Below are 72,089 nucleotides of genomic sequence, written 5' to 3' on the forward strand. Positions count from 1 at the left end.
CGTGGGAGGAAAGGGTCGCTGTGTGCATGACACACCAATAAAATTATTAAGGGAATAAAAGAAGTCTAGTATCAAGGCTGAACCATCAGTTCACAAGCAGTCTCAGGTCAGAAAGTCTACCGCATTCTATCCCCAGAGACAAGGGTGCGATTGTATGACACATACTTTCACACGGTAAATATTCCGCCACTATTAAAATAATTCCTTAATTATTCACCAACACTTCTTCCTTATTGACATCTTTATATTTTGAAACTGATTTAGTTTCATTTAGCAATTTACTGTCATTTTTAATACATTAAAAAACTCTTTGTAGGCAATATCAAAATTTATAACAATTTAAAGCTCTGAATTTATCAGTTCTGGTGAGCATATGTTCCTCACATCGGTTCATTTTTTCTTCGTTATTGCAAACACTTGTTCCACGAACGCATTCGATCCAGGTATGCTCTGTATGAAACATATGAATCGAAACTATTTGGCACTTTCTGCTGAGACCCCAATGTGAAGAATTTGATCCACTTAGACACAACACATGTCATCTTTAGCTCAAGAACGGAACGGATATAAGTTTAAATTTCGACGGAAGTGAACATCAACTATCGGTAGTCTACTACATCCATCGATAGCAGTATCGAGTGTAGCAATAAGTGATCTATGCGACTATCGATTGTAAGCCATGGAGTGATCTCTGAAACACTACCAACGTGAAAATATATTCAAAATCTAAATCACAGCGGTAAAATATAAAAAAATAATATAAACTATTTATTTCTTTATTTATTTTGTTATTCATTTATTTATTTACTTATTTATTTACTTATTTCTTTATTTACTAACTTATTTATTTATTTATTTATTTATTTATTTATATATTTATTTATTTACTTATTTATATATTTATTTATTTACTTATTTATATATTTATTTACTTATTTATTTATTTACTTATTTATTTATTTATTTATTTACTTATTTACTTATTTATTTACTTACTTACTTACTTATGTATGTATTTATTTACTTATTTATTTATTTATTTATCTGGTGAATACAAATTAAAATTATAAAACAAAAATATTTCTAGTCACTACCGTAAGAGCCAGGCTCGTGTACGGTGTGGTCTTAGCCAATAATATAACATAACATTTACAAAGACAGTTTACTAAATACAGTAAGTAACTTAATGCAAACCGATAAATAACACACAAGAGCAAAAAAAAAAAAAAAAAAAAAGAAAGAAAGAGAAAAAACACATATTTAATATAAATTGACAATCAGACAGAAGCCAGTGATATTTAATAAAAACATGAATATAATCGACAGAAGTAAAACGGTAAAAAATACATACATTTGTTAATATTATATATCATGAATAATTTTATATATTTTTAAAAGGTTCAATTTTAAAATATTTAAAATTTGAAAAATGTTTTGTAATTTTATTATAAAATCTTGGGCCGAAACTAGCACCATGGTTAGAGCTGCACTTGTGTGACATTTAGGCTCAATTAATGGGAAAGTAGACTTTTGTCTTCGAGTATGATATTCATGTCGATTAGATTTATGTTTTATTTGATTTCTGCGGTAGTAAGTTAATAAACTAAATTTATAAATTTCTTCAATAGTTAATACTTTAAAATCTGTATAAATTAAATTGTTGGGTAATCCATATTTTTGGTCAGACAAATTTTTATTAATCTTCTGTGTAATAAAATGAATGGATTAAGTACAGATGATGCTACTCTACCCCAATTTATTATACCATACTGTATTAATGATTGTACTAAAGCTAAAAATATTATTCTCAATGTCTCATTAATGATAAAATTTCGAAGTATTATGAATTTATATATTGTCTTTCTTATACTTGTACACATAAAATCAATTTGTTTATCCCAACGTAAATGCTGATCTATAACAATTCCTAAATATTTGACTTGTGTGAAAGGTGTTAGATGTGGGCAATTACAATAATTATTTGTTAATTCATTACATGAAATATTATGTATTACTAAGTGATAATTATTCATAGGTGTTAAAGAAAATGGAATATAGGTAGTTTTATTAGTATTTATTTTTTTTTATTTTACGACGCTGTATCAACATCTAGGTTATTTAGCGTCTGAATGATATGCCGGTGAAATGAGTCCGGGGTCCAGCACCGAAAGTTATCCAGCATTTGCTTGTATTGGGCTGAGGGAAAACCCCGGAAAAAACCTCAACCAGATAACTTGCCCCGACCGGGATTCGAACCCGGGCCACCTGGTTTCGCGGCCAGACGCGCTGACCGTTACTCCACAGGTGTGGACTATTAGTATTTAAGGACAGGAGATTAGAGTCAAGCCAATTTTTCACTATATTAATTCCATTGCTAGCATTTAAATAAGTGTTATCCCAATTTTTCCCATTAAATATTAGTACAGTATCATCTGCAAAAGAAAATATATTACTACCATATTTCTTTAGATCAATTTTTCAACAAATTATTAATGTATATTATAAATAAGATTGGTCCTAATACTGTACCTTGTGGAATTCCAATATCGATCAATTTATAATTATATAGCCTATACCGTATTTTGCTATTACTCAGCGCCAAATCCTAAATCAAGGAAGAAAGTGTGCACGGGGGAATAAAAAACTTAAGGTCAGATTAACATCCAGAAAACGTAAGAATACGGGCAACCCTGCAGGACTCTAGTCATTACTGATTTTAAAATGAGAAGTCCCGGGAGTCTAACCCCGGAACGTAGACGTGCACATATAGGGTAAGGTTGCCTATATCGCACCACTTTAGCATTTATAATTTTTATTGAACAATACAGTTTTTATTTTCTCCATTCCTTTACAGAGATACATTCCCAGAACATTTACCTTTCATGTAAAAAAGAATCCTTGAATTTGATTTAATATTTTTTAATTAAAATGTCATTTTCGAAACACATGTCAGTAGTGCCATTCAGGCAACTAGTTTCCTAAATAGCACCTGCGGTTTCTTAAATCGCACCTCTTTATCTGCAGGGAACAGGATGAAGGAAAGCTTTTAATATTGAACATATTGAAAAGTATTTGAATGAATAATGTAATAAATGCAAATGACAAGTTTATTGAAATTAATGAAAGAGAGTAACGCATCTTCAAATGAAATTGAAAAAATAGAGCGTAAATTACGTAACATTTAAACTTTCTGAATGCGTTTTTTATTGTTACACATTTGCCATGTGTTTCACCAGGCAGTTCAGACTGTAAACTGCGTCACCTTTTCTCCACGATTATCTCGAAGCCACCTAAGAACTGCTTCATGATATAGCTGTCTGAAATGATTTGAAGATAGAAACATCTAAAGGCTGGGACTATGAGTATTATGACGAGGAAGCTGAAACAGGAGCACACCATTTTGACTATAATTATGTGTGTGTGTTCCGGCTTTGCTTATCATACAATTAAAATGGTGAAACTAATAAATCATATTTTCATTAACGTTTTCGGTACCTATGTACCATCTTCAGATGTATATATATATATATATATATATATAATGCTAATTGATAACCAAGCCTCTAGGTGCATGTATCGTAAACTGTGCGTACTGTGTTACATCGATGAAGTGTTGCCATGATTGAATAAATAATATTTGTTGGTGCAACATACTATCAGAATTAAAATTAAAATTAATGTTTCAGTCAATATTTAAAACACTATTTAAAACTGTTTAAAAACACATGGTTTGTGCATCACTTTAAATATATGCAGTTGGAGATCACTTGTTGTGCGGTGTTTGCCGATGTGAAGTTGAATGCGGCAGTTGTGGTGGTCTTGTTTATTGGCGCTGAGCTATACGTGGTATCGTTGACATGGCTATGTTGAAAGTGATGTTGTGGCACTTCTATGATAGTTAATGGTATTGCTGTAATTTGTACCCATAGATGTATTGTTAGAACAAATTGAAGGTTGTCAAGTCCATGGATTTAGTATCGCCTGGCGTGTCTGTAAACAATGATTAAATATTAATTTATGAATTTGAAATTGAGAATATTTGAAATTGTTAATTTTGGAAATTCCTTTAACTGATGTTGGTTTTGGTTAACTGCTAGGGGTGATGCCTGTTATGTAAGAAAAGTAACTTACAGTTTTGCCGCGTGATGGTCTGCTCGTGCTTAATGCTAGGCTGATACTAACACTTCATAGATATAACACAGTACACATGCACCTAGAGGCTTGGTTATCAATTAGCATTATATATATACATCTGAAGATGGTACATAGGTACCGAAAACGTTAATGAAAATATGATTTATTAGTTTCACCATTTTATTTGTATGATAAGCAAAGGCGGAACACACACAGATAATTATAGTCAAATTGTGATAGCTTATCGGTATACCTTCAATATGAAATTCAGGAGCATACCATTTTCCCGAGATAATCTAGCTTCTAAATTTTTGGAATGGGTCGTATAGGTGGACATACAGAAGCAGCACTTTTTCCTATGGCAGGTTTGAGTGGCAAATAGAATGTTTGAGCTATTCGACAAATAGTTCACTGTTGATATAACCTAACTCAGAGCAAACAATTAACGATCCTGGAGGAGCACCAGCTGATAATGAAGGATGCACTGTTTGACGTTTAAAAATTATCACACGTGGCACAAAATACTTGGTGCGCTTGTACAACACACACTTGTTGTATTAACGCCCTTTTCACCACTTGATATTGCACCCACCTGATGCATTTCTAGTTCAGTTAAAATTTTTTGGGACTTCTTTTGTACGGTTAGAATTGCTACAGTTGTTCATATCGCACCAGTGCGAATTAGGCACCTACAAAGTGGTGCGAATTGAGAAACTACGGCATAAGTCATTATTTCCTTCATTCCAGCCTATAATCACCACATGTTCGAAAATCCTACTAAGTTAAATGTTCTTTAATACCTCTTTAAACGAATAACATCTTAAGATTATGGATTCCTTTGCATACAAATCCGTTATGTAGTTACAAAATATTAGGCCTAGCTAAATATACAGAGACATCATTTTATTTTTACTAACATTTTTAATATTAACCTGGTTATACCTTTGGATCAAGATTGAGAACCGCAAATACTGTTTGCCTACCCACTTCCACAACTAGAGATCGATGATACTGGCGTAAAATACAAACATATCACTTTACTAGGTATAAGAGAGAAGAAAAGTAGTTCATCCATTTACGTAAACTAGGAAATATCACGCTTTTGACTTTGATAATTTTCATTAGGTTTTTGTTTAATCAAAATACAGTACAGTATTAACAATGAGTGTTTTTACTCACGAACTGAGCTATCCATGTGGACGTATTCATTGTGCAGTGTATATTATACTGTCTAGAGCACATTAGTGTACACTATAGAGAATGAAGTTAAATTGAAAAATAATCATAATATGGATATTTAAGCACATTTTTGAAATTGGTGGCCGTTCATTTCGATACAGGCTTCAGTTCTAATGTGCATATTATCGCACTATAGACTATTGTACGTAATTCCAATTACCGCTTTCGTCCTTCGTACTAGTAACTCATGTTGAAATAATTCTGTACCTACTCTATAAAAGAGTACCTTACGTACTGTAAATTCAATCTTCATTTCTGGCCGATCCGAAAAGATAAAATTACCCAGACATGCTATCTACTGTCCGTCCAAGTGGTTGTATCGCAGGGTCGGAGAAAAGGAGGAAATCACGTGACATTTAATTACTTAACGAGGCTCTTTTATTTAAGTCATTTTAAACAATTGTATGGGTATAATATTACGTAGACGTCCAATTCCTAACAGAAATTAATGTTCTCAGAAAAGAGCTAAGATAGCCCAGCCACTAGCCTTTACAGAGAGGCGAATAGAAGCAGGTGGGGGAAACCGGGATGCGACGTAGGAAAATGGACGACAGTACCTGTGCGAAAATGATTCAATATTGAAAGCTCTTTCGTCACTGGAAAACGCGAACATATTTTTGGAACGTACTGTTTACTCTGAACGAAAAGCTACTATGAGTGTATATGCGGTCTTGGATCTGTGTGGAGGGTGGTTGAACTTGATTAGTAGAAGGGGTGGGAGTGAAGTACATTCAATAACACAGGTACAATAAAAATTGAAGTAAAAATAAAATGATGTCCCTGTACATCCACCTGAGCGATTATATTAGATACACTATCACCACGCTGCTGACACAAAGAAGTGGCAGAAATCAAGTGACATGGTGGAAGTTCATATGGTAGATTGTAACAATACCACTAGATGCCACACTACTACAGTAACTTGTTTTAAACTAGCAGTGGTGCCATTTAGGAAGCGGTGCGATTTATGCTACTCTACACTACAATCTCTGCTTATTGTAACTAGCACACTAGAACGACATCAAAACTTCAATACACGAAAAAAATAAGGAAATGGAAGTGCTGTAAGAAAGGAGTCGAACACGCGAACAAGTGTTTCATATACCTCGAAGCCACATTATCTACAGTTTCTGTAACATTGCCCGTAAATTATTCTCAAGAGGTCAAAGGACTTCATTGTAACTGGGACATAATATGTTGAGTCATGTGGAACAAAGGTACAAAGGCTAAAATTAATCATAGGGGCTATTTGCGTCAGTTTTCAAACAGCTGAGAGTAGGTTTCCTTGATTGCGTGTGGACAATGTATGCGCGTTCACATCGTGTTCTCTGACATCATAGTCAAGGAGCGGGCCTAAGAGCTCAAATCACGACAAGGAGAATACATGTTTATTCGCTTTTGTTGGCTGACAGATATACACTCTCTCCATTTGTTACATAAATAAATCTATTCAGAAACTCATGTAAGCAACTGTGGTTTGGAACAGCTTTAAAAAATGTAGCACATCACTTAGAATCATTCCACTAAAGTCATTAGGCTTGTATGCAGATTATAAGGCGTGTAAAGGATTTCCTCTTGTCCTTTCACTTGTATTATTCAAATCCTGATATTAACTTTTGATGTATATTTGTATGTATTTTATTTTTTATTTTAGTAGGTTATTTTACGACGCTTTATCAACATCTAAGGTCATTTAGCGTTTGAATGAGATGCAGGTGATAATGCCGGTGAAATGAGTCCGGGGTCCAACACCGAAAGTTACCCAGCATTGGCTCATATTGGGTTGAGGGAAAACCACGGAAAAAACCTCAACCACGTAACTTTTCCCGATCGGGAATCCAACCCGGGCCACCTGGCTTCGTGGCTAGACGCGCTAACCGTTACTCCACAGGTGTGGACTTTTGTATGTATGTATGTATGTATGTATGTATGTATGTATGTATATATGTATGTATGTATGAATTTTAATGAATTATTTTGTATTACAATCTTTGTATCATTTCTGTCACGATTATTCTATTATTATTATTATTATTATTATTATTATTATTATTATTATTATTATTATTATTATTATTATTATTATTATTATTATCATTATTATTATTATTATTATTATTATTATTATTATTATTATTATTATTTATATCATCAGCATTATTATTTGAACCCTGTAAAATTTATGTAGACTACTGGACTGCACCCGAGCACGAGCATATGCTCATTTCGGGTATCTATTCATATGTATTCAATTCAAATGTAAATTGTAAATAAATTTGAAATTTGAAATTTGAAAAATTTATGTATGTATGTATGTATTAACACTACAATTGGGTACACCCGATGGCAGTGATATATAACATACAATAATACCATTATAATTATACAATAAAAGAAAAATAAAACAAAATAAGATAAACCTAAATTTATTTCTAACTATAAATAAATAGATGCAATAAACCTAGGACTATAAATAAAAACTATTCTATAATAACGCCTACGATAAGCAAAAGTGAACCTAACTTATAAGTACTTCTATTTCACCCAACTATTACCAGTTTAAGTAATTACATATCACCTTAATTAATTACAAATCAACTTAATTAAATATCATCTTAATTAATTACATATCACCTTAATTTATTTACATATCAACTAGATTACATATCATCTTAATTAATTACATATCAACTTAATTAATTACATATCAACTTAATTAATTACATGACAACTTAGATAATTACACTGCACCTCCAATTACATTTTCAGTCTAATCTTCTCAGCCTTTCCTTAAATGTATTGATTTTGAGAGGACCACCCTGAAAGTTGCCGCAGGTAAGCTGTTCCAGTCTACTGTTGTGCGGTTAACAAAGGAAAATTTTGCCACGTCCGTGGAGATTTAATTTAGGTCAGTCACTAAAAGTGAAAGGACTACATTGCTCTGGCCACCAACGACGGAGAAAACAAACGTAAGTTCAAGAACATTAGTTCACACGTCCGTTTTCATTAACGTTTTACTTCTTCCCTCCCATAAATGTCACTTGTCCTTCAAATATTATTCATGAATATTTGAAAGGTCATTCTTTCATCCCTTCGAAGAAAAATAAATACGATCACGTGTTTATAATAGTAATGACTGTTATGATGATGATGATGATGATGACCAGAGACCGGAACTTTGGCAGAATGTATTTTTAAATGTCCATGTTGACAGGCAGATCATTCCAAACTCGATACAAAGAACACATTAAAGTAATAACCAGAGGACACAATACATCTACATATTCCGAACACATAACTAATGCTAACCATACATAGGGTAACTTAGTCGGAATCGGGTCAGTGGTTGAATCGGGTCAGTTTCAGATATTTCTTTCCCACGGCAAGCATAAATATTTTCTATCATGTGGTGCCATCTATTGTCAATCAGTAGAATGTCTTCTATGTGTTTGGCGCCAAAGCTTGTGGTTAATGTTTGTGTTAAAGCTGTGAATAATGGAGGAAAGAAGACTTGTAAAACGTAAGAGCTATTTGTAGTCTATACTTTAATTTATCGTTTTTAAGGTTTCCGTTATTGTGCAATGAATGTAGTTCAGAATTTCCCCGAATTGTTCATAGAATCAAGTGCATTTCTTATAGCATAGGTTATGGCATTGAGGATGCTGTAAAGGTTACGGCAGTAGTACCAACCTATGGTTTCTAATGCCACTACATTTCGGGTGAATAGGGTCACACAATTACAGGTAAATGGGGTCAATGTCTGTACATGGATTTTAAGTCCATTTATTCATATATTTGTCTCAGACGCCTAGTAATATAAACAATACGTCTCGTGCATGGACTGAAGACCAAATGCAGAAAGCCATTAAGGTAGGGTAGGGTAGGGTAGGAGTCAACGCCATGCAGCCGATCTGTATGGAGTTCCGCATTTATGCCTACAGCGCCGTCTGCAAAGCGGTGAAGATAGGCCGTTAAAAAATAAAGGTGGTCAAACAACGTTCAATCAGGAACAAGAAAAGGACCTGTAGATCCTGTTCCGTGAAATATAGTGATCCTCGCTCAGAGAAACTTGGAGACATGGGAGGCAGAAAATAATGGTACCACGAACATTGTGTTGGGGCCAAGAGAAAGAAGTTCATTTATGGCAAATGCAGTTTAAATTATTAAAATTTGGAACTTATTTCTTATTTTTGGTGATCCAAAAGAGCATTGTAAGAATGACCCCATTCGCCCTAATGGTTGACCCGATTTAGCCTAACTTGGTAGGGTGAATAGGGTCGTGCAGTAGAATGAAATTAACATATATCGTTCATAGGTTTTTGTTATTATTGAATTTAACACTAATGTGATTTGTTGCTTAAAGACTAATCTAAAATTTGGTATATTTTATGTTTAATAAATACTAAGTTGTTAAGCGTCATCTCGATTTTTGTAATTTTTGACCCTATTCCGACTAAGTTACCCTACAATAACATAAATACAGACATAGAAATCCTACACATACAACCCAAAAACCAAAAACTCAACACACTAGAACAATATGAAATATACAGACACACAAAAACACACCCTAATCAAATTCTCAGCACACAGATCAATTTCAGAACACACACACACTATTTGACACAACTCTTCAGCACACGAACGCACCCACACAACAGGCAGCGAAGTTGAGATAGCGCCGAGATCTAGTAGGCTCTGAGGATGGTGTCGAATAGCACCGAAACAACTGTAAGCAGCACATACTTGCATAATTAACACGAGTAAGATCGCCATTTAATCAATTATTGACAATTTTTAAATGTGTTAAATCTATCTTCATTTTGAAAGTAAATCTATACAAATTATACCTTTGTGATTGAAACGTCACAGTTATATGTTGCCCTTTTCTGCCTTTTTAATACAAATGCCTAATTTTCAAAATAAATGCATTTTTTGCCTTTATTTGATTATTTATCTATTATTTATTAATTTATTATTAAAAACTGCCTACAGGTATATTTTAATTTATTTCTATAAGCGCTACAATGAAAGTGACTTCACCGAATGCATGTTATTGTCTTTCACTCATTTCTTATTCTCTTTGCTGCCGTGCAAAAATGTGTAACAGTAAGCGTTTTAATTATCACTTGTGTATATTTGACAAGGGAACAATGAATGCGGGTCTAACGTTAACGGTTATTTTTCTTTCAGTTTTCATTGCGACGTTGTTGTAGCTAGCTAAATATTTCATATCGCACATATCAGTACAACTAAACACAAAAATGCACTTTCCAAGGCTACTGGGAAGAAGATTTCTTTGCTTCCCACAGTAATTGCAACATCGAGTCGAAAATCTCAATTTTCATTCGACTTATGTAAAGCTTTTCTTGCTGCCGAAATCCCTTTGTGGAAAGTGCAAGGTTGTGGGTCTAGTGGAAGGTTTTTGTGATTGCCTTTTATTGCGTATTTCAGCTATTTATAATGCCTTTTTGCCTGCCTATTTTAGCTATTTATAATGCCTTTTTGCCTGCCTATTTTAGCTATTTATAATGCCTTTTTTCCTGCCTATTTTAGCTATTTATAATGCCTTTTTTCCTGCCTATTTTAGCTATTTATAATGCCTTTTTTGCCTGCCTATTTTAGCTATTTATAATGCCTTTTTTCCTGCCTATTTTAGCTATTTATAATGCCCTTTTTGCCTGCCTATTTTAGCTATTTATAATGCCTTTTTGCCTGCCTATTTTAGCTATTTATAATGCCTTTTTTCCTGCCTATTTTAGCTATTTATAATGCCTTTTTGCCTGCCTATTTTAGCTACTTACGATGCCTTTTTACCTGCCTATTTCAGCTATTTACGATGCCTTTTTGCCTGCCTATTTTAGCTATTTAAAATGCCTAAACTTACGGTCTCTGCTGATGATGATACTTATGATTAATAGAACAATGATGAGGACGAGGTTGTATGTATGTATGTATGTATGTATGTATACGGGTATGAACAACATTAAAGTTTAAATATAGGAACAAAAATTCTGTTACAATACACGCTTCAAGTCCCTCCTTTGTGCACATTTACGATCTACTCACGACGGATTAAAAATAAACAGCAGTCAGAGCTGGCGAAGCGCCGTTGAACAGCGTTTACTCAATAAATATCTCTCAGAGGTGAGTGGGTAATCATCCATGCTCTTCTCTGTCAATATTTTCTGGCCAAAGAACCGTACTGAGAGCCCGATGAAGTCTGCGAATAAACACATGTCCAGTCCGCGGACAATATTTGATCGCATTTCCTCTCAAGGCCTCGAAATATAGCACTAACGAGAATTCGTGCAACCAGATCATTTTCTTACGGAGGAATTGAACAATGACGCCCATGCTGTGCCTTCAATCTTACGGGTCACCGGATCTCATGTATTTAGAACTAGATTGTAGTCGTTAGTAGACATCAGTGGCGTCTCTTCCATAACAATAAAGTGAGCGCAAAAAATGACAGGAAAAGAGGGGAAATCCCTGTGATTGCGCGTGATGTCTGTACAGGAATAAAGGTAATGGAATTAGGATAAAGAAATACGATTTGCTGTGTCTAATAAACAGAATTATTTAGGCTATGAATAAGTCAATCCCCCAATAATAATAATAATAATAATAATAATAATAATAATAATAATAATAATAATAATAATAATAATAATAATAAATACATTAAAAATAGACTGTACTATTACTAGAACAAGTAAAGAAATATTTTTCAGCTTACTTTCTTACTAACTTACTTACTTACTTACTTACTTACTTACTTACTGGCTTTTAAGGAACCCGGAGGTTCATTGCCGCCCTCACATAAGCCCGTCATTGGTCCCTATCCTGAGCAAGATTAATCCATTCTCTATCATCATACTCCATCTCTCTCAAATCCATTTTAATATTATCTTCCCATCTACGTCTCGGCCTCCCCAAAGGTCTTTTTTCATCCGGCCTCCCAACTAACACTCTATATGAATTTCTGGATTCACCCTACGTGCTACATGCCCTGCCCATCCCAAACGTCTGGATTTAATGTTCCTAATTATGTCAGGTGAAGAATACAATGCGTGCAGTTCTGTGTTGTGTAACTTTCTCCATTCTCCTGTAACTTCATCCCTCTTAGCCCCAAATATTTTCCTAAGCACCTTATTCTCAAACACCCTTAACCTATGTTCCTCTCTCAAAGTGAGAGTCCAAATTTCACAACCATAAATCAAATTCTAACTTTCAGATTTTTTGACAGCAGACTGGATGATAAAAGCTTCTCAACCGAATAATAACAGGAATTTCCCATATTTATTCTGTGTTTAATTTCCTCCCGAGTATCATTTATATTTGTTACTGTTGCTCCAAGATATTTGAACTTCTCCACCTCTTCAAAAGATAAATTTCCAATTTTTATATTTCCATTTCGTACAATATTCTCGTCACGAGACATAATCGTATACTTTGTCTTTTCGGGATTTACTTCCAAACCTATCTCTTTACTTGCTTCCAGTAAAATTCCCGTGTTTTCCCTAATCGTTTGTGGATTTTCTCCTAACATATTCACGTCATCCGCATAGACAAGAAGCTGTTGTAACCCGTTCAGTTCCAAACCCTGCCTCTTATCCTAAACTTTCCTAATGGTATATTCTAGAGCGGAGTTAAAAAGTAAAGGTGATAGTGCATCTCCCTGCTTTAGCCCGCAGTGAATTGAAAAAGCATTAGATATAAACTGACCGATACGGACTCTGCTGTAAGTTTCACTGAGACACATTTTAATTAATCGAACTAGTTTCTTGGGAATACCAAATTCAATAAGAATATTATATAAAACTTCTCTCTTAACTGAGCCATACCCCTTTTTGAAATCTATGAATAATCTATGAATAAACCGTGACTATAATCAATTATTCTCGATGTAACGAGAGGGATGTGAACCCGGTACGTCATCTTACAATTTTGAACAGCCTTTATAGTTTAAAAGCGTCGTTAAATAAACAGGAGCACAAAACTAAATCCTGGCCGTTGTTAAATTTAAACTACATTGAAATTATTGAACACATAGAAAATAATATATTCTGTTCATGAAATCAAAGACACAAAACAAATTCCTGTCGGCACTGACGTAGTCTCAATGTCCATTCATACATAAATGATGGCTGCCAATGACGTGTGCTATTACACTACTCAAACATAATGATATTGTTTTTTGTCTTCGCTACGCGCAGCTTGTTTTTCTGTGCAAGTCGAATGATGGTCGATTTATACCAGCGCGGCATTGATCGTGTGGTAGCCATGGAGACCAAACACAACAACCATAATGCCCAGTTGCTTCTGCTGTTAGCGGGCACTGAGGAAAATGTTTTGACACGTTGTAGGCTAGCTATTCATCCGGCTGGATATTCATTAGTGAGAGTGTGGAGTGATTGTGCCGTTCATGTCATTCTCGACTGACGTATAAAATCTGAATAACGGTTGCCCGGAATTCCTTCAAGTGCTGGCATCTTGAATAACAGAGGAACTAGTGGAGGACGTGATGCATTGTTTTGGTGTCATACACACTGGCTGTTTGTACGAGGTAACACTATGTCTATAGATTTCTACCAGTCCCGTGTAATACCCAGCAGAATTTAGTAACTTGTATTTTAATTACATTTCCAGTTATGTGCTGAGTTTTATAATTATTATTGAAAGATACAAATAGTTTCACCAACAAGTTTATATTACCCAGTATAATATAACACATAATTCCAGTACATTTTTTTCCATTACCTTGAAAATAAAACTGGCATTACTTAACTGCTTTTAGAGACAAAAGAAGGTCTCTTTCTTTGACTGAGATATTCAATTGTTCGCTGAGAAATATTAATTTTATATCAGAGTTTTCATTATCATAATCATTAGCAGTAGCTGTAGCAATATTTAACTACAGAATTAAAAAAAAAAAAACAGAATTCAGAAACAACATTATTTGTTCTTCATCCCAATGTAATATTAATAAACTGTACAGTTCTAATCAAAATGTCTCCGTTATTTTGTTTTCCGACAAAATAACAATCAACAATAGGTAGTAGCTATAGAAACAGAACAAAATAGTAATATACGTTACAAGAGCGGTATGTTGACGTTTTCATGGTCGAGGAAAAGATTGAAAAAGCGAAACGTAGTTGGCTTTTTTAATTTCCGAGAACATGAAAACAAACATACCGCTCGTGTATCGTACATTATTTTGTGAGAAGATCGTTTATTACATACCTGAAAGACGAATTTCTAATTAGTTGCAATGAAATCTCCATCTTGGTTTCTGTTTAATGACGGCAACTTCGGAAAACCAAAATATCTTTCTTCAACATTGTTGCTATAAAATGTTTTCTGTGTTTACTATACTCCAGCAGGCCGTGATATACGTCTGTCTTTATTTTCCCCCAGTCTATAAATGCGAACTTAAAACAAACGGTATGGTTATGTAATGATTTATTTTTCATTTTAATATTTTAACAATATTATTTATATAACATATTGCAGTAATAACATCCGCATCTGGAATCTTGTTGATTTTTTCACGGCTTCTTAATGTTACTTGCATCACGAATGCAGTAACTTTAGTGGAGTTGTAGAGTTTACTTAATTTTTGCAAATATTTAAAAACAATAATTAACAGTGCAATTTAGGTGAAATTGCAGTGGTAAGTTTCCAATTTATAATTATTACTATATTGAACGTCTTTAAAAATAATATGTTAAAAGCCTAAAGCAGTAAAATGAATGTGGCGCTTATGCGGTAAGAATAGGGAAATTGTTATGTGTGTTACGTTGGGAATAATGAATGTGGTATTTCACACTTACCGCGTATTGGTTTTGTGCGGAAAGCAAGCAAATACGCACGATCTCGCACAAATAATTTTTATACCATTGCTTGTCTTTAGAACTTGTCACAACTCACCTCCTTCAAATTTTTATGAAAAGAAATACACACATAAAATGTAAGAAATCAAGTGATTAGGCCTATATATTTATATTTTAATTATGAATATCTTTGAACTCGAAACAATATTTGTCGGTAGGAAACAGCTAATATATTTTATCCTTGTCATTATGACCTATAAAAGCATTTTAAATGTAACATTTCAAATTTTTTTTCACACTCACTACAATTCAATAGTAGGTACAAATATATACATATACATATATATTATTTGTTACTGCTGTGCACATAAAATACGTACATACAGGCTTAACCATACGTCATGTAATTAATTTAAAGGGGTTATTGTTTGAGATGTTACAAATCAAAAAGTTAAATTTAATTTTGGTCGTTTTTGCTTCCTTTGCGAGAAAAAAAATTGTTTTATGTGCAAAATTTCATAGCGTGTTTTGAGAGAGTCTTTGATTTAATTCCCAATATGTTCTGCTTATTTAAGATAGCAGTGTATTATGATAATAAATGATTGAAAGAATTTTAGTTTTGTCCTTTAAATGTGCAGATATTTGATCCAAACAAATGTAATATTTTAATATTTCTTTGCAAAACCGAAAGTTACATTTGTTCGGACCAAATTTATGTATATTTAAAGAACAAAACTAAAATTATTTCAATCATTTATTATCATAATACACTGCTCTCTTTAACTAATTGAGAATATTGGGAATTAAATCAATGGCTTTCCCAAAACACGCTATGAAATGTTTCATATAAACCTATTTTTATCTCGAAATGGAAGCAAAATTCTTTTGTTAGAAATATCTCTAAAAAGAATCCTCTGAAATTAATGACATTACTTACGATTCACCCTGTATACGTTTATATGCTCGTTGCACAAGAACACTTTGCTTTAAACATTCTAGACAAATTAGAACAAAACTTTATCTTCCCCAAAAAACTTATTCTAAAACATATCCAAAAATCTATAGCGTTTAATATGACTATTACACTTTTACCACGTCATACTACTTTTGACCAATAAAACGGTACTAAAGGACGTCTTTCAACCAATCATGGCTGCTTATCGCACAATTTTATCACTTCTCTAGCATTTGTTTCATTTTATCATTTCCCTAGCATTTATTTTTATCACTACCCTAGCATTTTTTTCTTTGTTTGCCAACATTTCAAACTGAAAATTTTTTATAGTACTATAAAACATGCTTTGCGATCGTCATTTGTTTCCCGCATATACAGTCAACTGGAATTGGCGGCTCCGTTCAAACGTTTTGGTGAAGCTAACATTAGTGAAATAGAATTTCAGTAAGTCAGTTAATATTTTATTGTATTAGAGTACTTTACTTCTTTTAATCTTTATATACCTTTTTATAATCGTGTAATAACCAATTATATCCCACCCGAGTTTTGATTTTCTTTAGATAAACCAAAACCTCTAGTGAGATTACTGTTGATAACATTCCCTTAATATAACTCTGTGATTTTGAACATAGAAAATACGTAAATTTAACCAATAGTTAATTGTAACAATTCATACTAAATAGTTTAATAAAATACTTCAAAATAACACGAAGAAAAAGTAAGACTTATTAAATCTTCCAGAAATTGTAAATCGTACATAATTATAAAAACACTCATATATTATTTTCTCTTATGCCAATTTTATGGTGAAGTGTTTTATTCAGTGATATACACAAGATTACTAAATGCAATTTCTTCTATGAAGTACACCTAACTAAGATCATTTTGAATTAATTAAATGTGTCAATAACAACACCACCACTTGCAGCTCTGTACATTATAGTCTGGCGTATCCAATTCAATTTTATAAGTTAAAGAAATATCATTATCATCCATCATATCATTATCTGCAGTAGTTAAGAATTTTTGGTTACTGACAACTTTATAATATGACAGTATTTGTGGCAATCAAGCCACTGCTTTTACAAAACTATTACTGTTATTATTTGTTAATGGTTACGAATAAACGACAAAAATGCTATGAATTTAATTGGAAATGTATCCTATTTACAAACGTATTGCTGGTTATGAATAGAACAATTCCAACTGATATGCGCTTGTGTTTGTATTCATAAGTATAACAGAATCCATTCCGTTGTATTGTACATATTTAACGCTGTAACAATTAATCCCAAATGGTAAAAAATCCATATGCTGTATTTATAACACACACTATTTCATTTGTTACATTTATAAATGCGAATTTACACTATGTTCTCTTATAAAAGTGTTGTTATATTAATACATGACGTATAAATTAATTGCTTTGTGCACCGTAGTTACTTGAGGTCTGCCCTCTCTTTTTAATTAGGTTATTTAACAACGCTATGTCAACTACAGGTTATATAGCGAATTTAATATCGATGGAAACGGTGATGGCGAGATGAGGTGAAGGATTCGCTGTAGATTACCTGACATTTGCTTACGGTTGGGGAAAAACTAGGACAAAACCCTACCAAGTAATCAGTCCAAGCAGGAATCGAACCCGCGACCGAGCGCAACTCCGAAACACTAGGCAAGCTCCTCTGCCGACTGAGCTACCCCGGTGACTTCTTCTTTTTTTCCTTTTTTTTTTTTCAGAATTCAGGTAGGCTATTGTGTTTCAGAACTGGATAACAAAAGCTTTTTTCTTTTTTTCTTTCCTACAAAATTCAGGTAGCCTATTATCTTTCACAACTGAATAATAAAAACCTCTTTTTTTACTTTTTCTAAAATTCCAGTATTATCTTTCACAACTGGATAATAAAAGCCGCCCCCTTTTGTTTTAAATTCTCGTATTATCTTTCACGATTGGATAATAAAAGTCTTTATTTTTTTCTTTACACAAAATTTAGATATCTTTCGCAACTAAATAATATAAGCCACTCATTTTTCCTTTTCACAAAATTCAGATATTATCTTTCACAACTGGGCAGGCCTAATAAATACCTTTATTTTTTCCTTTTTACAAAATTCAGGTATTATTTTTCACATCTGAGTAATAAAAGCTCATTTGTCTTTCTTTTTTAAAAATTCAGGTATTCTCTTTCACAAGTAGATAATAAACACCTACCTTTTTTCCCTTTTACGAAATTCAGGTATTATCTTTCACAACTGGATAATAAAAGCCTATCTTTTTTCTTTTTTACAAATTTCAGGTATTGTCTTTCACAACTGGGTAATAAAAGCCTATATTTCTTCCTCTTTTCAAAATCCAGGTATTATCTTTTACAACTGAATAACAAAAGCCTACCTTTTCTTTTTACAAAAATCAGGTATTATCTTTCACAATTGGATAATAAAAGCCTATCTTTTTTCTTTTTTACAAATTTAATGTATTATCTTTCACAACTGGATAATAAAAGCCTATCTTTTTTCTTTTTTACAAATTTCAGGTATTATCTTTCACAACTGGATAATAAAAGCCTACCTTTTCTTTTTACAAAATTCAGGTATTATCTTTCACAACTGGATAATAAAAGCCTATCTTTTTTCTTTTTTACAAATTTCAGGTATTATCTTTCACAACTGGATAATAAAAGCCTATCTTTTTTCTTTTTTACAAAATTCAGGTATTATCTTTCACAACTGGATAATAAAAGCCTACCTTTTCTTTTTACAAAATTCAAGTATTATCTTTCATAACTGGATAATAAAAGCCTATTTCTCTTTCATTTTACAAAATTCAGGTATTTTCTTTCACAATTGGATAACAAAAGCCTACCTTTTTTCCTTTTTACAAAATTCAGATATTATCTTTCAGAACTGGATAATAAAAGCCTATCTTTTTTTTTCCTTTTTACAAAGTTCAGTTATTGTCTTTCACAACTGGATAATAAAAGCCTACCTTTTTCCCTTTTACAAAATTAAGGTATTATCTTTCAGAACTGAATAATAAAAGCTTATCTTTTTTCCTTTTTACAAAGTTCAGGTATTATCTTTCACAACTGAGTAATAAAAGCCTATCTTTCTTTTTTTTTTTAAATTTATGTAGTCTCTTTCACAACTGGATAATAAAAGCCTACCCTTCCCTGTTAAATTAATTCAATAAGCGTTCTACAAGATAAAAAAAATGTTTATACAGCATAGGATCAAAATTTTATAGTTTTCCCAGAAAAAAATGTTTCTTTCCTTATTTTATTTGCGTTATCGTTAATAAAATTACGAAAACAATTACATCAGTAGGTATATTTAGTAAAGAGTTAATATTAGTTCAAATAAATATTTGTGTTTTCTAAAATTAAATAATAATGCATGCTTAAATTTGTTAATATTCTGGTGTGAGAGACATGGCCACGTGTTTAGCAGGATTCATGCAGCTGAGAGTACTCATCACTGACGTACACATCAGCCGAGTTCAAACTCCATGTCTCCTGTCAAGCGGATGGTAGTTCAGTACAGGTATTCGATAAACAACATTAATTTATACAGAAAGTCCTAATTCAAGTGCGGCAAGAAGGATGTACCGCCAACGTTTTCCTCAAAGAAGGTTACCTAATCGGCGAACTTTTGTAGCAGTTTCTCAACGATTATTAGAAACTGGCAGTCTCTGACTCCGTTCCGAAAATCAAACCAGAAATTTCTTTAAAAATAATATCTACTGCTTTACGGAAACGAGAGATTAAAGTTTTGCATTAGAAAAAAAGTTCGTGTGATTTTGTACAGTGAACCATTATTGTTTATTTTTAGACATGCAATAAAAATGGAGCAATATTGTTAATTTACCATAATGTTCTATTAATGAGATTGAAAATTTGTATTTGCTGCTCGTTTTATGTAAACAACAGTTGTCTTGGTTCGCCCCTGCATTAGAACAGAGCATCTATGTTTTGTACCGATGTCTGTACCCGCTTGAGCTGTAATGTGTACTTGTAAACCCCTTCCTCTCCATCCAGCAACGTTGCCAAAAGTCTAATATTGTAAACTTTAATAAATTAGTTAAATATTACAATTAGGAAAAAATTGAGAGAACATTTTTTCTTCCTTATGACATGAATAATCATCAGTTAAAATAATGACACTTATACTCCTTACACCCTGTATAAGCGAAAGAGAAAATTCTTATCTCCACAAACACAACCACGCGCAAAAGGAATTCACTAATATCACAATGACAATAGAAAGTGTAGGAAAGTGTATGCTCGACATTCACATTTACTTAATGTTATTGTCGATAGCTGTGCGTGCAGGGTTGCGTCAATGTCTCCTTGAATTTCACTCTAAGCATGTCCGCTTGGAATAGAGAACTTGTCGATATTGTGTACGAATATTGCGTCCGGGTTCACGGCTGGAGACAGTTCTGAGGTGGCCGTGGTTCAGTGGAGTTGTGGAGAAGGCATTTTAATTTAATTACGTAGAGTTCTCACTCTCATAGCTGTTGACACGGCAAAGCCTATTACGATGCCATGTATCGGCCGTGAATACCGGACGAGACTGGACATAATTGCGGTGAAGCAAAAACAGCCTTCTTCTTATCCTAAAGTATCAAAACTTAACTAATTCTGTGTGCCTGAATTCTGTGGCTAAGGGCCATATTCATAGACATTTTTAGCGCGGGCTTCTGGTGGATGATCAGCGAACTAACGTTTTTCGTATTCATAAACTAGTGTTTATGATGTGATATGATATGATATGATATGATATGATATGATATGATATGATATGATATGATATGATATGATATGATATATGATATGATATATGATATGATATGATATGATATGATATGATATATGAATCCTGTACAAGTAACCAGTCGATAGCCGGGGCTAGTTTAGCACGCTAGTAGCGCGGGCTAGCGAAAAGTCTAAGAATAGCACTCTATATGTCGTTCACGTCTGGCCTATATCGGAGACCTGACTAACATTATTACAATTCTTGCCAGCTTATAAAGAAGAAGTAGGCTAGGCTACTTACTGATCTAATGTTTGTTACTGTACCTATTAGCTTCAGGAAAAAAGTGGACAGATAGTACATCTTTACGTAGAACTACGTGTGGGTGGTGGGAGAAATAAAACAGGGAATACAATCTTGAACGAGGAGAATATAAGGATAACACGAAGATATGAAGAACAAGGAGATTACAAGGAGGACAAGGGGAATAGAAGACGAACAAGGGGAACAAAAGGAGAACAAGGCGAATATATGAGAACAAGGACACGAAAGGAAAAGAAAGGGACAACAAAGAGAAGGGGAGAACATAGAGAGCTAAGGGAGGAAAAATATAAAAGAGAAAGACCAGAAGAACAAGAGGAAGCCAAGAATAACAAGGGGAAGGCAAGTGGAACAAAATAAAAACGAGGCGAACAATAACGGAAAAATGTAGAACAAGAGGAATACAAGAACAAGTACAACACGCCGTACCGTGAATTTAACCCAGATTATAGCATGATGATAATGATGATATGGGTATTAATGATGACGAAATGAATCTGAGGTTCAACGCCGAAAGTTACCCAGCAATTCTGGGTTGATACGTGTTGAGCACAATGGTCACTATTTGCGCTTACATCGATGTTACTCTAGTTGAGTACAAACCACAGTAGAAACGATTCTACGAGAAGAGCACAAATGCATAGAGTGCTAACATTCCACAGGTCTAGAGTGCATTTCATTCTAAATTTAATAGGCCTAATATTTTACCAGCCCACATCCAAACATATATGCATTTTTTTTCACTTTGGTTCTAAAAGGAATACAGACGGAGGCATATAATAACATAAGAAGCTGCAATCGCCAAAGGAAATCAGCTCGACGAATTGTAAAAAAACGAGATTCTTGACAGATGCATTATTAAAATGTAAGACAGGAGTAATTTCTCGTTTAGATTATGTAAAACAAGCAACCTATCACTGCAAATCTTTTTAATTAAAACAGTTACTTAATTTTGATCAACATGTTTAACCTTACCAGCAAAATAATTTTCACCAACATTTTTAACCATACCAGCAAAATAATGTTGACCAACATTTTTAACCATACCAGCAAAATAATTTTGACCAACATTTTTAACCATACCAGCAAAATAATGTTGACCAACATTTTTAACCACACCAGCAAAATAATTTTGACCAGCATTTTTAACCATACCAGCAAAATAATGTTGACCAACATTTTTAACCATACCAGCAAAATAATTTTGACCAACATTTTTAACCACACCAGCAAAATAATTTTGACCAACATTTCTAACCATACCAGCAACATAATTTTGACCAACATTTTTAACCATATCAGCAAAATAGTTTTGACCAACATTTTTAACCCTACCAGCAAAATAATTTTGACCAACATTTTTAACCATACCAGCAAAATAATTTTCACCAACATTTTTAACCATACCAACAAAATAATTTTGACAACATTTTTCACCATACCAGCAAAATAATTTAGACCAACATTTTTAACCATACCAGCAAAATAATTTTCACCAACATTTTTAACCTTACCAGCAAAATAATTTTGACCAACATTTTTAACCATAGCAGCAAAATAATTTTGACAAACATTTTTAACCCTACCAGCAAAATAATTTTGACCAACATTTTTAACCTTACCAGCAAAATAATTTTGACCAACATTTTTAACCATACCAACAAAATAATTTTGACAACATTTTTCACTATACCAGCAAAATAATTTTGACCAACATTTTTAACCATACCAGCAAAATAATTTTGACCAACATTTTTAACCTTACCAGCAAAATAATTTTGACCGACATGTTTAACCTTACCAGCAAAATAATTTTGACCAACATTTTTAATCATACCAGCAAAATAATTTTGACCGACATTTTTAACCATACCAGCAAAATAATTTTGATCTAAATGAGGGGTTGGAAAGCAATGGTGGATCATTAATATTTAGGTGAGGGGTTTGGACTTTTTCCATTGCTGGTTGTCACAACCAAAAAATTAAGACGTTTCGAAGGGTGGTTCTCCCTTCGTCTTCAGATGGAAGGAAGGAGAGAAAGGAAAAAACCTACTGTTGGGATCGTTACAGCTATTCTATAATTTTGACCGACATTTTTAACCATATCAGCAAAATAATTTTGACCAACATTTTTAACCATACCAGCAAAATAATTTTGACCAACATTTTTAACCATACCAGCAAAATAATTTTGATCAACATTTTTAACCATACCAGCAAAATAATTTTGATCAACATGTTTAACCATACCAGCAAAATAATTTTGATCAACATGTTTAACCATACGAGCAAAATAATTTTGATCAACATGTTTAACCATACCAGCAAAATAATTTTGATCAACATTTTTAACCATACCAGCAAAATAATTTTGATCAACATGTTTACCATACGAGCAAAATAATTTTGATCAACATGTTTAACCATACGAGCAAAATAATTTTGATCAACATGTTTAACCATACCAGCAAAATAATTGATCAACATTTTTAACCATACCAGCAACATTTTTACCGTAAGTTACCATCAAAATCGATGCTGTCTGTCCTAAGTCTGTAGAAAATGTGAAGAAGAATGCGTCAAATTGTTTGTGGTCAACGCGAATGAAAATTTTCAGGTTGTTTGTGCTCTACTGGAATAAGAAATAAGGGTTTTTCAGGTATATTCGTATGCGCCCGCAATTCTACTTCAATTGGTTGAGGAGAAAACCCCGGGAAAAAACTCAACCAGGATTTAACTCGAGTCCGCTCGTTTCACGGTCAGATGCGCTAACCGTTATTCCACACAAGTGGACAAGATTAACGTTAAACAGAGCAGCATCACACCAGTTTTCCATACTTGTGACTGACTTAATAATTCTATAGTATCGGTATACTGTATTAAACACATCTGGCAATGTTCACTGTGTAATTCCGAAACACTATCTTGAAGCAGGTGTTCAACGCGAGTTTCTCATAATATTGCTAATTCTCGAATAAAGAGAAAAGACCATATACGCCTTGAATTTCAAAAAGTCACACGGATCGTGATTTCTACCAGAAGCGTGGGTGTTTCCAGGAACAGCCATTACTCTTCCTTTCATAATCTGAAGCCCCAGCACGTTCGAGGTCAAAGTGTCCTGAGTGCGATCTTCCTCAGAAATTCTAAAAGCGTTATTAAATATTCCTGAAGACTCTGCGTGCTAAGATTATAGTGGCTAGGCCCGCCATTTGCTGCTTCTTCAAGTCTTCCACAATCAGGCTAGCAAATGGGTTGCCAGAATCAGGAATGCGAACTTGAGGGGGAGTAGGCAGTGCTGTATTTATAAACTTCAGGATGTGCTCAGAACTGCGTGCACGATAAATGCTTCCATACGACTTCCATTTCCAGCTCCGGTAAAGTTTCTTGCCTCGTTCCCACCTTGTTTCTAAATTCAACTCATAATTCAGCGTTTAAATTTACGACACTAATAAATTATGAACACCTAGGAAATAGCGAGAGATACAGAAAAAGTTAAAAAATGGTCAAGTTGAGTGCCTTTATTTCACATATTCTACAACAGAATCTGGCGGTACAGATATGAGATTGTTATACAGGGTGATTCAGTGACTTCTGATCTCCTCTGTTATCACTACAATTTCGTAACAATATTAACAATCTTCATATAGGAACCCATATCCGGAAACATTCTCTTTGGTGAGGTATATTAGCTTAGGGAGTAATGGCAAAATCGACACTTTATCTTTTAATTCTGCTGCAAAGAGAATTATCGAAATTTGTCTATATATACGAAAACTTCTTGAGGAATATAAAAATGGCGATTAGCAATGAATACAAATATATCAAAATATGTAGTAAATGGGGATACAGTACAAGAGTTGATTGTTAATGATGGGGAAATTTTAAGAAACCACAATGAAATAGAAGATAAATCATGTTGGGGATTATGAAGCACAAATAAAAGAAGTAATAATGGTAAATTTGTAATACTAGTTTTAAATGAGGTTTTATGGAGCAAAAAAATAATTCACAAAAAATCAAGATCCACAATAGCATTATAAATAGTATAATTAATCATGGAGCAGACGTTTGGATACTAAAAGAAAGAATAAAATTAAAATTACTTGCTACAGAAATGGAGAGTAGCTGCGAATATTATGAATAAGCAGTCACGGACCCCGATAAGGGGTGGTCCTCCAGCTTGGGGGTTGGGCGAAGGACTAACAACCCATCACCGTAAAAAAGAGTGTTACAAAACCTCAACATAAGTCTCGGAATGGTCTATATAGACCAGTTTCTGTCTGATGATTTTCCACTAAAGCAAATATATGGACTATCACCTTTACTTTTTACTTTGCTCTAGAATATGTCGTTAGGAAAGTCCAGGATAACAGAGATAATTTGGAATTGAACGAATTGCATCAGCTGCTTTACATGTTCTGTAAAGAAAAGTACACAATTAAACAGAAAATACGGTAACAATGTTTTAATTTACTATCACCTGCACTTTTCCCGTTCATTGTTTCCATTAGTTTTCTCCGAAACAGTTAAGAAAAGGACATATGTTCATATAAACTTTTTTGTTCACAAACACCAATATTATCAACCTTCAAACCATTTACCTTCCCTTCTGACTCATCCTGTATTTTAGAATTAATACACTGTCATTTTCAGTGGGCTTACTTACGTAAATTAATATGCTATATTAGCAACATAGCAAAGATATCATTGAATTACTTTTTAATATGCGTACAAGTCTTTCTTTTACCCTCTACTGCATATACAGTCAACTTCGCATATAGCGAACATCTGCGGACTTGCATATTTCGTTCACTATATCCGAAGTGTCTCTCCCGTAAACTTAAATAACAGAAATGAATGAAATTGTGAACAAGAAAATAAAATATTTCATTTTTGTGGAATGAATTGCACTGTATACTGTTACTCACAGTTGATTTACTTAAACTATGCTGTCGACCCACGTCCGCTTGCGAAAGACCGCGTTCAATGTCACTTATAATATTCACCTTATCTTCCAAAGAAAACACTTTACGCTTCGACATTTTTATACAGTACATTCACTGTTGGAACACTGGATCAGGTAGAAATGACAAACGCTTTTATGGTGTGACTGCGTACTCAGCCTTGGAATTTCCCGGATCACTTAATGGAAACTGGGAGAGGGTTGATGGAGTTTGAAAGCCATCGAAATCTTACCTTTTTTTATCCTCTGGACATAATGTCCGTCCCCTTTTAATAAAAGAAGGCAATTTCATTTTCCATTGTTTCGATGCAGTCAGTCATAATGACAATGTTTCTGAGAACAAAAGGCAACCCTTTCACAGTGGAGGATTAGAAATAACGGTAGAGTAGAGTGCCTGAGAACAGAATGTCAACCCTTCGACGGTGGAGTGAGGCAAGGTCGTCACGCGTTGCCTGGATTTACAGTACAGCTCATTGTCTAGGAATCACTAATCCTACCTTTCTCCTTTGATTAAAGGAGTAAGAAACTTAGAATGTTATTCTCAACACTTTCTTTCAATTTTCAGTACAAAAGGTTCACTATAAAAAAAGCAAGGGTTCACTATAAACGGAAATATTAATATACTTTTTAATGTATTCGGGTCGGGACCAACGATTTAGGTTCACTATAGCCGAATGTTCATTATAACCGAGTTCACTATAGGGTGATTCAAAAGTCGCGCGACATAGGATATCTCCGTTATTAGTGTAAATAAATGTTAAATGTTATGTTTTTTTTAACGACGCTCGCAACTGCAGAGGTTATATCAGCGTCGCCGGATGTGCCGGAATTTTGTCCCGCAGGAGTTCTTTTACATGCCAGTAAATCTACTGACATGAGCCTGTCGCATTTAAGCACACTTAAATGCCATCGACCTGGCCCGGGATCGAACCCGCAATCTTGGTCATACAAGGCCAGCGCTATACCAACTCGCCAACCAGCTCGACATTAGTTTAAGTAAAAAAAAAAATAGTTTCAAATAAATGTTTTAGATATTGATACGTGTAGTTCATGTGCAAAATTTAAAGTAAATCGTAAGAGCCATTTTTGAGAAAATTACAACAAACATGTTCGCGTTTCAAGTAAAGAACCAGTTCGGTTAGGGAAAACGCATCCAAAACTGAGGTGCCACATCTCTGATGGGTACGAAAGTTAAATTAGAAATGTGTTTGGGTACCCTCCAGAGATGTGGCACCTCAGTTTTGGATGCGTTTTCCCCAACCAAACTGGTACTTTACTTGAAACGAGAACATGTTTGTTGTAATTTTCTCAAAAATGGCTCTTACGATTTTCTTTAAATTTTGCACATGAACTACACGTACCAATATCTAAAACATTTATTTGAAACTCTTTTTGTACTTATACTAATAACGGAGATTCCTATGTCGCACTACTTTTGAATCACCCTGTATATAAATATTTAGGTGTGCCTACTCGAGAGCAAGCTAAATAGTTGACAATATAAAAAAACACGGAGTTTCTAGTTAATGCCTGCTACTTTGAACGACTCTCCTTGAGTTTTATTTTAATATTGTCATTGATAATTCTAGTCGCACTGAAAATTGCAGTTGCTTGAACTCGAAATGTATGTTAGTGGGTATCATAGGAATATGTGGGGAAAAAAATCATGTTTCGTTTTGCCAGTTAATATTGTCGCTTCTAGTACGTTTCGCTATTTTTGGGCTACTAGACAAAGTCCAGGATTATAATGTCCATACGTCAAAATGTCCATGCAATAGTCGACCTGATTGGCAAGTTGGTATAGCGCTGGCCTTCTATGCCCAAGGTTGCGGGTTCGATCCCGGGTCAGGTCGATGGCATTTGAGTGTGCTTAAATGCGACAGACTCATGTCAGTAGATTTACTGGCATGTAAAAGAACTCCTGCGGGACAAAATTCCGGCACATCCGGCGACGCTGATATAACCTCTGCAGTTGCGAGCGTCGTTAAATAAAACATAACATTTAACATTCCATGCAATAATGTCCACGTTGAAAATGTCCATAGTAGTATAATGTCCACTTCACTCAGTTAGTGCCATCACAGAAGGGTAAGCAACTTCTTTCTCTTCGTGGATACCTGTACCAATATCATGACTTTAATAAATAAATAATAAGTAAAATGCGCTCGAAAGAGCATTGATAATACACATTATTGTTTTATCAAGTCATTCAACGACCCCGTCCATCTTCTACACTGTTTGAAGTGATATCTGCCGCACTTTTGTTCACATAACTTGCACTCACACGAGTCACTCGGTTTGTGGAACTTCACTGTCTTGCGCAATTTATGGTGGAAACCGTGCGTGGCCAAACCTATAATAACTTGTCTTTGTGGTTGGTTACTGCTGGTCCACTCCCTGTTCGTCATGGTGTGTGTTACGAAAAATTCTTTTTCTATTTCTCTTTCCTTCTGTTTTCTTCTCTCTGCGACATCCTTGTAAGGTTCCGTTGCTGGCAGCACCATCCTGATTCGCAGGTCCTCCAGGAATGGTGTTTCTCTGGCCAACATGTAGACCATTCATGACTTTAATAGAGATAGGACAAAAATATATTGACGATACAGGAACATGAACCTCCCAAGCCTGAAAGGCATGCAGCACACAAACAACGCAGTAGAAGACTGGCACAATCTTCTTCAACGCGTGATGGCTGTACATCCATCCATCCACTTGGCGATTTATACAATGCCTAAAGCACGAAGAAAATGGAATTTGGACACAAATATTGCAAGTAAGAGTGAGGCACACACAAATTAAAGAGCCGGGAATGAAACGTTTTGACGGGTCAAAGACAAATTCTCCAGATTGTGAGAAACTACAACAGGTACAAAGAAAAAGGAGAAATTCTCTTAAATCTTAAAAGTATTAGTTACCATCTTAAAAGTGGGGCTCCGGTTTCCGATGATTAATAACTTATTTGTACGAGTTGTGGAATAAAATTTATTGTGTTCTATTCAAGCAGAATTTTCCTTTGAACTTTGACATTATGCACGTTTGACACTATGGACATTTTGACCTAACGGACGTTTTATCATATGGCCTTTCTGTCGTATGGACATTTGGTACATGGACATTTTCATCTTATGGACATTTTGACCTTATGGACGTTTTATCATATGAACGTTCCGTACTATGGACTATATAAACATCTTGTCAATAACTGTGCCTTCAGAGAACCAATTAAAGTATTTAGTAGTTTGCGACTATTTTATCGTTTCTACCAAGGCACGTATTTGATATGTTCACAGGCAAATAATCTCCACGAAGTCAGAGTCTGGAACTCATTCGGTTTGACAAGGAGGTGAGCCCTTGAAAGTTCATGGCAACCAGATCAGTCTGTGATATCCAAAATGGCGAAGACGTACACGATGACAATCTCGCAAGAGGGGCTGATCCACCTGGTGGAGGACGGCCCCATCCCCCCGGTGGTGCCCGGCGTGTTCCTGGTACTCAACTTCAGCCTGGGGCTGTGCCTGAACCTGGTGCTGGTCTTCACCGTCATCACCAGCCCGGTGCTGCGTCGTCTGTCCTTCAACAGGATCCTCCTCCACCTGTGCATCGCCTGCTCCCTCGAATGCTTCCTCAACGTGACGGCTGCAGTGGCTTTCCTCGCAGTGACACGTGAGTGTCAAAATTATCCAGATTTTATTGTGTGTAAATTTTCTTCTGGTATGCGGGTTCCATTACCACGGAGGGTGATAAATTTTAAGTGGAGAGGATGATATTTTTAAAAACTTTTTTCCTATTTGGTGTAAAATATTATTTTTTTTTGTACGTAGAGAGCTCATAGCTGTGGCAACTCAACCAAATAAAAATATTTTGAAAAAAAAAATTATTTGGGGGCCCAAATTTGAAAAAAAATATACCCAAATGCAGAATTGTACTAAAACCGATATATCTATACCGTTTTTAAAGATAGATTCAAACAGTTTTTTGCAACGTATTTGCAAAAGCATGTTCTACAAACTGTCTGTAACAGAATTTTGATATGAGTCCCTACGTTTGTAAAATAAACAATTAAAATTTAATAACAATTTTCTGATTTCCTTTCTTGCAAACAAACGGACTTATTTTTAAAATGAAATCAATTAACAAAATTCTGTTACAGAGAAACATTTCCTAATAGTCTAAAGAATGTGTGTTCTAAATTTCATGCATGTATCTTTAATAGTTCAGAAATTATATCCATTTTTGTCTGGCAATGTAGCAAAAAAAATGAAGTTACCGGAAACCGATAAAAGAGGAGGGTATGTGGTTTAAAAATCCATAGCGCAGGAAGTTTAAAAATGACGTCTCAACATCCGATAAGGGCACAAATACCCACAAAATGTTATGCAATGCATTCCACGCATATCAAAGAGTATTTTGCAGCAAAAATATTTTTTTGAAAATTTAATTTACCGGAAACAACAATAAAAGTGGGCGAGTGATTTAAAAATCCATAACGCAGGTAGTTTAAAAATGGCGACTCAACATCCGATAAGGGCACAAATACCCACAAAATGTTATGCTATGCATTCCACACATATTACAGAGTATTTTAAAGAATTTTTTTTTTAATTTACTCATTTTTCACTAAAAAATACCATCCTCTCCCCTTAAGCGAAAGTACTTAGTGGATGACTCCATCACATACACTGTAAATTGTATGTTACAAAGCACATTAATGCAATTTAAATTTTCACATATCAAATGTTACTTGTCTGAAGATGCCGTTTTAGGCGAAAGCGTTAACAATAAAAGTAGCCTATTTAATGTAAACTGTTTATAAGATTCCATTAATTGTGATAAGTAAAGACCGGATTTCTAAGCACAATCAAACAGTAAAATAATCAAGCAAATAAACACGAAAAATTGTGAAAATAAGCACCAAAATAAGTAAAAACGAATACACGGAAACATGATGATAAATTGTTTCGTAGAAATTTTACTTTTTTGATGGCGTTGCAGTATACAGTAATCCTGAGATTTTCCTGAGTGAAGCTCCTGCGTCTGTAAGTGAAGAATGATTTGTAAAGTGAAAATGTTCCTTCGACGTCGCATGACGTCACAGGCGCATGTGAAAAGCACCACAGTTCTTCTGCGGTGAATTCCTCTTCAATATCTGTTTCTTCACCAGAAGATTTTTAGAAATCTGACACAGTGTTTTGTAACCGGAATTTTTCTGTAATACCTGACCGTTTGTCAACGCAATTTTTGCAACCCCATATGCTTCTGAATGTTAGCGAAATTTCGTCTATCAGAGAAAGTCAATGTTCCAAGGTTCTCTCCTAATTAGAACTACGCAGTATTATTTCACAACATCCTGGGTCATACTCTAGCACTGCTTTCTTACGCATTCGACTGAAGTTAATTTTTTGTTAGTCAATAAAAAAAGGGAATCAGTGAAATATGCACTTTCAAAATTACAGTTTTGAGTAAAATATAATGTTTTAATTGAAATCGTAAATAAGTAAGCGAAATAAACATTTATATATAGTTAATACTGCTTATCTAGGTGCGTCTTTGGAAGTATAACCTTTCTGCTTACCTTTAAAAATGTGGAAAAAAATATGCATTTTGCTTAGAAATCCGGGCTTTATTGATAAGTCATAAGACTGATTTACAACTGATTATTATTTTAGTAATAACATTTTTTTAAGCTGTTTACTATTAATAATCCGTGGCGCTACAGCCCACGAGGGGCCAAGACCGACCAGCCGGCTGCTGGCCTCACGGCCACATGCCGAAGCAGAGGTGGACGATGATCCAACCAGAATGGAGGTATCGTGTGGTTAGAACGATGAGCCCCACCACCCCTAGCCATTATAGTTGGTTTGCGTAACCGGATTTCGCTACCTATCATAGCTCCCAAAGTGCATCACGATGCTGGGTAGACACCGGCACCACACACTGACCGAAATTTAAAGATTAAAATTTCTTCCCCCATGAGGACTCGAACCAGCGCGCACTCCGTAACGCGAGTCCCAGGCAGGATGCCTTAGACCACGATGCCACGGCGCGGGACTGTTTACTATTATTGATGTTTTTTGTTGTGCAGAAGAATAGTGAGGCACCTCCACAAGCTTCTTAAGTTTGTGCGCAACCTTTTGAATCACCCTGTATAATTACGTACCACCTTCGGGTTTTGTTCGTTCCAGATCTGGATATAGAGTCCAAGTTCGCGTCGGAGTTGCTGCTGGGTTGCCGTATAAACGCGGCCCTGGCGCAGTGGACGATGGCCATCCAGAGCGCGGCATTAGCGGCGCTGGCCGTGGACCGCATCGTGACGCTGCGTCAACAGGTCGACCCCAAGAGTGTGACGACGGCCCGCCTCATGAGGCTGCTGCCTGCGCTCCTGTGGGTGTACGGCACCGCCCTGGTCACCCCTATCGTCGCCACGACGCACATCGTAGCTGTCCGACCCTTCCCCGATAGGTGAGTGTCAATCAGAGGTCTGCATCGGACGTTTTCGCTCGAGCGCTAAATAGTTCATAGCATAATCCGATAGGTAGCGCACATGCATGATGAGTAAAATTGTCACGAGCGATAAATCCTCGAACGGTATAAGCCGAGCGTTAGACATTCGTTCTTGTTACAGTGATGAACTGTGTAGTAACATCATAGATGTTTATCATTTCAAAACTTTGCAGTGTTTAACTAACCTCTCCATAGTACAACTACAAAACTTGCTTTAAAATGTAATATAAATGTTGTAGGTAAATGTTTTTTTTTTTTTTTTTTTTTTCCACACAGGAGTGATTTTGTTTTTGCCACATCTGATAGATGTTATTGGATGTAAATGTAATTATTATAAACGGAGAACACAATCACGATAATGCAAGAACTGTATCAAGTTTTCTAGTAATAATAATAATAATAATAATAATAATAATAATAATAATAATAATAATAATAATAATAATAATAATTAGTGTATCAATCTTTGCGTCTGTAACAGTTGTGCAGCATGATTATTCGTTTCATTATATTTTCTGTGACGTTATCTCTGTACTAATATTGTTATTAATCTACTGCTATATCAATAATATTTTGTAAAACGTTTCTACATTGTCGCAGTATATAGGCGGAACACTGTGTATGCACCTATCATATTATATATGTGGTAAATCAAATATTGAATAAGTATTAATTAGCAGTAATAACTGTCCATCGAAGTTTTTCATACTATTTTATTTATAACTTCATGTTACTGTTTTGGTACGTCCCATTGACTCTTCCATTAAACGTTTGTCATAAACGCAGAAAATAAAGCCTTATTTTTACCGTGTGAGCAAAACATATGTGTACATATGTATACAAGATAAGACATGTCGGTGAGATGACCTTGTACTGTGCTTCTATTTATTACGAGAGTATCACGACCGATCGTATCTCACTCGAGGGTGCGACACTCGACAGAGTTCAAGCGAGCGATTTAACTCCAGTGCAGCACTCTGGTGTCAGCCTTACAGAGTCCTGGTCCGAAACTCGCTCAGTCCATTTTTCAACACTGTTTTCCTCCTCATTCATAAATCCTGCAATGCGCCTTTCCGAGATTCTTTCACTTAGTCATAGTGTCCTGCCCAAGGGCAGGTCTTTCACTGCAAACCCAGTATTGTCCAATCTTCCCTTTTTTCACCTTCCTCTTCGCCTCCGCATACGATCCATACATCTCAATATGGTCCGAAAGGTTGTGGGTTCGAGTCCCGCCTTGGGAATGGGTGTTGTGTACGTACTAGTTTAAGAAAGCGGAAAAAAAAAAAAAATATTGTCTATCATCTCATATCTTCTTCTGCCACGAACTTTTTTCCCTTCATCATTCTTTCCAGAGTATTACGCCCCCAAGCTAAATTTGCGTCCCATGAATGCAAGACACAAGCGCTAGTAGCTCTAATTGCTCTAGTTGTTAGTATACAACTTACAGTTTCGTCTGTGACCGAGGTCATGTTACAAGAGATAATGCAATGAGTGACGTAATACACACAGTGGACAAAAAAAAAAAGGCACACAATTAGAAATACTCTATAGTCGGAAATACATAACATTAATTTATAATGAATACAATGTTGGAAGGAGTAGACTTTAAGGATGAGCTGGACTTTTTATTACGTTTTTAGAAGCTAAATTAAAATCCAATGCAGGTCAATACACAATGATGCGAAAAATGTAGTTTTTGAAGACAATTTATTACTTCAAAATGCAGAAACTGAATGTTGGTAAAATTAATAATAATTAATGATCTTTCAAATAATCAAAATTAAAAATGATGCTCTATGTGACCGCCATTTGCCCGCACAACCATTTGTAGGCGTCTTCTCCGTTGTCCGTTTGATCAACCCGGTCCCAACATTCAAGGCGGCGTTGTCTTTGTAAAATACCCTTATTCTTTAGTTTTAAGGATAAAAGAATATTACAGATAAAGAATGAACTATTCAGAAGTATCATTTCTTTCATTAGCTAGTATTCTGAAGCTAAAAATGTGTTGTGAATGCAATAGTTGCTTCGTACAGAATTTTTTTTTTTTTTTCGGTTTTTAACTACAAAATTACATTTTCCTTACTCATTTATCACGTCAATTGTTACAAACCACGCCACTGTTGTAAATTCTTCAAGATTTTACATTAAGATGTATAATTAAACGGTAAAGAATCAAGTTCCTAAAGTCGTATGATTTGTAACAATTTTTATGATGAGTAAGAATAATGTAGGCTAATTTATAGTTAACAATTGAAAAACAAAATCTGTACAAAGCAATTCACAACACGTTTTTAGCTTCGCAAGATTAGCCAATTGAAGAAATGATACTTCTGAATAATTCATTTTCTATTTTCTAATATAATTTTACCCTTAAAACCAAAGAAGAAAGGTATTTTACTAACAACTTCAAATTAATGTAACTCTGAAAATATTGAGATTAGGACAAATGTTTATATGACATTTTTTGCTCAGAATGTCTTCGGGAATAAGCTCCGTAAGTGGCGGTAAATCCTCGTGAAACACCCTGTATATCAATGGCTATGCCGATAAGTAGAATTTATTTATTTATTTATTTATTTATTTATTTATTTATTTATTTATTTATTTATTTATTTATTTATTCATTTATTTATTTATTTATTTAAGCTGGTAGATATAAGACCATTAGGCCTTCTCTTCCCCTCTACCAGGGGATTACAACTACAATATTGAGAATACAATTACAATTATAATTACAATTAATATTAAATTTACAGATACAATGAAAATCAAACTACTAAAACATTAACTGATTAATAATAGCTAGACAGTTTATTGTGGAAGTTAAGAAGAGAGAATTTTTTTTTATTAATTAAGTAAAAAGTAAACCTACTCTACGCAGTAAGAAAATGCTTAATAAGTTTGCTTTTGAACGCTACTAAATTCCGACAGTCTCTGATGTCACTGGGTAGGGTATTCCACAAGCGCGAGAGCGAGATTGTGTATGATGATGAATACGATGATGTCTTAAGTGTTGGTATGGCTAGTATGCGGCTATTTTGCGTGCGTGTGAAGAGATTATGATATGATGACAGGTAACTGAAACGGGAGGCAAGGTAGGTAGGTGTAGAAGTGTGAAGGACTTGGAAAAGGAGAACAAGAGAATGAAAATTTCTACGTTCGTTAAGCCGTAGCCAGTTTAGAGTTTGGAAGGATGGGGTAATGTGGTCAGCGCGACGGACATCGCAGACGAAGCGAACACAAGAATTATGAACACGTTGTAATCTTTGCGACTGGTTGACATTGAGGTCAGTCAGTAGAAAATCACAATAATCGAAGTGGGGCATTACTAGTGTTTCCACTAGTATTTACTGTAATAACATATAATATTATTCATTACAAAAGTAGAGCCCCACAATTAATTTTAAGGTATATGTACACCAACAAAACACAAAAAAATGATTAAAAATTAGAATTTTCAAAGTATAACTATTTTAATAGAAAATTTTCTCCCCTTTAATTTGATATAAAAATTTTCGATTTATGCCTTATGGTTTTTCAGGTAAGTCGCATTTTCCAAAATGCTGCGTCATCAGCCACGGTCACTTACTTTTGGAGTGCATTACTTTTGGAGTGATCTTCGTAGCAGTCAATCCTCTCATCCAGCATTGCTTGTAAAATAAACTTCTTTCTAGTCCCGAAATAGATGCATAGATATCTAGGCATGATAATTAGATTGAAAAAACTTTTTTACATAATGAAGTAATTTATAATCTTTTACTGTTAGTCATAAAACTGTAAATTTGTGTGTCAATGATGTTGTACGTCATTTTAATAAGAGTCCAAAAGTAGAAATTAAAATTCTGAGGAGGATGGGCATAAACCCTGGGACGAACACCATCGCAGGATTTGTTGCATCAATGGAAATAGGGACAAAAATGCAAAAAAAAAAAAAAAAAAAAAAAAAATTCAACACCTGTAGTTAAAACAAGGAGGAGGTATTTGAGTGGCAGAAAGAAGCTGAAACTGGACCGACATGAAGCTGCTTAAGGGGTGACATATGATGATGGAGTCTTCTAGGCTCTGAAAGTTTGTCGCTCATTTCCTGTAAATAGTAATTTTAGAATATTTAATTCTTTCAAACATGATATCTCAGCCAAATATGGTGATACCAAGAAGATATTGGTGTCATTTTGAAGCTTTAAATGTCCCCCGGTGCCTGACGATGAGTAAAATAACATTAATATAATTAATAATTATCTATGAATTTTTTTACATGATTTATATAACATAAAATATTATTGTAAGTTACATATATGGTAATATTTAATGAATGTAAATAAAAATAAAAAATAGCTGTATGTCAGGCACTAAAGAATAGTTTTAGCTATAAAACAGTGAAAAAACTGTGGCTCTATCTTAAAAACTACATGAGCTATCATGTTTCAAGTTGCATGTCAAAATTATAAACAAAATAATTTTTAAAAACAATTTAGACATAATTGATCTGTTCACTTCATCCTCTTTCTGGTACCATTCTCAATTGTATATAAATTTTACAGAGCAAAATTATGCAAAACAAATTTTTTTTATGTAAAGGTGAACATATACCTTAATATTCGTTACCAATTAAATTAACTGATTGCTTCCCTAGTGGTAAATAGTTCATTTCACGCAAATAGAAGCATTATCATTGATTGCCCTGGAAGACTTAGATTAGTTGGCAAGCACTTCATCTCGTTCAGCCGCAAGCCCTTGTATTTGTCAAGTTAGTCGCAAATATCTCGCAATTTAATTACGGAAACCACAAGAAGACATTCACACTACCCCCCCCCTCTAGTTAGTAATCAACTTTCCAACATCTCTAAACCTAAAATATATCAAACCTGCTTCATTCATTGACGTCAAACGAAACCATTTAAGTATAACCCATTGATTGCGATTCGCAGACTACTGTCTAAGACAGTCTCTCACAGGATGCTTAACTTAGGTCTACAGTGACCATTGACTTGATCGCAATGAAAACTCGCTAGCTGCATTTTGTTGGCTTCCACAAAAGTAGACGTCATTATCTTATCTGAGAGGAGAAATGTTACATTCCCTTTCTCTCTTATACCGAATTTTGCACACCTCTACTCCCTCTTACTTATCTGTCTGATGCCAGAGTCTTTCTCGGTATCATAACTTAAATACTCGGTCACAATATGATAACACGCTAGAAATACCACTGCACACATCATCTCTTTATTCTTCATCTTTCACTGTTGCTACTTCTCGTCACTGGAATTCTCTGCCGCCTGAAGTCAAGGACTGCCGAACTTTAATTTCCTTTAAGTGTAAATTAGAAAAATATCTTATGATGAGTTGCCAGACCTAACGCGTTGCAAATATTTAATGGAATGTGTTCCACTGTATTTATTTTTATTTATTTTTTTGTTTCTTATTTTTATTATCTAAATCGTGTTTATTTATCACTTAACGCCAATATGTATCCCACTGTGTTGTTTTTTTTATTATTAATCTATTTTTGTGTACTTTTTATTCAATTGTCGGTTTCTGGTTTGATTATGTAAATCCTACTTAACTGTAATCTAATACTAATATGTATACTAATGTGTTTATTTTTATTTTCACTGTGTACATTTTTTTATTGAATTATCGGCTTCTGTTTTTATGTGATTCGTATTTGATTCTAACAACATTAATATCTATTTCACTATGTTTATTTTTATTTTATGAGGTAAATTTTATGTAACTACCTCTTTTGATCTCATTATGTATCTAAATTGTATCAGTATGTAATTACTTAATTCCGATCCAGTTTTATGTTCAACTATGTAAGCAAGTTTTAATCCTGGTTGAGTGTAAGAGAAGGCCTTACGGCCTTAACTCTGCCAGGTTAAATAAAGCCATTATTATTATTATGATTATTATTATTATTATTATTATGATTATTATTATTATTATTATTATTATTATTATTATTATTATTATTATTATTATTATTATCTTAATTTCGTTTGCGATAGTCACTCATGTACAGTACTCTTGACTGCCTGGTGCCTACGACAAAACATTCATTTCATAGTTTTCATAGTTTTCTTTCATTACAAATCCAGCATTCTCCAATCTTCTCAATTTTTCGCCTTCCTCTTAGTCTCCACATACGATCCATGTATATCTTAATATTGTCTATCATCTGATATCTTATTCTGCCCCAACTTTTTTCTCATTCACCATTCCTTCCAGTGCATCCTTCAGTAGTCACTTTCTTCTCAGCCAGTGACCCAGCCAATTTCTTTTTCTCTTCCTAATCAGATTCAGTATCATTCTTTCTTCGTCCACTCTTCCCACCGCAGCTTCATTTCTTCTGAAATCTGTCTAGTTCACACACTCCATTCCTCTCCATATCCACATTTCAAATGCTTCTATTCGCTTCTCTTCACTTCGTCGTAATGTCATGGCAAAACAATGCTAACTAATCAAATTAATACATTTTTAGTCTACTCTCTAACACATAAATATTAAACGCTTCCGTTTTCAGTCGACTCTCCTATATTGCGTGCACTCGTCCAATGAAGTAGTAATTACATTCACAGTATTCAGTAATATCACGGACAAATAACATGGAAAGACCTCCAACTCAATGTATACGTTCGAGAGACTTCAAATTTATAAGCGAATGTTAAAGCCAATGGTGGCAAAAAAAAAAAACTGAAGTACATCTCATGTTATACAGCCCGATCGGTATTACAGGTATCCATTATACCAACAATATTATTATTATTATTATTATTATTATTATTATTATTATTATTATTATTATCTTGGTGATTCTCTCTCGGACCCATTTAATTGTTTATGTGGAGTTCCCCAAGGATCTACATTGGGCCCTCTATTATTTTTATTATTTATTGATGACATATGTAAAAGAATAAGTTCAAACTACCTGTTATTTGCTGATGATCTCAAAATCTTTCGCTCAATAAATAGTTCTGCCGATTGCCAAACTCTTCAAAATGATATTAACTCCATTGAACTTTGGTCTGACATTAATGGAATGAAAATTAATGAAACAAAAACTTTTGTCATTTCGTACTCTCGAAAAACTACTTCCATAAAATTTAATTATTCTCTTAATAACGCCTGTATTATTAGGAAAAATTCTATAAAAGATCTTGGTGTACTACTCGATTCTAAATTATACTTTCACGATCATGTTCAATATATTTATAATCATTCAATAAGAATGCTTGGTTTAATAAGGTCTATAACCTATTCTTTTTCTACTCCTGAGTCACTATTAATTCTATACTTTACTTTGGTTCGCTCTAAACTTGAATATGCATCTGTAGCCTGGAATTCCATTACTTCAACCGATTCGGTTAAATTGGAAAATATTCAAAGAAAATTTATTTCCTTATGTGCTTTTCGATATATACCCAATTCCACTGACTTTAACTATGATATTACCTGTAAATATTTTAACTGTTGTAGCCTTTATGCTAGACGTCTAAATCTTGATTATCAATTTTTTTGCAAAGTTATCAAGGGTGATATTGATTGTGAGTCTATCATAAACAATATCAGCCTTCGTATTCCTACAAAAGGTTTAAGATTTCAAAAAAAATTTTTATAACCGAAATTCAAAATCACTTTCTCCAGTCTGTAGATGCATAAAATATGCCAATTTGCATGGGCACAATTCAGATCCTTTTAAGGTTTAGTTCGTCTTGATTATTAGTTTTTACTGTTTGTACTCAATTTTATTCATGTATGTTTTTGTTATTTAAGATATTATTTATTTTTGTTTTGCACCTTTGTATCTTCTGTTTGTGTATTGTGCTGAACTATAATTGGCCTCTGGCTGTTGTTCAGCACACAAATATTAATAATAAATAAATAAATAAATAAAATAAATAAATAAATTATTATTATTATTATTATTATTATTATTATTATTACTTATGGCTTTTAAGGAACCCGGAACTTCGTTGCCGTCCTCACATAAGCCCGCCATCGGTCCCTATCCTGAGCAAGATTAATCCAGTCCCTACCATTATATCCCACCTCCCTCAAATCCATTTTTATATTACCCTCCCATCTACGTCCCGGCCTCCTCAAAGGTCTTTTTCCCTCGGGCCTTCCAATTAACAATCTATATTTTCATAGTTATTAAACAAAAGGTATGAATTCTTTAAGATTTTTTGAACCAAAATGCAACACTGCTACAGTATTTAATCATAGTGATATGATGATAGGGACTGGATTAATCTTGGTCAGGATAGAGACCGATGGCGGGGTTATGTGAGGGCGGCAATGAAACCTCCGGGTTCCTTAAAAGCCATTTGTAAGTAAGTAAGTAATAATTTAGGTCCAAGAATATATTGTAACAAATTTATATGTAAATTCTAATAGTTCTAGTATTAAGTATGAATTTTATAAATAACGATAAATTGTAAGTTTAAATCTATATATTCTTATTGCGTAGTAGACATAAGACAAATTGTATTATATACTTCTTAATTTAAATCCAGGAATCCGCCCCTGAGCACGAGTACTACTATTTCAGGGGTGAGCTAAAGTTTTATCCGTGGCGTCGTGGTCTGAGGCATGCCGCCTACGACTCGCGTTACGGATTGCGCGCTGGTTCGAGTCTTCATTGTGGAAGAAATTTTCTCATGAAATTTCAGCCAGTGTATGGGACCGGTGCCCACCCAGCATCGTGATGCACTTGGGGAGCTAGGATAGGTAGCGAAATCCGGTTACGCAAACCAGCTATAACGGCTGGGGGGCTCATCGTGCTAACCACACGATACCTCCATTCTGATTGGATGATCGTCCACCTCTGCTTCGGCATGTTGTCGTGAGGCCAGCAGCCGGCTGGTAGGTCTTGGCCCTTCATGGGCTATAGCGCCACGGGTTATTATTATTATTATTATTATTATTATTATTATTATTATTATTATTATTATTATTTTTAGCTAAAGTTTTATTGTTTAAGATATTATAATTTATGTTAGAATTATTAGCAAAATAAATGCATAAATAAATAAAATAAATAAATATGCATTTCTGGATTCGCCACCTACGTGCTACATGCCCTGCCCATCTCAAACGTCTGGATTTAATGTTCCTAATTATGTCCGGTGAAGAATAAAATGCGTGCAGTTCTGTGTTGTGTAACTTTCTCCATTCTCCTTTAACTTCATCCCTCTTAGCCACAAATATTTTCGTAAGCACCTTATTCTCAAACATCGTTAACCTCTGTTTCTCTCTCAAAGTTAGATTCACTCATCCGAGATCATAGTTTAAAACCATTTTTTATGTTAAATTTTAACTCTGTGATCAAGTTTACCCCAGTTTACGATATGTAAAATAGTTAATTTCGAAGAAATAGGGAGTACTCCACGCGATATACCCTATAAGGCTTTCCCTAAAAATCTTCCCCCTCCCCAAGTAGTAACTGAAATGACACCCCTCGTCTGACAACAGAACACTGTAGTTACATGTGTATGAGTCACTTTGGGCGGAATTCATAGTCGTCACTTATAAATGAGTGAACCCTTAAGTGGTTACTTATACTCATTTCTAATTCATAGTTGTCCCTCATTCACATAATGAGTGATTACTTAAGTGAGCTGATCTGTACCCTTAAGTGACCACTCATTTTCAAAATGGATACTGAGAATGATTTTGAGGATTTTATGGAGTTTGTTGAACGAAATGAGGAAAATATACGTATCCCAAAAAGGTATATTAGAGACATGGAGAATCCTCTGGAAATGTATAGTGAACTGGAATTTAAGAAGCGATATCGTTTTCAGATCAATTCGAAGTTGTTGCTCTAGCCAAATTCATCGTTATTTATTTATTTATTTATTTACTTACTTACCGGTATTTATTTATTTATTTATTTATTTATTTATTTATTTATTTATTTATTTATTTATTTATTTATTTACTTACTTACCGGTATTTATTTATTTATTTATTTATTTATTTATTTATTTATTTATTTATTTAACAGGGCAAAGCCCCAATTACAATAGACAGTACAGATATTTGTTAAAAAACATAGAATTGCATATAACATGAAAAAAGTGATAAAACAGATACAAGTGTAATTACAAATTAAAAATAAAAAAAACATATACTACGTAAATAAAAGACACAGATATAGATATAAATGAAAAATACAAATAAAATAAATAAAAAAGAGTTAAGTATAGATGTCATAGCCAAAAATGTAAAATGTAGCTACAATTGGCAAATTACAGAGTAAATATAACACTATGTTAATAAATTCAATATACAATATTATATAGTAGGCCTAATGGGCTTAATTTATTTATTTAAGAAATTCACTACTACAGAACACGTGTTCCAATTAGTAGGATATCTGATTATAACTATAACTAACATACAACTAGGATTTAACATATCATGAAACTATTGCTGTATATAACTCATTCAGTACAATAATATTGACAACTCGTTGTTATAGCAACCCCACATGTAGAGCTGCTTTCGATTAGTTCAATGAGAGTCAGCTTTTGTTATGACGTCATGTCCGGCAGCTGTAAGTGAGCACTCATTACATGAAAGTAAGTGTTGTCTATGAATTCGGAATTGACATAAGGGTTCCCTTATTATAAGCAAACACTTATTACTTAAGGGTTCACTTATTTTATAAGTGACGACTATGAATTCCACCCTTTATCTTTCAAAGAAAAGTTGAACAAAATCAATATGTACAACATAGAGCCAAGGATAAATTGCTAAGTTTCTTTTCTTCATTTGTAGGTACTCGTGTGGTGTAGTCCAAACTTCAGAGGACTCCACAGAGCTCGTGTATCCTTCGTTACTTTTGATACTGGGCTACATAATCCCTTGGATAGTGATATTAGTCATATTCGCCATGATATTATACCACGTCATTTCTACCAGGCGCCGACAAATACAACAAGAGGAGGCAATATTGCAGAGGAGTCAAGGCAGAACATCTCTGGTAGCTCTCAGCAACTCTGCACAGCTTCTTCACTCCACATCGTACCAGACATCCTGGAGCAACTGGCTGGGAGGTTCCGGACCTTCGTCGTGGGAAGAAGTCAAGTTTTACTTCCTAAGTTCTATCCTTCTCTTGTTTTACATAATTCTGCTTGTCCCTCACATTTTATGTGTCAACATACCGACCCTCTCAACAATGCCAACTCCAGCTGCAGGTACTCTAGAAGTTTCGTCTGCTAACAACACCTCCAAGTCGTCGCAACCTCCAGAGTTGAAACCTGTTCTCACAGGGACATACGACTGCATATTTGTGTGGTGTCGTTTCATTTTTACTGTAGCAGTACCAATAATTATATTCTCCATTCATAAAGAAGTGAGGACAAAATGTGGACACATGTTCTGTTGTTGTTTTTGTCGGAGTAATGCTGTCGACCACTTAGATACAGCGAGGTCTATTTCCGCTTGCGTTGAGAAGAGAACTCTAGCGTCAGAGCAAGGAGTTAGCAACCAAGTGAACAAAACTAATTCAAGGAAAAGGTACCTGAATAAAAAGGACAAGTACACAAGAACAGCTCACTACAGGACTCCTGTTCTTTTCGCCACTTCTGAAGGTCTTCATCTCAGGCTTGTTGACGATAGATTGCAAGACAGTTACTATTTAAATGACGCTGATATTGGTGCCCCTGGCGCTGCTGGTGGCAAGGAACAGTGTTGGACTGTTGAACCGCGGTTTTTGTGCGAGTTTTGTGACGTTGCAATAATAACATCCACTCCGAGTGAATCGATAAATAACCCAGCTAATAGTTTACAACATAGTTACGGTGCTAGTATGAGAAAAAGTTCAAAACCTCCTGTTTTTGGGGAACAAAGTCTAGCAGAAGAAGATCTTCATGTGAGTGACGATCTAACGGGTGATAGCAGTGGAGAATTTGCGAGGAAACGTAATGCAGCAAAAAATGACGTACTGGTGAAAAAGAACAATTTCAATAACAGAAACGTGTCTATAAATAATAGAAATGTGTCTATAAATAACAGAAACGTATCCATAAATAACAGAAACGTGTCGTTAAATAACAAAAAAGTGCCTCGTGTGAGATTCGCTCAGACGGTGAGCGAAATTCCTTTGTCTGAGAGCGGAGTGTGGAGTTCTCCTGAAGATCAAGGACTCATGGAACAATCCTTTGTTAGTAAAAGGAACGAGTCTCAAAATATTGCCCCTAATTCTTTGAAACAAAAGCAAAACGTTAATGCGATAGCTAGAGGTCGCATAGAAAAACCGTCCTGACCCGATAAAGATAGTGCTTCTCCTCCTAGAAGTGTTTCTAGGAAACTAGTAAGAAGTTAGATTGAAATTTCTTTGTACATAATATATTTGTTAACTCAAGGCGAGTAAAATTCTTATATTTTAATAAATAAAAAGTGTGTTGTAATGTTACGAAAATTGACTATTTTTTTATAATTACTTACTTACTTACTAACTGGTTTTTAAGGAATCCGGAGGTTCATTGCCGCCCTCACATAAGCCCGCCATTAGTCCCTATCCTGAGCAAGATTAATCCAGTCTCTACCATCATATCCCACCTCCCTCAAATCCAGTTTAATATTATCCTCCCATCTACGTCTCGGTCTCCCCTAAGATCTTTTTCCCTCCGGTCTCCCAACTAACACTCTATATGCATTTCTGGATTTGCCCATACGTGCTACATGTCCTGCCCATCTCAAACGTCTGGATTTTATGTCCCTAATTATGTCAGGTGAAGTATACAATGCGTGCAGCTCTGCGTAACCGGGTAAAGGAGGGGTAACATTAGTAGCAAAAGAACTAGCTAGATATAGAATAGACTCCGTGGGAGTACAAGAGATTAGGTTAGATGGGAATGTCATATCACAAACAGGCGATTACTTGTTGTATTATGGGGAAGGAAACATTAATCACCAATTAGGAACAGGATTCTTTGTACATAAAAGAATAAAATCAGCAGTAAAAAAAGGTCGAATTTATTAGTGACAGGTTATCGTACTTAGTACTTGAAGGTAGATGGTGTAATATCGTAGTTATAAATGCTCACGCCCCTACAGAAAAAAAAGACGACCATATAAAGGATAGCTTTTATGAGGAATTGGAACACACTTTTGATCAGTTATCTGGATATCACATGAAAATTTTATTGGGGGATTTCAGTGGTAAAGTAGGACGGGAGGATATTTTTAAACCAACAATTGGAAAAGAGAGCCTACACGTAAGTAGTAATGACATGGAGTTAGGTTAGTAAACTTTGCCACATCAAAAAATTTAATTGTCAAGAGTAAGCTTACAACATTCCCCCATAAGGAACTTTCATGTGATATCTAGGTAACTGATCAAAAGTGTGTTCCAATTCCTCACAGAAGCTATCCTTTATATGGTCGTCTTTCTCTTCTGTAAGGGAATGAGCATTTATAACTACGATATAGCACCATCTACCTTTAAGTACTAAATACGATAACCTGTCACTGATAAATTCGACCTTTTTTACTGCTGATTTTATTCTTTTATGTACAAAGAATCCTGTTCCTAATTGGTGATTAATGTTTCCTTTCCCATGGGGAAGGATGTTCTTTATGTTCCTTAAGGGGGATCCCTTAGATCGGGTCTCGGCATAGCTCAGATGATAAGAGCACTTATCGCGCCAAGCTGAGGATCCTGGGTTGATTCCCCTTTTTTTTTATAATTAACGGCAGAAAATTGAGATCTTCTTTATTGGTCAATTTCTAAATGCAAACACCAAAATTGAATATTGCTAATTTATGTTAATAGTTTAGTAATTTACAATTCAGTGCCTTTCGAACTCTCCTCCTTTATATCGTTCGGCCGGCACTGTAGATCGGGTCCCGGCATAGCTCAGATGGTAAGAGCACTTATCGCGCCAAGCTGAGGATCCTGGGTTGATTCCCGGTGCCGAAACTGGTGCAAATCTTAACAGAAACGACTTTTTATCCATTAATAAGTATCTACGTGTTGACTATACAAATTCATTGATTACACAATATTCAATAGAGGACGGCGAGTTCTTCTAATAAGAATATATACATATATAATTTGAACTGGTAATGGAAATTACGAGAAAACGGCTGAACGGATTTAATAAATGACCCCTCATTTTGAAGCTTGGAACCCAACGTTTTTCATAAAAATAGTAGATTTAAGTGAAATATCAATTTTCCTACATTATTTTCCTATTTTCCAAAATCTATCTTTCTTCATTTTGGAGAACTAATTGCATTTCAGCTCGGCAGTGATTTCAGAATAAAACAAAACACGCACTACAATAAACAATAGCTATTACAAGAAGGCCATGACCTGCAGGATTGCTGACATATTTAGAGCTCAAATTCAATTGGTTATTAAAAACTTGAAGACACGCTAATTTACAGGTCTGATTCTGCGGTGTGTAATTTTCTGAGTACAGCTGTGTATTGGATATTGAAATCTACAAAACTTGAGGTGGTTTGATGACATTATTACCATTAGCAATGAAATTTCATTATAGTTAATGCCATGATGTGATTATTTTTCATTAATTATACATATTAATGCTATACTGATGGTATGAAAGTGAAACGTTTTGGGGTTACGTAAGTAGATATAGAGAATGTGTTAAATTAGATCTTCATTTCTATAATTTACTGAGTGGCGGCTGTATAGTATATATAACTACAAAACTTACGTAAGATAATAATATTGTTATTAGAAATCAAATATTTTTATAGTTATTAATCAAGTACGGTTGAGATTTTTTTTTCATATACTTAATGGCGGTGTTGTGTAGATATTTATATGCGTCATTCTCTTCAGTATTGGCTCGAGAGAGCACAAAAATTACAGTTCCTAAGGAAATACGGTATTACTTACTGATAAAATAAGAGATCTACAAAATTTTGTAGTCTCCCGATCATTTCAGCAAGATCTCTTAGTAGGATAAAATGATTTTACCCTCTACATTTCAAGCTCTACATGCAACAGCTATACCAAAACGCTATGTCTATTGTTCCAAAGCATAGCAAACCTGACTTTTACAATCCACTATGACCTGAAATAGCTATTGCTTTACTCCCACATAAAAAAACCCACTGATCGCCCTGACATTGTTACTTGCGTTTTCGCGTTGAAACTCAAGAGACATAGGATACATAGGTTTAAGAAAAAGAATTGGACATAAAAACCATTCAGAGGGAGTATGTTTCATTATTATGGAAGCAAATAACTTTCAAAATGCCTGGTATTTTTCATTGAAAATAAATCTGAAAAATTTTTATTTGAACGTCTATTGAACTTAGTTTGCAGCATTTGCTGCACAAGCCACTAGTATATATAAGTTCTAACATGACCTGGCAGAGAATAGAACCCGGGCCGCCTGTATGAAAGACCAGTGTGCTAGTACTTGAACCACAGATGGGGCGAGTGAGTAGAAGTGAGGAACAGTGTGTGGGAGTGAAGGAGTGAAATTCAGTGAATGAAGTGTGGGGGCGATAGTAATGCGTGGATTCTCTGAAAATCTGTGTACGAGAGAGCAGGAATAAGTGTGGGTGTGTAAGCCAGAGTGGATTAGCGTGATTACTACGTACGTGAGCAAAAACTTTTGAGACAGCGAGCAGAATAAATAATGAGTGAATATGTAGCCCGTGTGTTGATAGGACGGGTGTGAACAAGTGAGAGCTGGGTAGTCATAGTGTGAGGAGAGATCTGTGTGAATGTATCGTGTGGATCGGATATGGCTGATTCGGAGTGAGTGAGTGAGTGAGTGAGTGAGTGAGTGAGTGAGTGAGTGAGCGAGCGAGCGAGCGAGCCAGGCTTAAGGTCTAGCGCGTTAGTCTTTCATCAAGATGGCCCGGATTCGATTCCCTGCCAGGTTGTGATGGGATTTATGGTGGGCAAAGGTCGTTGCTGAGGGTTTTCTCCCTTTTCCCTCTATCATTCCTTGAACATTCTCCACATAACCCTCCTTTCATCTATCAACAGCAATAGTTAAAAATACTGTAAGATAGGTTGAAGTCTTTTAGTAGTAGAAGTCTTTGGAAAGGGTTTGGGACTCCGGACACTGAGACATATCAGGTACTCTGTCAGGGCTGGGGCAGAATATCACACCTGTCGGCGTCGGATTTACCAATACCTCACAGGTCACCAGGCAGACTTGAACAATCATCGCTTATACAGGATGTTTCAAAAGTGATTGTAAAAAAATTAGGATTGAGAAGTAAAATCGAAGAGAAGTAAAAAAGTTCCAGTAAACATGGGTCCGAAAACTAACCGTCGTTTATAAGATAATGCCGTTTTTTTTTTTTTTTTTTTTTTTTTTTTTTTTTTTTTTTTTTTTTTTTTTTTTTGCTGGTTGGGGCAGCCAGTGAACCGAATACAGTGGAGTCTCTCCGTTGGAAACTTCTGTTATGGAAAGTTGACATAAAAATACAGTAAAGAAGAAGAAGAAGAAAGAAATTCATTTTCATTTATACATGAAAATATTACAAACTTAAATAAGAATTATTTTAGCATCTAAATTTGTACACATACCAAGATAAGGGGAAGATATTTTAATAACACATACAAATATAAGAGTAAATAATTACAGTGGTAACTCCTCTAAATAAAATAATTGTTTTAACATTAACGACGAAAATATTTTAAGTCATTTAGACTGATACTCTTTCATAATACATTTACTCAGACAAAAATTTAAGTTCAAACTTGTAGGGAATCTAATGTGTGGTGCCTTCAACGCTTAGAGACAACTATGTACAGTGTTTGTACTCACCCTGTTGTTTACACCACGTTCTCTGTCTACCAGTCACTGAGTTACTCGTTCGGTATTGGTTACATCGTCTAGGTAGGGGCGGACACAGTAGACCAATAATGTAATAGACAGTATGTGCAAACGTATAAAATGACCTTTGATTAGCTAATAGTTTTTACACCCATTTATAAACAACGAAGAGACTCTAATGTACCTTGGTAACGGTAAAGCGGCAATATTCATGCTTCGTATGTATGCCACACTCTTCCAATCCCTTTTGCTTCTGAGTGTGAGACGATATGTTCTACTGAAAAACTGAATGGCTGGAAAACGGTATTGTAAGTATATGATACTGCCAAAGACCTTGATGTAGGCCTATAAAACTTGAGTGTAGCCTAACATATTATATGTTTGTATTGCAAATTTTGAATCTTTCACATAATGAACTCTCCTGCCATTTACAGTAAACGAAATGTTATTTATTTATTTATTTATTTATTTATTTATTTATTTATTATTTAAATTTAAGTATACAGAATACAGAATATAATTACAACAAGAGAAATAGAAATAAAATAATACAATCAATATAAAAAAGGAGACACAGTAATATTAAATTTGAGGACCAAATGAGCAGCGCTCGTGTTCGGTCGCAGTTCAAATATTATTAATAGGCCTATAAGAGAATATACAAAATAAAATAAAATAGGAACTAAAATTAAAATTACAGCTACAGTGAAATTATATTATATAATATTAACATGGAGAAGAAGAATATCGTACGTGAATAAAGTAGGATAATTTATGCAAAAATATACAACTTTTACAGTTGATAGAGAAGACAAGGAAGATTATGAAAATGCCATCGCCGGAATAACGACTTAAGCAGAGTTAAGCTCTTATTGCACCCAGTGCCTCAATTGCATTGATAAAATTTGTGTCACGTGTTGGATGCGAAGTTGAAAAGGTCAGAAATATCGATAAAGATCTACTTCGTTGTCTACTTATTCATTCATTTATTTTTTTTATGTAGACTACTGGACTGTACCCGAGCACGAGCATATGCTCATTTCGGGTATCTATCCAAATGTAAATTCAAATATAAATATAATTTCTGGTGTAGTAATTAAGGCCATCAGGGTTTCTCTTTCACGTCATTCTATGGGAAAATTTGTCTAGGATATAGAAATAATCAATGCCAAATAAATTACGGCCTGTGACAGACACAAAGGGACAGCAGGCTTTTATTCTGTTGGCCTTTATAGCTTAACGTATTGTTAAAATTTACAGAATGAAAAGGGACAAACCTGTCTGACTCGTGTAACACAAAGTGACGCTTTTGAACTTCCACTAGTTTGAAAAGAGAATGATTAGTTTATTGTACAGTTCTTAACAAGGTCTTCAGAATAACTGATGGCCTTCTTATGCAAAAAATGTAACTTCTCTGAAGTATTCATGATAGACTATTACTGCTCTAAGTTCTGTAACACAGAATTCTCTCTAAATTGTTATGATGTTCCCTAATAAGCACAAATAATTTTTTCTTGTGTCTTATTAGCAGGGAAAGGGATTTGGAGTATTATAAAGAATGGTGAAACTTAGTATAGATATTCGTAGAGCCCGGACGAGAAGTTATGGCACCGGCGCGAGGGACGCATTTTAGTTCGTTTGCTTGGACTCGCCCTCACACTCAACTGGAGGGGTGTTGGGTTAGTTGGTTACTGGCATTCCGAGTGTTCAGATCGTTCTGCTACTACCGCTATTGCTAATACTGAAAACATTGTCCTTCTGACCGCCCTCATTATGGCATTGTCTAAGGTGTGAAATCATAGAGTAGTTCATAGTCAAGGACATGAAATAGCATACAATGTATGGAAATTCATGTCAGAAGAGGCTGTAAATGGAATACCAATTCCATTGAAAAGCGTGTGTGCAAGAGTACTGGCTGCCACTGGTATTTCAAAGCGAACCTTGGCAGGATCAGGAAAGAAGGGGAAAATATTGAGGCAGGAACAGCAGATTCTTTCTCCAATCCGGAAAAATCACAGCCGAAGAAGAAGATTGTTGCAGCTGTAGACAGTTTTGATGAGAAAGTCATAAGAAGACTCCTCTATAATTTCTCCGCTACCCATAAGCAGAGGCCGACTCTGTAATCGCTTCTTCCAAGAATGGATATCAGTGTATGATTATGTGAATAAAGTAGAGAACAATTACATTGAAAGTGAGCACGTGATGGACAGTATTTTGGAGAACATGTCCATAAACTTAGGGACATCTGATTCCAGCACAAATCAGTCGTCTGATTCGGACGGAGAATAAGAATATAAAGATGGAATCGCTGGCGTAATTTCATTAGGTACCTTCGGAGTCTTAAGTAGGAAATTGGTGATACTAAGGTAAGACGAATATTTTTGGAAAGAGATGAAACGCATATGCCTGCCGCTCTGAGCTTGAGAACCGTAATCCAAACAACCCCCACTCCTCTACCCTGCTGGCCGGCAATTTAAAACTTCGCGCAGGTTGGTGCCATAACATCTCGTCTCAACTCTAGCTCAGTGACTGCCAAGCGAGCTGCATGGACGAGTACAGTCCACTTCATACAAACTTACTCGCAACGTGCTGTAAGCGTATTTCAGAATAAACATATTGTAACTTTTATTAGTAACAACAATGTAATTTATTCGTCACACAATAATTCCTTTCTACAATTCGCCTTAAACGCTCTCGTCAACAATTGGATTTTCACTCAACACAATATTAGTTATAAAACTCCACCGACGACAACGACAATTTACTTGGACTAGTACGAACAACAATGAACTGTTAATCTTAACTAATATTTACAAAGCACTATTTACAAATCAGAACTATCAGTTCTCAGCTCACAGTTCTTCTATCTCAATCACTCGAGTTCACAGTATCTCGAACCACAGACCTTCAGAGACAGTTCACTGTACTCGAACTCGGGTCCCCCCAACTGCGGTCCACTGCACTCGAACTCAGGTCCCTCCAACTGCGGTCCACTGCACTCGAACTCAGGCCTTCGGATGCTGACGCAGATGCGGACGCACACTCGAGTCGAACTCCGTCACACAAGTCTGGCTTGCTTGCTCTGGCTTACTCACTGACTGAATAACTGAAAACTGCTGTCGTTCCTTCGCGACCGTAATTTATAACCACAGCGACGTAGCCTCGAAGGTTCCACCCGTCTCTAGAGATGGCACTCCAGAAAAATCCAGAGCCCTCTCCTCTCTACCAGCACCAGATGCGCGCGCAAACTCGTCGCGTGACGTAATACACCCTCTCTCTTCTCTCCACCGCGCGACGTCACTCAATGTTCCGTGGAGCCTGTGCGATCTGCTTTCTTGCGGGACGCTGGTCGTGAGTTCGAATCTCACGTCGCTGTCACAATATGTTATAGTTTAATGACATTTAGTATAGTGAAATATCAATCTCTGCATCCTCGCGTAGAAATAGTGATGGCTGATAGACAATTGTCTTCTGTATGGAACTCGCCTCTGAATAAGTAGAACCAAACGAAATGGCATTTTCAATTAATGCTATGATTTGTTGATGAAAAAATTATTCCTGCTGTGCATTGTTATAATAAACTGTAAATATCATTTTAAAATTTTCTATTGCAAGGAAGGAAATTTTTTACATGGAAAAACTCCGCTTTACATCTGCAGAGACAATTGGAGAATAAGTACTTGAAACAAGATACGTCAATTAAATTCACATGTTGAATGACGTCATTGGGACACGTCTTTGTTAGTATATCTGAAATACGACTAAGAATACTGTACCCATCATTTTTAATCAAAACTCTGTTCATTTTTTCACCAACACGTTTCCTACTTCACCTTCTACTACATTCAGTTTACAATAGTCCTCATAATATTTATTTGCTAATGGCATCCGGTAAATATAAAAAATTTGACGTAATATCCGTCACTTCTTTCTCGATTGTTCTATCATTTACAGTTCCTGGCGTATTTGAATCGCAGCTGCGTCATTGGGATTGAAAGACTGGACCATTTTCTTCACAGATTGGAGGTGATGTGCGTAATAATTGCAAGCTTCTAACTATGACCCCCAGCTCTTAAGAACTGGACATGGAGGAAACGACAATTTAGGGAATTATTTCCTGAATTTTGATACTCTATCTGGAGCTTTAACAAATATAGGCTAATCTTTCAATTTTGTATTGTTAGTCGGTTTCACTTTTGGCATTGTACCTGCACTTCACTACTATGAACTGCAAACCTGCATGTTGACGTTCTTATGCGACAACTGTCCCGTTCACCTGTTGTTGACGTGCAGAGATCTGCGAGTATGTCATGGAGGGGAGGACTTGGTATAAAGGGTTGTAAACAAATGGCTGTGTAGATGCCAACACTAGCGTTTACTGCCCCAAATTCCGTTCCCTACTTATTAGTGTTACATAATTTATTACTGCTATTTAAATCCTGGTATAAATAGAAAATAAAGTGTCAAACGTTTTGTTTTATCCTTCAAGCACCCTACATACTAACGAAGTTTGGAAGTTAAAACTTAGTATTTTTTTTTTCATGGGAAATGTCTTTTAAATTTTACTTATGATATTATTTTTCCAATTTTAAGGTTCATATCTATCATAAATTTTAATGGGATGATTAAAATTACGTCCATACTGCCCACAACACACATAGAGTAAAGAGGGGTAATTTGAATAATGGGGAAATATGGATAATGTTAAAGTTTTGGCTGCATTAAGACAAAATGCGCTACGCCATGTTGAAAAGTGATAGGTAGTGAAAAGAAGGTGGTCTTTGTGAATCTTCTCTCTATAAATCAGATTCTTCAAGCTGAACTGGAAATCTATAGATATTTTTTTTCTGTTGGAAGGTATGTAGCAAAATCACTATCTATTGGCAGTTTATAATATTTTACTTCATTTACTTAAGCTTTTATAAAATATCAGGTAATGTAGTACACTTGTTTTAACCTGTAAGCATTATGATGGGTGCTGTAGTTTTCTAAAAATTTTGCATAAGCAACGAAATTATGTAAGTTCTTATATAGACATTATAACATACTGGTAAGGATCAATATAATTTCACTATGCAAATATATACTGCAAATTGGGGTAAACTTGACCACAAAAAAAAGATTTAATTCATTATAACATATAAGCTAAGTGTATTTTAAAGTTCATTATTTTTTATCAATTTCTTAAGTACTGTTTTATAATATTCTTAGTCACAACTAGGCTGATATGATTTGAGTTAAAACTTAATTGTTTTGCGGTCAAGGTTACTCCAGCGGTCAACTTTACTCCAGTTTACGGTGTCCAGATTTTATTATGGTCACTAGGGACCGGATTTTTATGCAATATCAAGGTGTGAAATATGTACATATTAATGTAAGAAAAATAAGCTGAATATGTACCAAAATATGTAAAATCATTAAAAATATTTAATATCAATATCTGGCAGGTATAGGACAGGTAAGAGTCTTCAGTTGTGATTTCATAGAGCACCCGACTTTTTACTGCACACTTGACACATTACTATTTTTCCATATGTAGTGAAAGAAGCTTTCATCGCAATCCATGATTTTATTTTTGTCGTTAGGGTTGAAGATACAGGGGCCATTTTAGTTAGTTAAAAGCAGTAGATAAACTCACTTGCACTTTATACTGTAAGTACTGAAACTAGAGAACTGAGTGAAATGAATGACAGCAGTATTGCAAGCACTGCGTCGCTTTACTGGATTAGGAGAAAATAAGAGGAGATGTGGCACACATGCATTTAAGCTGCTCCCTGTAAGAAACAAAGTACCTACTAAAACCTCAAACTATAGGCATTTACAAACCGTTGTTTGAAAAGTGGCATTCCTGTCTCATTCAGAAGGGTAGGATTATTTCAGCCGAGGACCATACTTTCTAATTCCTCGGAAAATCCCATTTCCATATAGGTCTACTAAATTTAAAGTAAAGAGTTCAAGCAATAACCTGAAAAGCTATTTATTTTAATCTTTCAACAACTTTCCAATTTGTTTCTTTACTTCAGCTTCTTTTCAAAATTCGGCTACTTTATTGCGGCTCATGCCAGACTTGACACGGGTTTTCCCTGGGAGGATTAGGAAGAGGGTGGGTAAGGTTGCAAATTGCATGGAAATGGCTTGTTAAGACGTGTGCAGAACAATTATAGTTGGAGACAAATCATGTCGCCCTCGTCCCACTCCACCGCATGAAGGCAACGCTGCTTTCTGAGTGATTTTTACAATACAAGGTAGTTGTATGAGAAAGGTTGCCTTTTGTTCACTCATATTTACAGTGGGTGGTATGGGGTGAGTGCCTCTACTACTTCCCGGAACTAAGGACGTTATGTTTCGTCTCGAAATATATCCCTTCTTGGGTAGGTAAAAAGGTTTTTTAAATTTGTGTATTTCAAATTGTAAACTTCCCCAGCAGAAGTTTTTTTTTTCCCCCTTTAGACAAGTAGAAATGAATAAAATCCCTAAATATGTAGATTTATGTAATACCAAGCCATAATATGTAATGTAAGGTAAATAGATAAAAATATGTAGTATCAAATTTTAACATATTAATGGTAATTACAAGATTCGCAAAGATTTGTTATTTATATACGGTTAGGTTGAAAGGAATATAATATGTAATTACATAAAAATCCGATCCCTAATGATCACCATATTTTATAGTTTGTTGCCTTTGTAGTCTTTTTACTCGATATCTCACTGCTACTGTAAAAAAATTTTTTTTGAAGGAGATCGTAAGTTTCTTTTCTTCTGTATAAAAAGCTGTTGTCTGTCACATGCTCGAGCACTCAACGTACTGTCAAGTCGTGGTCATCGATTATTCTCTACGCGGTAGAATTTTCCATGCCTAGGCCTATACGTTGGATATTATTACCTCAGTGATCAATAAACCTACTCATTTGCTCATAAATTTCTCTGGAGACAGGAATCGTATTTGTGTGCTTAGTGTGATATGACGTGAGGGTATCACTACATCCTGCTCCATGTAATCACTATAGATGAACCGATACGCTTTGTTACACAGGAATAAATTGCAACGAAAGGGCAATACACTTCTGTTTACTGTACTTGTGATTTCTGATTGAGTACTTCTAGAGAACAGGGTCTAATTTGTATTTAAATATAGTCTTCTTTTGTCATTAGGCAGTTATTAGATTTGCAATACGCACTATAAATTCTCCCATGTCTCTCTTATTATTATCAGTTATTTATTTGGAGATTTGAATTTATTCCATCATATAGTTAATAATTTAATAGTTATTTATACAACAAGTGGATAATCTTGATGATTATGGAATGAGTTAATGTTTGTCGCACGAACGATAGTGAGTTATACCTTAGACATCAAATTTTATGTTACAAATATTCCTTTATTTTGTTAATATAGTTTCTCTGAATCACAGAAACATTTTATGTGATATTACAAAAGTGATATAATAAGAAAAAGAAACCGTGGTTTGATGAAGATTGTTGCATGGTAGTAGAAAGAAGGAAACAGGCAAAATTGAAATTCTTACAGGATCCAGTTGAGGAGAAGAGAGATAATTATTTCAATGAAAGACGGGAAGCAAGTCGTACACTTAGGAATAAAAAGAGAGGTTACTTGAAGGAAAAACTGAATGAGGTAGAAACAAATAGTAAGAATAAAAACATTCGAGATTTATATAAGGGTATAAAGGAATTTAAGAACGGATATCAGCCAAGGGTAAACGTGATCAAGGATGAGAATGGTGACTTGCTTGCAGACTCTCCATCAATCCTAAACAGATGGAAAAACTATTTTGCGCAACTACTAAATGTACATAGGCCAAATAGAAATGATCGGGACGAAATTGAAATACAAACTGCTGAGCCATTTATACCCGAACCCACGCTTTCAGAAGTCGAAATTGCGATAGAAAATCTGAAAAAGTACAAGTCTCCAGGTATCGATCAGATTCCAGCAGAATTAATACAAGAGGGTGGAAGTGCATTATATAGCGAAATTTATAAACTTGTACTTGCTATTTGGGAAAAGGAAATTGTACCAGATCAATGGAAGGAGTCCATAATTGTACCTATTTTTAAAAAGGGGGACAAAACCAACTGTGGTAACTTTCGAGGAATATCACTTCTGTTGACGTCGTACAAAATTTTGTCCAATATTCTTTTGAGGAGATTAACTCCGTACGTAGATGAAATTATTGGGGATCATCAGTGCGGTTTTCGGCGTAATAGATCGACTATTGATCAGATTTTTTGTATTCGGCAGATAATGGAGAAAAAATGGGAGTATAAGGGTACAGTACATCAGTTATTCATAGATTTCAAAAAGGCATATGACTCGGTTAAGAGGGAAGTATTATATGATATTCTTATTGAATTTGGTATTCCCAAGAAACTAGTTCGATTAATTAAAATGTGTCTCAGTGAAACATACAGCAGAGTCCGTATAGGTCAGTTTCTATCTGATCCTTTTCCAATTCACTGCGGGCTAAAGCAGGGAGATGCACTATCACCTTTACTTTTTAACTTCGCTATAGAATATGCCATTAGGAAAGTTCAGGATAACAGGCAGGGTTTGGAATTGAACGGGCTACATCAGCTTCTTGTCTATGCGGATGACGTGAATATGTTAGGAGAAAATACACAAACGGTTAGGGAAAACACGGAAATTTTACTTGAAGCAAGTAAAGCGATTGGTTTGGAAGTAAATCCCGAAAAGACTAAGTATATGATTATGTCTCGTGACGGGAATATTGTACGAAATGGAAATATAAATATTGGAGATTTATCCTTCGAAGAGGTGGAAAAATTCAAATATCTTGGAGCAACAGTAACAAATATAAATGACACTCGGGAGGAAATTAAACGCAGAATAAATATGGGAAATGCGTGTTATTATTCGGTTGAGAAGCTCTTATCATCCAGTCTGCTCTCCAAAAATCTGAAAGTTAGAATTTATAAAACAGTTATATTACCGGTTCTTCTATATGGCTGTGAAACTTGGACTCTCACTCTGAGAGAGGAACATAGGTTAAGGGTGGTTGAGAATAAGGTGCTTAGGAAAATATTTGGGGCTAAGCGGGATGAAGTTACAGGAGAATGGAGAAAGTTACACAACACAGAACTGCACACATTGTATTCTTCACCTGACATAATTAGGAACTTGAAATCCAGACGTTTGAGATGGGCAGGGCATGTAGCACGTATGGGCGAATCCAGAAATGCATATAGAGTGTTAGTTGGGAGACCGGAGGGAAAAAGACCTTTAGGGAGGCCGAGACGTAGATGGGAGGATAATATTAAAATGGATTTGAGGGAGGTGGGATATGATGATAGAGACTGGCTTAATCTTGCACAGGATAGGGACCGATGGCGGGCTTATGTGAGGGCGGCAATGAACCTTCGGGTTCCTTAAAAGCCATTTGTAAGTAAGTAAGTAAGTAAGATATAAACATTATTGTTAAATGCAAGTTTAGCTTTCAGGTATAACTTCCTTTGAAGCTGATTTGGATAACTTCAAGGAAAAATTGTTCCGGGACCAGGTATCGAATCCGGGACCTGTCACTGTTCGTTAACAGAAACTACAATTTAAGTCACACAGAGTTTGTCTGCACTCACTCGATGCTTGACGGTTCTGGGTCCACACCTGTGGAGTAACGGCCAGAGCGTCTGGCCGCGAAACCAGATGGTCCGGGTTCGATTCCCGGTTGGGCAAGTTACCTGGTTGAAGTTTTTTCCGGGGTTTTCCCTCAACCCAATATGAGCAAATGCTAGGTAACTTTAGGTACTGGATCCCGGACTCATATCACCGGCATTATCACCATCTCATTCAGACGCTAAATAACCTATGATGTTGATAAAGCGTCGTAAAATAACCTACTAAAATAAAAAAAAAAATGGACGGTCTGTCAGCCCACTTTGAGGTATGTGGATATAAAGGGAAAAATTGAGCCGGTTTCTGGTAGAGTTCCTGGGTAGCTCAGTCGGTAGAGCGTTGGTGCGCTTAGCGAAAGGCCTCGAGTTGGATACCTGACCCGGGAACAATTTTTCCCTTGAATTTATTCAACTGTATAAAAAGTTTGAAAAGGTAAAAATATGCTGAATATGACCAATAGATCATTAAAATATGCTCTATCAGGATAAACTTGGCAAATATGCACAAATATGATTTATCAAAGTACCTTAATTCGATTTTTCTTTTTCATAAAATGAATTTCTGTATACTTTAGCAACATCATTGACCTGATATAAAAAATATGATAAATCATGAAAATCCTATCCCTATTGATAAGATTATTATTAGTTAAAAACCAGTAAATACGTTCTTGTAATCCAGAATACAGTCTATGTTCTTAATGAACACATTAAGACACAAACAATTCTCGGTATACGAAATACGTTAAGCGTTTTTATGTGCATATTAAAATTCTAGAGGCAATAGCCTATAAAAAGTGTAATTGGTTTAATGAAATCCCAATAGGCTTACAGCCTACAAGCATTAGCTGTCCACCCGGAGGAACATCCTGATATTCGGAAACGCGAGGTTCTGTCTCTTCTGCCGTAATCCCTATAATTCGCAATTCATCATCATTCATATTCATCTACGTCAATTGGCTGCTACTAAATTACCGCTAATTAACTGAGAACAGAAATACATATTCTGACACGTGTACTGAGGAAATGGGTCTTTTCCTAAGAAAGAAGCGCTCAAACACTTCGAAATTTGCTCTTTACAATGATTTGGCATCCGGAAAACAAGACTATGAAAGTAATTGGAACATACAGGGTTATTCACAGAGAAAGACAAGATTTCAAATATTTATTTTAAACAAAGTATAAACAGTAGAAACACTTGCAGCACACCATTGAATAGAGGAAGGTTTAAAGTTTTATAGTCAATGAGGTTCCAAGCACTCAACATGCGCATCTTGTGTTGCGCGACAGACATCAAAACGGTGGTCCATTTCTTGCCACACAAGAATCAAATGATCCCTAGTTATGGAATTCACGACTTCAACAATTTGATGTCTAGCATAAAAGTAGCGGGTGGTATCTCACTGGCCGTGTGCACCATTCTCGATCATCTAGCCCTTTTATCAGCAATCACGGAAACATGATTAATTCTTGACAATGATCAAGTTACAGATGCGGTGCACCGACATTTTCCCTCGATCAACTCAGCACCGTCAGCTGACGGTACGCTCGCTTGAGAAGAACCATCTGAGCGCTAGGTTACCGCGTATAAAACATCGAACGAACGCACTCTGTCAATTATCGCTTCGTTTTTGTTTGTTGGACTGTTTTAAACATCCTCGCAGTTTTCAAATAACAAGTTTCAATAATCATGGAAGAAAAAAAAGAAAAGAGCACCGAACTTCTCACAGGTCGAAGTGGGAATTCTTATAGAACTCGTCAGCAATTCTGCATCCATATTAGAGAATAAAAGTACTGACGGAAATTCTCTAAGAGAAAAGCAGGCTACCTGGTTGGATTTAACCTCACAATTCAACATGAGTTATACGTGTTTACATAATTCCAAGTAATTTGTAACGTAATTTATACAGTGGTCATTTCATACCTCACTGACAATTATCTTGAAATAGGCTATTAAAAAGAGCAGATTTGTATGTGTTTGTCGAATGCTCATCATCTTGCTTACGAAAATCGCATTTCAGTGCCAATAATTTATTTGGGAAAATTTCAGTATACGGATATCTCGCTAACAATTATTTTAAAATAAAAAAAAAAAACAATTCATCTGTGCATGTCGAATACGCATCATCATGCATACGAAAAGGAAGTTTTTAGTGCCAATTTATTTTGTGTGCACAAGGTTGGAATTTTGGAGTAAGAGGGAAAGGAAAGTATTCTTGTTCTGAAATTTATCCATTTATTTTGTGTTCACAAGGTTGGAATTTTGGAGTAAGAGGGGAAGGAAGGTATTTCTCTTAATTCAAGCGTAAATAGCTTAATTGTCCAAAACGTCATGTAGGCTAGGTCCTAATAGTTTCAAACGGCAAATCTATAGCTAGTAAGTGATAATCTCGCATTCTACAAAATGGTCATTCAGTTTTACTATATTATTACCGGAATAGAATAACTACTTTATTATTATGTTAACAAAATTGGACAGTTAGGCCTAAATAATATTTCGTCCTCAAGTAAAGTCCCGATCTTCCAAAGCAGAAACATTTATAAAACATTAGTCTATTTTGAGAAAAAACATTTTTATTATTCATCTACAAACTTACTCTGTCTACAATAACACCAATTCTGTTATTTCCGCAGTGATTTGCGTGTTCAAGATACATCATTCCATAAAGTACGTCAAATCGTGCCGCTATTTTGGTTTTCTCGACTTGCCCATGTTCAATTCAAGATAATCGGTCCCACACCCGTGATCAAATTTGATCATCATCAAACTCGCTTGTTTAACTTTGATCGAGATTGATACTCCGCAAATTGGCGTTGAAGATGGTCAAGTGCCGACTTAACCATGGTCAAATTTTAATCGAGAATGGTGCACACGGGCATAAATCCTTTCCTTATACGCTAGTCCATTCGTTGTTTTATCGAAAACCATGGTCTGTTGTACTATACCTGGCCTCTTGCGAAGTCAATACATATTTCAGTATTTGTACAGGGTGCGTCAGAAAGAACGGATGGATTTCACATGGCAAGAAAATTGTAAAGATTCATCAAATCAAAAATTTATTGTTATCAACATATTCACCAATACATGCAGTTTATTTATGTAAAACAACATTATCCATATGATGTCCTTGGCTTTCAATACAGGCATCGAGGCGTTTTCTGATGTTCGCCATCACTTTCACAGTCATAGCTGGTGCAATTGCCACGATTTCTTCACGAATCGCTGTCTTCAGTTCGTCCAGTGTATGTGATCGATGTTTACAAACTTACGCCTTCAAATGGTCCCAAAGAAAGAAGTCGCAGGGCGCGAGATCTTACCGTAGCCTCGGACAATCTCAGTGCAATAGAATTTCGTCCAGGTGATTTCTTCTTTAATGTTGAACCTGTGATACGAAATGAAGCCTCCCACCGCAAAATTGTATTCCGAGTTGGAATCCTAGCGTGACATCCGATGTCGAAATGAGTCCTGAGTGGCGATCACAGACTCTTCATTTTTCAAAAATGTCTCTACGATGAAAGCACGTTGTACACCAGACCAACACCATGTTCTCAACTGAAACTGCATTCTATGGCTGACCCAACAGTCGTGGTCCCCCTCACTATATCTCTCTCCTCGTTGCGTATCGATAGTTTGAAATCTATCCGTTCTTTCTGACGCACCTTTTATATAAGCTCGCTTTTATCATGTCATTTAGGATGCCTTTTAGGAAATTAAGGTAAGCCTACAGTTTTGAGTAACACAGATTATGACTAGTGAACCTATGGGAATTGCATTACTCGTCATTATCAATTAATATGACGACCTATTTAAGTTATGAAGCTGGCATTCGCGTGATGTGGGAGCCAGCGAGAATAACGGAACTTAAAGCGGTCAAGGCCGGCTTCAGCAAGATGTGTATCACATACTACGATAATACGAAAGTTGTCGATGTCTTTTCCGTTAAATTTTTATGCGTTGATAAATTATACGAAACTAGAAGGCTAAACTGTACATTATTATTGATTCATATTATTTTATGTATGTCACACGAATCCTAGACAATGACATTAGAGCTATTAACGCCGTGAAGCACTTACGAGCACTTACGACTTGAGCTGGAATTTCTATGCAAATACATATTCTACATATTGAATGTAACTTACTACGTACAGTTCACCTTGCCTTATTTCAGTCTATAACCCAATGCGAAATATTAGGATTTGCTAGTACTTATAAAACTAATCTTCATCCACTAGATTTATTACAGAGAAGAATAATTACAATATATCTAAAAAAAGACCTATTGAATATTCCAACAAAAAATTATTTTTAGAATTTAAAGTCTTGAAAATACATTAAATTTATATCAATGCATTATTAAATTTGATTCATAAAAATTCACACATATTTGCGATCATATATTCACAAAAACAAAACCAAAGGCATGGATACAATACGCTTGTCTGAACCCAAGTGTTTAACGGGCACTACTTTCAACCATAGTACTAATATCGGCCTTATAATTTGTAACAAATTAATAAAGAAATACTCACATTTATTTACCACGAACAGTTTGAAATTTGAGAATGTATTTAGGCAATTTTTATGAGTAATTTTTAGGTGTTATTTTATTATAAATTTATTATGTACCGAATTCTCCCCTGAACACGGGAACACTCTCTTTCAGGGAAGTCCTAGAATTTCGTTAATTTACAATTTCTTTGTATTGTATTTTTCTTGAAATAAGCAATATTAATATTATTATTATTATTATTATTATTATTATTATTATTATTATTATTATTATTATTTATTCTTCGTCATTTAAATGCTAAGTAATGTAAATCTACAGCAGCCTATATTTTGCTTCGTATCTCATCAACTTCTAAAGCTATCCAATTGAAATGTTTAAGACAGGTAAAGGAAGCTCTGATGAACATAACCTGTAAATTTTAATATTACTGCTATCGTATAAGAATTTAAATAAAATATTTAGGAAAAAATCTTCTGAAAAAATAAAATCTGAAAATACTGAAAAATAAATGCAAATTTTGCTCATAAAGTAGTGGAAAGATTTTAATGAATTTTTGCATAGTCTATAGACAGCAATTCATTCTGGTAACTGGAACTATTTTTCTATGTTAATCTTGGAAAGAGATGATATTATTATTATTGTTATTATTATTATTATTATTATTATTATTATTATTATTATTATTATTTCAAAGGCAAAAATTAACATAATCAATTTAATTTTTCAAATTTACAAAATATCATATCTCATTTCCAGATTAGTATAGAAAAATAGTGTCCGGAAAACAATCATTCAAATCCTTCCACTACTGGGCGCTGCTCATTCGGTCCTCAAATTTTATTAATATTATTGTATCCTCTTTTATATTGATTGTATTATGTTACAGTATTTCTATTTCTACTGTTGTAATTATATTGTTTAGTCTGATGTATTATTCTGTATTATATGTTCTGTTCCGTATTATTATATGGCGGCCGGGTAGCTCAGTTGGTAGAGCAACTGGCTACGGACTGGAAGGTCCGGGGTTCGACAGGATTTTTTTCTCGTTGCCAAACTTTCAGAACGGCCCCCGAGGTTCACTCAGCCTCCTATAAAATTGAGTACCGGGTCTTTCCCGGGGGTAAAAGGCGGTCAGAGCGTGGTGCCGACCACACCACCTCATTCTAGTTCCGAGGTCATGGAAAGCATGGGGCTCTACCTCCATGCCCCCCCCAAGTGCCTTCATGGCATGTTACGGGGATACCTTTACCTTTTACCTTTTCCGTATTATTATATAAATTTGTACTTGATCATGTTATAGCATCTTCCGATGCATTTGAAATTTGTAATTTGAAATAAACATTTGAAAGATTTGAAATAAACATTTTAAACTTTGTGAGAAAAATTTGGAATTTATGTCTCAGTGTTTTTATTTTTCTTTTTTCAAAAACTTTTCCTAAAATATTTTATTAAAACTATTATATATTCGCTTACTTACTTACTAACTTACTTACTTACTTACAAATTATAAGATTAAAATTACAAATTACGTCCAACACAGTTTCTTTAGTCTGTCTGAAAAGTTTCAAGTGGATAGTTTAGAAAGTTGAAGAGATACAGAGCAAAATGTGAGCTGCTGTATTTTATAGTAGTTTAACATTTCCTGGTTACCTTATTAATATTTTGAGCATTTTACACTCAAATACGACGACGAGATTAAGCTACTTGAAAAGCGACTTCAAACACGTTACAAGGAACATATCACAGTCATAACCAAACTACACAACAATTCAACCTATGCAAAACACATCGCAAACTCCAATCACAACTACAGCAATATAGACACTGACATGAAAATGCATCCAGCAAAAAAAAAAAAAAAAAAAAAAAAAAAAAAAAAAAAAAAAAAAAAAAAAAAACTTCACATGCATCACTAAACACGAAAAACTTTTTTTCTGTCAAGCACTTCTCCAAGATCGTTCAATTTAAGTCCAAATATTTCACTGAGTTTACCTCTCAAATTGTCATACGTCATAATGGAGTTTTCACTTTTTACAGACCACAGAAATCTGATTTTTTTTTCTTTAGCAAACTAAACACACAAGCTTCATCTACAAACTCGGTAAAGAAATTGCAACAAAACAGCAGACTGGCCCCTATTGAAATCGGATTACAAAATTTTAGAAAGAGAAGAAGACAGTTACTCTCTCACTTGCACACAGTGTAGCCATGGCTAAGGGATGAGGAGGGCGAATCCCAGAAAAAAAAAAAAACTTAATAAGGGTTTCGCATTGTGTTTCAACTTTCAATAGGGGTAGACAGGTCACTGTCCTCATATCTGCATCTCTTTCTGAAGGGTTTGTGCAAAGATTTGCTGTAACGATACTATTGTTCATTAAAGTAAGCAATTTCTGAGGGACTTATGTTGTCGGAGTTTTTAGTCTGAGTTTGCATTAACAAAATAATAATTAACATAAGGTGCAACCGATTAATTTTAATCGACTCGATTATTCGATTAAATATTTTTGATCGATTACTCTTACAACAGAAATTGATCGATTAATCGGTTAGATTAATCGATTAAATCCCACCAACACTAGTATTTTATAAGGAACTTCAAATTAGTGTAACTCTGAAAATATTGAGATTAGGACACATTTGTATATGACTTTTTTGCTCAGAATGTCTTCGAAAATAAGCTCCGTAAGTGACGGTAAATCCTCGTGAATCACCCTGTATAAGTGTTAAAAATGTAGCTATATATAGCCCCGTCGCTCTAATTTCCGGCAGCCAATCGCGTTGCAGGTCGGCTACATTTAAACGGTGTGTGCGTCTTGTGATCCGCTGATAAAGACGTTATTAATTTCTTAAGGCTCGATAAATACTTAATATAATCGCCCGCCATTTTGGCTCTTTCGTTGGCGTTCGCAGGAAGCACACGAAGACGTTATTTGCAGCTCAATTATTTGCTGAAATTCAGTGCGTTTGATTTATTATCATAGGAGCTACGACATGATAATGTTTAACGGTGTGGCAAATAGATTCCTCGTATGGTAGCTCGGCAACGAAAGAACAAAAATGGTGAACGATACTACCTACCTAGACTTTATAAAGCCTTCACTTCCTAAGATGTAAGCAAAGAGGAGAAGTCACGCCGGGAATAACAGCGGCGCGACTATAGAACAATGAAGAACAAACAATAGTCTTGCTACAGGATATTTCAACGTTAAGAAAGCTTGAGCTGGCTGGTGGGCTGCAACAGGTATCACAAATGCTCGTACGTCATAACTTGAACAATATCTTCTGATACGATATTAAGATACGAGTAAGATAAAATTGAAATTACTAGTGGAATGAAATTTGCAATTTTGAGAGAAACGGGAAAACCCTTCATCATGCGATCTTGTCCGTGACAAGTTTCCTGCCAATAAACGCTGGGGATCGAACACGAGTTTAAAAAATGATAACCCCAAGTCCTAACTCTGGGCTGAGCCCAGCATTCTATTTTGGTCAGAAAATATAAATAATAAATCGCCATTCCGATGTCTCATCACTCTACATTTGAGCAAATAGCGATAAGCCAGTGATGAATTTACATTTCGTATCCAGTCGCCTGATAGCATCTATTATGTCTCCATTAGCCCCGAGCCAGCGGGTAGAAAGGCAGCTCTAATCAATCGATGAAATCATCCGCACGGACTGAACACTAAAAACCAATAGAGTAAATACGGCAGGTAATGGAGAGTTCATTTCAAACGGATGAATTGTCACCCAGTGATAAGATAAAGTCCATAACCATTACATTATCAATTAGTCCTAGTCTAGTTTTAATTTCAAGTGATTTGATCGGAAGAGAAATAAAGGTACTCAATTCCATCACACAGCTGCCCAGCTGTCAAGTTCTCTGCAGCAGTCGCTTGACCACAGGTTGCATTTAACAAAAAGACTGGCACAGTACAGAAGAGAGTGCAGGTTTTCTATAGGTAAAAATTGAAATTAGAAGTGATATAATAGAACAGAGCAGTAGCCTATGCCACTATACCGTGAAAAGTGATTTATGACATGGTTTGATATCTCCACTTAGGCCTATTATCTGACGCAACGGTAGCAGTAATAATATTAGTCTTAGTATTAACGGTAACAATTTTAAAACTAGAAGTAGCAGTAGTGGTATTAATATCAGCGGTAGTAGTGATATTTAATTGGTTATTTTACATTCCATCAACTGCGATGGTTATCTAGCGTCTGAGTAAAATGAAGGATCCTATAGTGAGATGAGTCCAGAGTCCAGCACCGAAAGTTACCCAGAATTTGATTTTATGAGTTGAGAGAAAACTCCGGAAAAAACCTCAACCAGGTAACTTGTCCGAACCAAGATTTGACAGTTAACAGTGCCTTCAAGATGCTGTTTATATTTTCAATTGCACGTAACTAGAAAGAACATACTGTTCTCCAACCAGGAGATCAACCGTGAAAGGAATGTGCTTACTATTACGACATCTATTGGAGCGAAGTAGATATATAATATTACCGTTATAACGTCAGTTTAAAAACCATGCGCTCTCCTACATTTGTTATTTCCTGTATGGAGGGATTAAAAGACCAGGAGATTAACAGTGATCTAATTTTGTAACTAGGGTAGTATAAACATGTGTGTATCAATGTTATTGTTTGTGCTGTGACAGCTAGCCAATAGAGATACGAGTACCCACGTGTGTGACCTCATGACATCTTATGACATCAACATTCATTCACAGCATTACCCCCTTTCTTCTCATCCGGCGGAGACTTTCTCGTGGTTGGATCACAGTACTTCAGCTAGGACAGGCTACAAGCTTAGTTCACATACGTGCGATGAGTGCATGATGTATTATTGTGGATATTATTCCTGTATTTGCAAAAATGAAATATTTGTTGCCATTAAAATCAGGGTGCGAATTAGCGAGGGGGATGGGGGATTTCCCTCCCGTTGGAAAGTTATCCCCCCTCTCATAAATTCATATTAACATTCCTGCCAGGAATAACTTCTATCACAAGCAAGCTGACATCAATCAATAACTTAGGAATTACACATCTTATCTTAAACATGCACAAACTCTGTGCGACCAAGCGTTGAGTCGTATCGAATGAGCATAATAATAATAATAATAATAATAATAATAATAATAATAAAAATAATAATAATAATAATCTATACTAATAATAAATCTGTAGCCGAAATTTTTCTGGTAATTTTCGATTTTCCAAAAATAATTGGTCCTAACATATATAATTAACCACCCTGAAACAGAAAATCGCTTTTTTGAAATTTTTGTTTGTATGTCTGTCTGTCTGTCTGTCTGTCTGTCAGTATGTCTGTCTGTCTGACTGTATATTTGTTACCTTTTCACGCGATAATGGCTGAACCGATTTCGATGAAAATTTGAATATAAATTAAGTTATTATAGGCTATATGGCATTCAAAATACATTATTTAAAAGGGGGGTTATAAGGGGGCCTGAATTAAATAAATCGAAATATCTCGCTTATTATTGATTTTTGTTAAATATGTTACATAACAAAAGTTTCTTTAAAAATTATTTATGATAAGTTTTATTCTCTGAAAAATTTTGATAGGACTGATATTTAATGAGATAAATGAGTTTCAAAATTAAAATAACTGCCATCTAAGGCGGTGTATTGAAATAAAAACAAATGACTTCGTCTATAAGGGGCCTTGGACCATAACAATCGAAAGCTATGAAACATAGCCTACAGACAATGTTTCTGTGTTTGTATGAAGTAATATCAAAAGCTAAATTAACCGATTTGTATAATTAATTATTATTTCATCATTGGAAAGTGTAGTTTCTCTGGATGGACATAATGCTATAATGTTATTACAGTAACTTCTGAGTGAATTGAGGACAGGTAAGATTAAAATAGCTTCTTATGCACAGAAAACTTGATAGGTTATTCTGTATATTCATTTCCTTTATTTCTTATAATAATGTTTATGAACATATTCATTTTTATCTCAGAGAATTAACGAACAACGAGAGTGTATTGATTTAGTATGCAGTAATAGTACGTTATCCACCTCTGCTTCGGCATGTGGGCGTGAGGCCAGCAGCCGGCTGGTCGGTCTAGGCCCTTCACGTGCTGTAGCGCCACGGATTATTATTATTAATAGTACGTTAGCTTAGCAATCCATTATTTTATAATTCAAATTTTAACTATGCTCAATTGAATCGTGTTAAAATACATATGCAATAAATGCAATGCAAAAAAATTGGGTAATGAGCCAAGCAGATTATGTTGCGCTGTTGTAAAAGTTGTTCCTCCTGAGATTCAAGAGCTCCCGCAACAAATTAAAAACTTTCTAATTCGAGTACATCCGTTATCAACACACTTTTTCATAATATAATATAATATAATATAAACATAATAATAAATCTGTAGCCAAAATTTTTCTGTTAATTTTCGCTTTTCCAAAAATAATTGGTAATAACAATTAAGAAACATGTTAAAGGAATTGTCATTGCACCAAATGAGTGGTCTCTGGATCAAAATGATAGCATTTTAATATTTTAAATACAATTTAAATTAAGTAACATATTAAACGATTTATCCTTCTATCAAACACGAATATTCCCTGGATCAAATGTCCTATTTTAATTATGTAATTACTTTATATTTATTTCTAACGGGTGCAGCGGAGCGCACGGGTACGGCTAGTAATAATAATAATAATAATAATAATAATAATAATAATAATAATTTTATGTGTGGTATTTTCTCTCTAGGATTCTATCCCCCCCCCTCATCAGAAATCTTAATTCGCATTCTAACCAAAATTATTATAACTTTATAACGGCTTAAAATCACACAGACTGACATGAACTTATTTCATGAAAATGCTGTCGACAATCATTTCCAATAAAGTTAGTTGACGCATTTGGGTGGAGACTACGACAAGCGAATGGGCGGAGCCTATCAGTGCTGGAGTGTATTGCGGGCTGCATCCCCTCACGGCCGCTAAGGAGTAACATGCAAGTGACAGAAGGTGATAGGTAGGAGTGACATTTTAGACGCTTGTCTTCAATGAATGCTTTTCCCCAGAGCGGCCATTGGACTGACCCCCTTCCACTCACGACTTGCGCAAAGGCTTGTTTTGTCTCTATAATCTACAAATTACAGAAACGGAATAGGTCTATACGTTCCTGTGAGTTCTCCATAACTCTAAATACTACAAAATTCACACTGAATTGAAATGTAAACATTCACATCATTTAACACAATTTGTTTCTATTCAAAACTGCCACAATGACGAGCGAAAGAACGGGAACAGCGTCTTTTGTTTTCTTATGGTGACATCTATTGTTTTCCGCCAACAATTACAATTACACTCTCCTGATGGTACAGGTATGAATTTCGTAATACGCATAGTTACAAAATTATAGTGTTTTATAATCGTGGAATGTTTCTGTGGACACAGTGTAGTATAAAATATATTTTGGACACGGGACGAAGCATAAGAATCAACATATTTGCTACCATTCATAACAAACGGACGAGCATAATGTAGTAAATATAGTCCGTTATGATTTTCACAAAAATAAACCCGCAGAAATAAATCAAATAGGAAATAAATCTTGACTTGGTTGCTGGGCATCTCTTAAGATAATGCAAGACAAATATAACAAGGGACACACAACTACAGTACCGTATTTATGTGTGTTTATCTGTACACCTTACACATACTGTATTCATCTGACGTTGTTTACGTTGTCTACTTACAGTATTCCATTCAGTGCGCTGTCTAAGGGATGGGGACAGGAAACTACACTAAAGTAATGCAGATAGTGTAATGTGTAACGGACATGGTCGGTCCTGATATACACGTCTGTAGACAGCAGTGTATGTGTACAAGTTGCAGTGTCCAGTCGATCAGTCCTAGTGAAATGGAGGAGTACACGAGAGCGGAATATGCAGACCTGATTTTCGAATACGGATGAGCCAATGGAAACAGTAGACAAGCTCACAGATTATATAGGGTAAAATACCCACGTAGAAGACATCCGGTCCATACCATTTTTCCACGACTGTTCCAAAGATTAAGGAAAGGAGGGCACGTGGTGCCAAATTACAATTTCATTTCCACACAACTATTTTTGCTTGTAACTTTCGACTCAGTCATTTCCGGACCAGGGTTACTTTTTTTTTTTTTAACCTTGTTTACAAGCATGTTCCATTACAAAATGCAATACTACATGCTAATAGACTACACATTACAATATTGCTAACTCTTCCGAATACAATGTATACACATCATTTCTAGCCTATTCTACTTTCCCTAAATATAGCTACTATTTACAACATGTTAACATCTATGCTACTGTTGAAGCTTTTAAATACTTTGTACAACTCTGTTCTAGTACCTATTCCTTTTTCTATTTACAGAAAAAAAAATTAATACTA

The 72,089-nt window shown here is 35.0% G+C and overlaps 1 protein-coding gene across 1 annotated transcript; it reads left to right on the forward strand.

Annotated features, from left to right (window-relative positions):
• The first annotated feature begins 13,714 nt into the window (after nucleotides 1–13,714).
• On the forward strand, nucleotides 13,715–45,071 carry LOC138698789 (uncharacterized). The gene is made up of 4 exons (XM_069825013.1): nucleotides 13,715–13,942; nucleotides 29,488–29,860; nucleotides 32,380–32,656; nucleotides 43,484–45,071. Exons 2-4 carry the CDS (start codon nucleotides 29,590–29,592, stop codon nucleotides 44,970–44,972), a joined length of 2,037 nt encoding a protein of 678 aa, XP_069681114.1. The 5' UTR covers nucleotides 13,715–13,942; nucleotides 29,488–29,589; the 3' UTR covers nucleotides 44,973–45,071.
• Nucleotides 45,072–72,089: the final 27,018 nt, after the last annotated feature.

This window comes from Periplaneta americana, chromosome 4, assembly GCF_040183065.1.
Source record: "Periplaneta americana isolate PAMFEO1 chromosome 4, P.americana_PAMFEO1_priV1, whole genome shotgun sequence".
Classification (NCBI taxonomy): domain Eukaryota; kingdom Metazoa; phylum Arthropoda; class Insecta; order Blattodea; family Blattidae; genus Periplaneta; species Periplaneta americana.

Bases quoted from the DNA above. Each gene is read 5' to 3' on its own strand.
- LOC138698789 (XM_069825013.1), top strand. From the start codon at position 29,590: ATGGCGAAGACGTACACGATGACAATCTCGCAAGAGGGGCTGATCCAC. The intron at 29,861-32,379 runs GTGAGTGTCAAA...TGTTCGTTCCAG, and splicing joins GGCTTTCCTCGCAGTGACAC to ATCTGGATATAGAGTCCAAG. The intron at 32,657-43,483 runs GTGAGTGTCAAT...CTTCATTTGTAG, and splicing joins GTCCGACCCTTCCCCGATAG to GTACTCGTGTGGTGTAGTCC.